The 72089-nt window shown below is 35.3% G+C and overlaps 2 protein-coding genes across 2 annotated transcripts; both read right to left on the minus strand.

Moving 5' to 3' along the window:
- Nucleotides 1-11437: 11437 nt before the first annotated feature.
- LOC145243479 (transmembrane protein 62-like) lies at nt 11438-14098 on the minus strand. The gene has a single exon (XM_080106418.1). The coding sequence runs from the start codon at nt 13925-13927 to the stop codon at nt 11909-11911; it is 2019 nt and encodes a 672-aa protein (XP_079962544.1). The 5' UTR covers nt 13928-14098; the 3' UTR covers nt 11438-11908.
- Nucleotides 14099-23177: 9079 nt separating this feature from the next.
- LOC145243480 (thioredoxin, mitochondrial-like) lies at nt 23178-52203 on the minus strand. Its single transcript, XM_080106419.1, has 4 exons — nt 52138-52203; nt 41147-41414; nt 35055-35178; nt 23178-23384 (listed from the first exon to the last, which is right to left on the minus strand). The coding sequence occupies exons 2-4, from the start codon at nt 41410-41412 to the stop codon at nt 23271-23273; spliced, it is 504 nt and encodes a 167-aa protein (XP_079962545.1). The 5' UTR covers nt 41413-41414; nt 52138-52203; the 3' UTR covers nt 23178-23270.
- Nucleotides 52204-72089: the final 19886 nt, after the last annotated feature.

Genomic DNA, 72089 nt, shown 5'->3' on the forward strand with positions numbered 1-72089 from the left:
TTTTTTCATTTAGGAAAATATCTGCACATTTAACGCGTTGTTACAGTAATTGGGGAAAAATTACAACTCTACAATTAAATATTCAGAGATTTATAAAGAATTGGAATCAGCAATTGTATTGGAATCGTTAATTTAGTACAGAATTCGTAATTGTATCACAATCAGGAAAAATATTGGAATCGTTAATTTAGTACAGAATTCGTAATTGTATCACAATCAGGAAAAATATTGGAATCGTCCCATCTATAATATAAATCTCACCTGTCTGTTTAAATGTATGTATGCATGAATGTAGGTCTGCCTAAAACTTTTGACGGAGGTGACAGATTTTCACGCGATCGGTATCATTTTGAAGCTTGACCTTTTGGACGACAAATATAAAAAAATTGGCTAATTCCTTCAGCCTCAACTGGGCACTTTTCTACAGGGAGAGGTCGATATTTTCGCTGATATTTTTGAAAGCTGTCTTTGCAACAAATAAACTGGTTGCTTATTGCTTTTAACCATTAGAGGCTTCATTCCTGAAAAATGTAAAAAAAAAAAAAAAAAAATCTCTGACTACCCACTAACTTTAAATTTGGGAGTGCAACTCGAATTGGGGTTAGTCATAGAATAAGTTGTTTTGTTTACAACTGTTCAGAAATTAAGCCCCCACCTACTTTGTTAAGTGATAAGTGGCCATTTGCTTTTTTTTTAAATTTTATTTAGTGTGTAAAGATGCTTTAAATAACATATTTTGAAAAGAAAACAAAGACGAACTTAGTTTCAGGATGTTAAAATATACAGGTTGGTAGATAATTAAATTTTACTGCATTCGGTATAAGTCTTTTGTTTTGTTTTGTTGTTTTTTTGTTTTGTTTTTTTTTTCACAATTTTTGACTGCTAATTTCCTTACACTTTTACCAAGTGAATCAATACTTATTTTAAATTAATGGAGGATTTAGAGTTTACTTCAAACTAAAAAAATTATATTGATTGTAAAGAATGGTTAACCCTAAAAAAATATTGAAAAAAAATCAAAACAAATATTCATAAAATAATCGTTACCAAATGCAATAAATGCTATTTTCCTACCAACTTGGATGAGTTTTGTTTATGTTTAAAGTATTTTCAAGCACTTTTACTTATTTATTTACCTTAAATTGTGGGTGAGTGAAGGTAAAAAATCTCCAGATTTTACAGAAAAATAAAAAATAAAACAAAAACAAAACACTAGTCACTAGATCAAATTTTTACTCACTAGTGGTTATCTATCTCTCGATAGCTCAAATGGTAGGGAACGCGGGTGGAGCACTAAATGATTTGGTTTTGATTCTAGCTGATAGCACACAGGTCATTTTTTTTTTTTTAACTTTTGAAATCAGTACTATATATTAAATACAATATTCAACAGAGAATAGGCTCTGTAATAATAAATAAAAGATCTGCATAATTGAAAATATATTGAAGCATATTTTACAACTAGACAAGGCCGAGCACCCCCCAACATGCTAGTAAATAAATAAGTTTTGTTTCATTTAATGAAAACTTAGAAACTGAAGGAATCATGGTACAACAATCAAAATAATGCATAGATTTGATCAACCAATTATTTTTTCTAATAATTTTTTATATCTTGTATCAAATCTTTACACAATTCTATTGACTAGAAATTGACCTTTAGTCGTGCCATTACACTCATGCCACGCAAATTTTTTTCTATATTGTTTTTCTAACTTTATACATTATTTTTCGTACTGACACCTTAACTTAGGATTAGTGATAGGTAGGCACCTCTAAAATTCACCACAGAATTACCCTCCCCCTATATATAAAATGATGTAACTTTATTAAAAGTTAATATTGTGAATATAACTTTTGTATCATTTAAAAAAAGGGTAAAATAAATTAGTAATGATTTGAAAATTTTTTTCATTGTATGAAAATAATGAAAATGCAAGACGAAAATTGTGTTTACATAACTGATGCTTTAAAATAACGTTCCCATGTAGTAAGCATCCCAAACATGGAAACATACCCGTGTTTAATAAATCTAGCAAAAATCATTTAAAAGTCAGATTTACATGAAATTTTCGATACTTATCCATTTTAGAATGAAATTACATATAAAATGCAGTTTCTGTAAAATATATGAGGGGAAATATTTTTTTTAGTGCTCCCCCCCCCTACCTATTTATTTTCTCGAAATTTGAACAAAATATATTTAAATTGGTCAAAATTTCTATTTATTATAAAACATAAAAGTTCAAATAAGTAACACATTATTTTTAAAAAATTTAAATACACGTATTGAACAAAAACTTACCTTGAAATTGCAATTTAAAAAAAAATCGATATAAATTTAATATTATTGGGTTTTTTTTTTTAAATCGCATTTTTTTTTTTGTTTAAATTAATTTAGACTATTATCAGCTGAATTGCCAAGAAAAAGAGACTTCCTAAAAATTAATTAATTTTTAAAAGATTAAAATTCCATTATTTCAAAATGTTCTGTTACAACATAGATTTTTTAATGGTGTTTAATTTTTTTTTAAATATTAAGTTATAATATAAACATGACTCTTACCAGCTATTTTATCGCCAGATTAAAAGCGATTGAAAAATATTATTGCACAAAAAATAAACTTTTTTTAGATCACTATGATATCTCGCTTGTCTCTTTTTACCCAATAAAGTATGGAAACCCATAATTAACGAAATGAACAGTCATACATAATTGAGTAAAACCATATTTTATATTTAATATACAACTGTTTATAATATTATTAATCATGAAACTGTGTAAATCTTAAAACCTAACAAGATTATAACAAAGATTAATTATTAATTGCAGTTTGAAGAAGATAAACAAAGTTTTAAAAAAAATCATCAAGTTGCTTTTGCTGTTCCATAGTTTGTATAGTTAACAAATGTCTGAAGTAATGAGATTATGTGCTCTTTTCTTCGCAATCATTTGGAAGTGCCTAGTGATAGAGAAGGGCATGTGTTTTTTATATTTAAGTTAAACTGAAATTTTTATTCTGGCTTGAAATGTTTTAGTTTTGATTCTAGCTGATGGCACCTAAGTCACTTTTTAAAAAAAAAAAAACTTTTGAGATCAGTGCTATATTTTGGTTGGTTGGTTGTTTTTGCTTTACGGCATATCAACCCTTTCCGGGTTATTTAATGCCGAATCCAAAGATTTTGAAGAAAAAATTTTTTTAATAGAATATATTTGTTGTTTTCACGTTGGTTTCTATTCAACCCATAGTTGGAACCCTAACAGGTACTACCACTCTGGGTCAGAGTGGACCTGGGAGCAATGGTAATTAAAGGTTGGCTCCATACTCCCCAAAGCCCACAAGCTGGGGCCTCACCACTGGATATAGCTTAAGGTCATATCCAGGACCCCCATTGAGGGACTTTTACCCTCTGCAGGGGGGCAGTCGGCGTATTCTAATGCCCCACCGACGCTATATTTTGGGTACAATATTCAACAGAGAATAGGCTCTGTAATAATAAATACAAAATTTGCATAATTGAAAATATATTTAAGCATATTTTACAACTAGACAAGGCCGAGCACCCCCCCCCCCACCCAAACATGCTAGTAAATAAATAAGTTTTGTTTCATTTAATAAAAACTTAGAAACTGAAGGTATTATGGTACAACAACCAAAATAATGCATGGATTTCATCAGGTGCATTTTCTGTATAAGATAACCAATTATTTTTTTTCTAATAACTTTTTATATCTTGTATCAAATCCTTTAAAGATTCTGTTGACTAGAAATTGACCTTGAGTCATACCATTACACTCATATTACGCAAACCTTTTCTATTCTATTTTTTCTAAATTTTGCATCATTTTTTTTTGCACTGACACCTGAAGTTAGGATTGGTGATAGGGTTAAAAAAAAAAAAAAAGGAAAGGTTACATGTTATTTTTTGTGAAATTTAAGTTAAACTTAAATTTTTATTCTGGTTTAAAATCCATTTAAAAATCAGATTTTAATCCATCATATTAATGAAAAATACATTGAATAGTTAATGTTCTTGATCAAATAGTTCATTCTGTTACCTACAGATTTCATGGTTTTTGCCCCACCACGATGCTGAAATACCGCCTTGTGTTGCAGCTGAACAGACCAAATCTGCCTGGTGCTACCAGATCAGGCTGTCTGAAGACATTGGCTTTCTAAAACGAAATGCACCTAACATTGATGCTTTTTGTTTTTCTACTTCCTTTTTGCAAAACTTAATTATGTTCTGCAAAACCAAAAACAACAACTCACCTCCCCTCCTGACTGGTTTCCTAACTTAAAATGTACTAAATATTAATACTGCAACCCTTTTCCTCTCTCCCATTGCAAAACTCATTCATGTTCTGCAGGTGAGGGAAGAAAAGCGATAACATGCACTATAAAGGCAACCAAACCAAACACTACAACTAACGATTGAAAATACAAAGAACTTGAAGAATAGAAAACATTCTACAAAATAACAGGATGCAACATGAATACTATTTCCAAAATAACTGGATTCGGCATTAAATAACCACGAAAAGGGCTGATATGCCGTAAAACAAAACAACCAAACCAAACCAAACCTGCGACGATATACATTCACATTAGACCTTTTGCATAATTACTGGTGTTTGCTCAGAGATATATCAGTGATTTTCTTTCACATTGTGTTCTGCAGTCTTGAACGTACTGCCTCAGAATTGTGTGAATGGACACGTATCAGTCACATATTCGGAGTTCTGTCTTGACTAATTATCATGATATTCCTAAGTTTTAAGCATTCCCTAATTAGCTTAGTAGCTATTGGTTTTATGACCATAATATAAAAGGCAAAATGTGTGTATGTGTGTTTGCTAAAAACTTTCGACAGATGCGTTGGACTGTGACAAAATTGGTATCGTTTTAAAGCTCGGTCTCTCGGATGACAAACATCGAAAAAGTTGGCCAAAAACATTTATTCTTTCACCGTCAACTGGGCCTTTTTTTTTTTTTTTTTTTTTACAAGGAGGGGGTCACGTTTTTGTCGACATTTTTGCAAGTCATTCAAACCTTGCATCAACGACGTCACATAAAAGACATTATTTCGACCAGCCGTGACGCCACAATCATGGTGGGCGCATCGATAAGACCGTTTGCTTTTTTCATCTTCTTTTCCTCTGATGCGTTAAAGGTTCGAGCCTACCTACTATTCCTAATTTTTTTTTTGTGTTCGCAATTTTGCTCCTTTTTTTTTTTTGCTCAACCAACATGCTTACACACACCTCCACACACCCGGGCAACGCCGGGCACCCACGTTAGTGGATTAATAAAGGAAAAAAAAAATATGCCAGCTGTTTTTTTTAGTACTAAGCAGATGTGTTTACTATTTTCATACAAATCGAAATTCTTAAAGTAGTTTGGCAACCTTTAAACTGCCGAATAAAAATAACCAATTATTTTTTTCTAATAATAATATTCAATATTGGTTACGTGCATACAATACAGCATAATTCATGTTGACACACTGGTTCCGGTTAGATCACCGAAGTTAAGCAACGTCAAGCCAGGTCAGTACTAAAATATGTGACCATTTGAGAATTCCATGTGCCGTATGTACTCTCCGATTATCTCGGCATTGTTTCCAGTTGCCTAGCACTTCTCTTTGCCACTGGACTTAAGCAGTACTGATTCAGGAGAGGTATGGTTGAGATTATGCAACCTTTGCCTCACAATTACTCACGCAACTACCCTTACAGGGGGTATCCATTGTCTCCTGAGATCGAACGAAGACATCAACGTGCATATGATGCTTTAATGTATATCGTCTACATTAAGACTGGGGGTAACTATGATAATCCTATGTCAACCTACTAATTAACTAACCCACCACGATTTATTTGATCCCTAAAATTGGGCTGTAACATAAGTTTGATACAACTGTAACACATGTTACGTTTCATACCAATGCTAACCCTGGAGCATAGTGCATACGAGCGCATGGTAAGTATCAGCAGACGCGAAGGGTGGCCAGCATGCAAAGACATTAGCAGCAGCAGCAGAAAATCGCGTATATGCAAATTAGAAAGTGTGTACAGGAAGAGGAAGGAAAAAAGGAGAAAAAAATGCAACGTGTTTGTGGGAGAAACAAAGTCGGCATCGAGGAGAATGCACGTGTAAAGACGCAGGCGAGAAATGGCCGGTATACAGCCGGTGTGAGGTCAGAGAAAGAAAGTCGATGTCAAAGAAAATGGACGCATAAATAGCAAGGACAAGAAAGGGCCAGTTGTGATCGGCATGCAGTCGGAAGAAGGAGAAACAAATGTTTGGTAATATGAATATTTGGCAGCAAGAGACTTTTTAAGTGATACCGAAAGTAACAGTAGTAAAACCTTTCGTTGGAAAAGAAAAAATGCGGACTCAGATATTTTATTTATGTTTTTTTGTTCATGTGATAAGTGTAAAGGTCACGTTACAACCCTGTGCAAGAAGTTTATGGAATGCGGTTGCCAATATTCTTGGGGAGTATGTTTCACCAAAGGAGAAAACACCATACAAATGTGGACCAAGGATAACACCAGGAACAGCTGTTTCGTCGTGTGATCTTGTTGATTAGCATCCATCTAAGCCTTCTACGAGAAAACACAAAAATGATCCTCCACTTGCTAAAAGTTATCTTATGTGGTCGTTACCTTTTAACGCAGATCTGACGTTGTGTAGGAGAGTTTTGCAAATAAAGAAAAGAAAGAAATTTGACACAAACTTTTTTCAGTTGAAAGAAAAGTCACCCAGCCGTCTGATATGTATTTTCCAAGCCAACAACGATATGGTTACATTCCTGCTTATCCCCTCAGCGTTAATTAACAGTTTTTTTAGTCGGCAGCTATATAACCAGCTGTTATGTCTGTAATTCGTTCCTCTGTTTACGGTCGTCTGAAAATCTTGTTAAAAGTTTGTAGGATAAACTGCTTTATCGTTATTTTCATGGAAAGTGTTCGACTGAGCTTCAATCTATGGTCCCCCCTCGCCAAACTTTCACAAGAAACACTAGACTAGCTGAAAACATTATCAATAATTTTCCCCACTCTTTATCTGTGCCTAAACCTAAACATAGATTCCATGATCAAAGCTTCTTTCTTAGAACTGCACGCCTGTGGAATTGTCTTCCGTTTTCCTGCTTTCCAGCTGTCTATAATATGGTTGTCTTCAAGTCCAACGTGAACAAGTTTCTGATGAACCGTTCCACTTAAGTTAACAAATTTACCGAACTTCCATTACTATTGATTACTATATTGTCCTTTTGACTACTCTACACTCTTTAACCCTTATCCTTGAGTGGCCGATCGGCCTTGATAAGTGGTGACGCCTATGTAAAAAAACAACAAAAAAAAAAAGAAAATCTTGCATCTTGTTTAAAAGTTTCTGTTGTGCTGCAACATGGTTAAACAAAAACAAAAAAAAAACTCTGCCTTAAAAATCTTCCTCTCCGCCACATTTGTTTTTTTTTTCCTCTCTTTTTTTATCCTTTCCTCCGATCCCGCTGATATCACGCTCACGCCACAGCTTGGTCATTTGCATAGGTTTCAGTGGCTTCATTACAGTTAGAGAGAAGCGGAACAGGAAGTTTGCGCCATTTGCAATATATGTGTAGCTCTCCACATCATAAAGTCGGATAACGACTTTTTTCACAGCTGATACGAAATTGATGTCTATAAAGTAAGACATTATTGGGTAGCAATTCGTAGAAGTTATGCCCCCCCCCGCTACATCCTAGAATCATGACACGTATGTAACATACTTTTGCTAAGATATCTTTTTGTTAATTATACTAGCGTGTTAGTCTGTATGTATGTGTCACGGCGTAAGCTGATACATCTATTTTAGGAACAACGGGCTTGCCAAGTAATTATAAATGCAGTTACATCTTATACATTATTGAATAGCGATTCGTGGCAGTTATGGCTCCAGAATCATGATGTGTACTTCTGTAAGATACTTTTGCTAATACGTCCTTTTGTTATGACTGTGTTTGTCTTGATTATTACTGGCCTTCAAGGCTATAACAATATGAAAGAAGATTAGCTTGTCAGCCAGATGGTGATACATACACTCGTTAGTAGATCCTTGAAAGTCTTGAAGTTACTAAGCCGGTTTTGTATTTTCGCAAAAAGCTTTTGCTCTGACCGTTTCTGTCCGTTGTAATGAACAATTAAAATTTCGACAAGGGATACATTTTTTTTTTTATGAAGACGATTTATCTGTATGTTCAGATGTAAACGTTTGGCTTTAACATCCTATTAATCATGTCACTGTTTTTTTTGTCTTGATTTGTACCGACCTGCAAGTCTACAACACTAGTGATGCGTAGGGCTGTGACAACAGCATATTCTTTTCATTCTTTTAACTCTCGAGTATATATCCGACATGGTAAGACACAGTCAATTAACCGAGAACCACATCAGCCTATATAAAAACATATAAGATATTAACGAATATATACTCAAGAATCAAAACAATGAAAAGAATATGCTGTTGTCACAGCTCTAGTGATGAGGGATTCGAAACTCACATTGCTAAAACAGTTTATTTTCACCGTAGCTGAAGTCTTACTGTGTTAGTCTACATGTAGTCATAGTAGTAGTAGTAGAGTGTCCTATGGCGTCTTTTAAGGTATGTGTAGTTTTTACAGTTGACTAATTCTTGTTTCCGGCTGATTATTTGGATGATGGTTCATCATATAAAAAACTGAAGCCTTATTCTGTTGGTGACGCGTAGATAATTTTGTATATAAATATTATTATTATTCGTAGATGGAATTCACAAACTGAACACCTGACACACCTTCAATTACTTAGGTTTTTGGAGCTATAGTAATCCTATGTCAACCTGTATTTTTCATTTTTAATTAATGAACCTTATTTTGTTTGAACCCTAAAACTGTGCTGTAACATACTACGTATGGTACAACTGTAACATAAAATATGTTACAACTGTAACATTTTGTTTCATGCCAATGCCAAGCCAGTGCAAAAAAGAAGCATGCGGTTGCTAGTAATACACTTGAAGACCATATTTCACCAAAGGAACAAACATCACACAAAACGTTGACCAAAGATAACACCAGGAATAGCCCATTTACAACAGCTATCTCCAGTTGTGGGGGAAAAAAAAAAAAAAAAAAAAAAAAAAAAAGTAAAAATTAGTGATAGGGACGATTCCAATATTCCTCCCTTGCCCCCAATTCCGATACAATTACCAATTCTTTTCAAATCTCTTAATATATAGTTGCATGGTGCAGAACTCAAATTTACATATGTTAAGGTCTAAAACTGCAACGGGACTCTCGGGGCTAAATGGAAGGAGGATGCTGAACTTAGTCATTTTTTATATGCCTCGTTCACTGTGCACTCACGGGGAACCATGCAGGCTTCATTTGTTTTCTTTCTTTTCAGATTACCATAAAAACACATATTTTTTTACGCATACATTTTCACAAATGTAAAATACGCACTTTTAGAGTTATCTATAGATTTTAATTTTATTCGTAGTGAAAAAAAAATCAATAGATATTTATCATTTCATCTTTAATATGAGCCGTGGAAAGTTAAGTTTTAAACAAGACAAGACCTAAAAGTAATCAATTGGAGGAATCGTTCCTGGCATTGGAAAATAGGCGTTAATTTTTCTGATTCCCCAAAAAAGTCCTGTTTTTTTTTTGTTTTTTTCGATTCCCGATTCCGATTAATCGTCCCAACACTAGGAAAAATACTCCTCAAAATCTGAAAGTTCCAGTGAAGAGTACCTATTTACAATGCCTCTCCACAGGACAGAGTTAGACACCAGGGTCGATTTTTTAACGTGGACTAAATGAACAAAAGTAAACATTGTCTCGGTCATGAAGGATTTCTCCTCCACTGAGAGAGAACAAGAAATTGAAGTGCAGCATCTGAAGAACAGATACTACACTTTGATCTTGGCTCGAAGGCCACCAGTGAAGAGTAGCTGAAAGTTTGCAGCATTTACAATTGCTGACATCCTCATAATGTTGAGGGAAAAAAAAATGGACTGTCAGGGATGTGATAAATGCGATCTATGATATCATAAAATGCGTCTTAGTGAAAATGACGGGTCGAGTGCCATTGATGATTGCAGCCATGCCTAGTTTATCTTTTTCTGTTTTGAAGGACTTTTATGTGCTTCGTTAAAAGGTGGGGTACTTATACAGTTTAATCAAGACATTAAAAAATGAAAAATATCGAAAAAAAAGTATCCGTTTTGAAAGTTCTCCAAAAAAATTTCACTTAATTTCATCAAGTAGTTTTATTTTTACAGCGAAAAAACAATTTGTTATGATACCGAGCAAAAGGTTCGATTTTTAGGAAGAAAAGCTAGAATTAAAGATGGGGAAGGAGTGTCGGCACTTTACATTGAGTTATCTCCCCGTGGCATGTTAAAAAAAATTCCAAGATGACAGACTTCAACGCGCTCTCATAAAAACGTGTTTTCCCGTTGTAAAAAAAAAAAAAAAACTATGCGATCAAATGAAGTGAAATTTTTTTTTTCGGAGATCTTCAGTCCAAAACAGATACGTAGAATATATTCTTTTTTTAATATTTTCATTTTTTAATGTCTTGATTAAACTGTACAAATACCAAAGGTGGCGTTATAAGAACACGGTACAGTGAGGCTATCATGACAACACATTATCACAGGAGCTCTGGTATATGGTTTGCTACTATAACACTTGACAGAAAGAAAAAAATTTGCATAAAAGCTGAAATAAATTTTTGGGGCTTGTGCATTTTAGATTTGAAGGACAATGTTTATATTTTCGTTTTTGAACAATTCAAAGAGTTGAAGTTTCACCTAACTTATTGGTAAAAGCAAAACAAACATTAAAAACAAAAAAAAAAAAATCTTTTTTCCCAAATTAAGATATTGAATATATCTGAGTAATAAAATATAGCCCTTTTTTTTTACATTCGATTTTGATACTTATGCAGGAATATGGACCGTGCTGAAATAATAACGTTACTATTTAGAAACCCATTCTTAACATGGTGGGCCAGGAGGGGGATGTTTTGTAACCATTCTGTACTTTCACCAAACAATTTAATAAACAAAAGATACCGTAAAATATGAATTTCATCCACTGTCGGATAAATTCTTTCAAAAACATTGAGAACTTCTTGAATTGTCTCCCTTTTATTTCAAGTGGAATTCTTCAAAAATGAAGACCCAAAAAATTGTCTTCCCAACCCAAAATGCACAAGTGCTAAAAAGAGTATAAAACGCTGGAATAAATTTTTTTGGCATCACTTTTTCGAAAAGATCAAAATCTAAGTGCTATTCATTCATAGAATAGCCTTCTTTTTTTTGCTTTTCTTTTACGCACCAAGTAGGAACACACGTTTCGATACAGTAGGAACAAATACTCCAAAACATAATAGCCCTGCTTAATGATACTGTACATTCTTTGATCAACGTTTATTTTATTTACCTCTTCTTCAAAAGGTTAGGCATAAGGTCAAGTGTATGTATGTATGTGTGTGTGTGTGTGTGTGGAGGGGGGGTTAATGCAAGTATTTCTGTGGAACAAACTTGATTCGAACTTGGTACAACCAGGTTTTCAGTTAATGTCATTAACGATTTAACCACTGTCACCCTCACCAGTCACCATATATTTTTAAATGAAATAAAAGAATTGCAAGCTTGGTGAACTCTCCCTGCAGACTGTTTTCCTCCTAGAGTTAATAGACATATCCTGTCTTTGCATTAATCATCTTTTGTTATTGTTAGTTCCTTTACATTGAATGGCGTCATGCCTTGTCTGGAGTAATTGCCATAAAAAAAAAAGAGCAAAGACAAAAATAGAACAAGAAGTGGCCATAGATTTATGACTGTAAATACAAAAGATGGAGGCTTTGTTATCTGGAAGTATTCAAGCAGGTTTTGACAGAAGTCACACAACAAGCTTGTCGGTAAGCTATTAAAGTTAATGGAAAAATGCTAAACGCACTCCAGGTTCTTACTGGAGAGATATAAAACGCTAGAATCCCGTAAGCTTTTGGGAAACCAGATAATGCCAGGTAAAACTGGAAAAGGAAGAGAATTATGAGGGGAACTTTCAGGAGAGCTAGCCACCAGAAAGGGGCCTGAAAATTGTCTCTCTCGGGATTCTCTGCTGACGCCAGCCAACAACGGTATTTAGAATTCACCCGGTCGTAGTAATATCCAAGGTAACACGTGAGCGGAATGTTGAAGGTGAAAATCTGGAAAATCCCAAAAAAATAAGTAAAACTTCCGGGAATGAGGGTATTCAAGACAACTATGCCCCAAACAAACATGAAGCCGATCTCGTCCCGTAGAAACTCACCAATGAACCACGGTCCGACACCAACGTACACAAACATGGACACGGTAATATAAAAGAGTCGATCCACCTGCGTGAGTTTCCAAAGTGCCCGCAACCAGAGATTACACCACCAGCAAAGCACCGTGAAGACGGGCAGGCTGCTGACCAGTGAATAGGGTCGAATGTTGGAACACCGACGAAGCAAGAACAAAACAGCGAGCCAGACGGAAAACAGAGACCAAAAAAGAATTTTACCCACACCAAATAGGTTTAGCATCAGAAGCAGCTTTGGCACGATGGAAAACTTGGGTTGCGAATTATTTAAAGAGAACGTCTGGCTGATAGTTCGGCTGTTACCTTCGATGTCTTCCACCGCAACGATGATCTCGTGTAATAAACCCGCCGAATATTTATTCGTGTCCCACTTCAACACGTAGAGGTTTTCTTTTACGTGATCAGCAGAACCAAGAAATTGTCTATCGATAGAAACGTTTACGTGTTTTAAAGCAATCGGATTGAATACAAGAATTCGAATATGTGTGGACATTCCTATCCGATGTAGAGGTTCGTGTTGAGGTGCTAAAAACTGAGCATTTTTGGGGTTGGTAATGAGAATAATCGGCCACTGTTGGACAACTTCGTCTGTAAACGAGAGAAGGTCGTGGTCGACAGCTAAAATCCGAAACATACGGTTGTCTCTCCAGTCACCGAGTTCCAATTCAAGCATTCCTGTTTTCTGTCGCGTGTACATGTTCGGAACGAACCCGGCTAAAGTATGAAGATGGCCGCACAGGTAAGCAATGCCCCCACTCATAATTGAGCGGACATTATTCGGATAAACAATAAAAGAAGTAGGATAGTGTCCGAACCAAAAGGTCAAATTACTGCCATAGGATTTCCGAGAGAACTCGGACAAACGATCGACATCGTTATCTTTGAGCTGTCCGAAGAAATTAAACGGTCTTCGAGGCCCGGGGGCCAAACATGCATCCATGGCTATGAACGAATAACGACCAAAATCGGTCTTAAAATCAAACATGTACGAAGTTTGGTTTCGGAACTTACGTTGGACGGAATACTGACGGTAGAAATTGTTGGAGCTGACAAAATTCGGAACGTCGAACACGTCGTGGTTGCCTCGAGTTTCGAACCATTGTCCATCCACGTATTTCGTGCACGTGTTTGTAACTTGTTTATAGATCTGCCATTCTTCGCGGTATTGTTTCGACCCGAAAGTGTCCATGGATTTCGCGTCCACAAGATCCCCCGAAACTAAAACAAACCGCGGACGGAGTACACTTAACTGTTCGTCACAGAATCGAATCAAGTCGGGTCCTCGTTTTTTATCTTTAAAAATACTAAAGTGCGTATCAGTTAGCTGTACGAACCAGAAAATATTCTCGTATGTCTTTCCGGGGGCGAGGTGGTCCTCGTCAACTGAATGCCCATCTTTTTCGGATTTTGACCGGGTGCGAAACGATCGTCGAATTTGGTGTTCTTCTGGCCAACCAGGGTCCGTGACGTCGCAAATGAGCGCAAACAAGACAATGATTGTTGTTAGCAAGCCGAAAATCACCGGAATTATATTCATTTCGACTCACCAATGTCTATCAGAGTTTATCATTAAAAAAAAAAGTAATAAAAATAACAGAGTAACAATCACGAGACAAAAAGAAAAAGCTGACGCAAGTTATCGATGAATATATAACGATCCATTCACACACTTATGTCATCGAGCGCAGATTGGCGGTGTCGTTCTTAAAAAACTCCTTAACTTTGTTAACTCCCCTTTGCAAACGAATCGATTTTAAAAAAAAATTTTTTACCAAACTATTTCAGTTATTTATTTCGCCAAATCTTGTATCTTTAAAAAGTAAAAAAGCAAAATATGAAAATAAAATTTAAATTTAATCGTGGTAATTAAAAAAAAAAAATGCTAACAAAATCTGATGACCAGAGAGGGAGAGAGAGAGAGGAGGAGGAGGAGGGCATGCATTTCTGTAGCAGTCGATTTGGTTCTTGACCTAACGCATCATCATCATCATCATCATCATCATCATCATCATCATCATCATCATCATCATCATCAACAGCAGCATCAACAACAAAAAACATCACCCGCGATTACTCGTTCGTTCGCACCTTCGGGCCAAGATCAAAGTGTAGTATCTGTTCTGATGCTACTCTTAAGGTAATTTGTCTCGGTCAATGGAGGGGGAATCCTCTATACTGAGAAAATTATTATTTTTGGTCCCTACCAGAGTACCAGTGCCACTTTTTGCCCTTTTTTGGGGAGCTGTTTTTTTTTTCCCCCACATTAAAAACGACCTTGTGTCACATTTTGCTTTCGTGGGAAAGCACATAAATACCGATAAGCTGTGGTGTTTCCTGGACCCTGAGTGACAAGTCTCCCCAGACTTTCAGTACTCTCTACTTATCTCCATAATCAGTGCAGTCAGTGGCTGCAGTGCACTAGTGCACTGCACTGCAGCTCTCAGCTCAGCAGCACTGCAGAGCGGACTTCACGTTATCGCAACAGCCGGCGGCTGTTACAGCCGCTTACCTTTGATCTCTCGCATCAGCAGCGAGATTCGTTATTTTTATTTATTTGGTTATGTCAAAAAAAAAAAAAACAAAAAAAAACAGTCATTTTTTTTTTTTTTTACATTTCTAGTTGTTTTTTGTTTGCTTATTTGTTTTAACACTTGTGTTATCAGTATCACGAAAAAAAACGAATTTTTATTATTTTATTAATAAATTATTATTTACATTTCTATAAATAGTATCTTTTTGAAATAATATATTTAGTTTTTTCACAAGTTTTATCATATAATTTTGTCACAAATAATGTATAAAAGTTTTTTTATTAACACTTCTTGAATATATAAAAAACAACAACTTATTTTAAACATTTGTATTTGTGGTGGCGGCTGACCGCAGATTCCCCTCCCTTCCACTGCCCCCCTCCCCAATGTAAACAGAATTTTTGGGAAATGTTAAACGATATTCTACTCAGTAAATGTCGGCGTGTTACTTACGGAAAGACGGTTAATTAAACTGCTGAAGCATCCGTTAAATTACACAAGCTTTATAATTGAATGCCCTCCTCAAAAGAACGAAAAACATCACCTGTTAAACTACACGTCCTATAATCGAATATCCCCCCCAAAAAAAAACGGAAAACATAAAAATGTTTTTTTAAACTCGTGAAAACCTTTTTAGATCAATTAGAAAACATTAAAAACTGCGTAAAAAAAAAAAAAATCAACTACATTTTCTTTTTTTCTTTTTAAAACTTTGTTATTTGAAATGTCCGCTAAAAGATTCCCCGGCAATGTGACAAGTCACTTTACTACGCGCGTGCGCACGCGAACGTATCATGTAAGAAAACACAATGAAGGCGGTGAAAAGGGGTAAAAAGGACTATTGTCCCAGGGTACAGGGGTTCATACCATGCAAACGGTAAAATTTGCGACGGGTTTGATTATCATATTCGTTGTTAATGTTAGTGATCTCGAATACCCCTAAAAAAAACAAATTAGAGATGGGTGTTTTGTTGTAACGTAAGGTAACATTTACTAAAGTTTTTTTTATTAAACACTTCTTGAATTATAAAAATAACTTATTTTAAACATTTGCATAAAAAGTTTAGGCGCTTCTACACTATTGAGACGAAATTTCGGAAATCGTAATACTAAATTTCACATGAAAACAATGGTATCTACGTATTCCTCGTATTTTTAAGATGATTATATCCAAAAATTACGAAAATCGATAAGGTAGAAAATTATTTATTAAAGAAAATAAAAAATAGAATTTGAAGAAAACGATCGTAAGACACAGCAGAGTTTAACTTTAAAGGGAGGGCGGGGTAATTTTCTGTTTTGATTTAAACAAGATGGCGGCAATTTTTCACCTGCTAACACGATTAAAGTTGTTTTTGTTTAATAATTCAGTTATATTCAGGTAATTTCGACTGCATAATTTGGAAGCTACCATTGTAACTTATTAGAATTGACAAAAAATCAGTTGAAACCATTGTTTAAATAGTTGCCCGCCCCAATTTTAAAAGCGATTTTCGTTTTCAGCACAGCCGAAAACCCCATGAAAACAAGTTTTTTAAGGTAAGTTTTGTGTTGGTCTAGCAGGCCACAATCACCTTACTACCACTACTATTTATTTGTTTGTTTGTTTGTTTATTTATTTTTCTATTCAAAAGTTTTGTTTTAATTAAGATCTTCAATTTTTTCATAAATGGCTACATTTGAAATTTGCAAAAGCACAAAAAGGGATTAATTGTTAAGCCGTAGCAACAGAAAATATTACCTTTGCGATTACTACTCTAGACGACCGTAATAATTAAAAAGATGGCAGCTATCAAGTCATCTACTGAATCGATGGGGGGAAAAAAAGATGTAATATCTTACATAGTTTAACTATTTAAAAAAAAATAAATTGGTGCTTATCCAGAATCCACCATCCCCATGAAAAAACAAAAATAAATAAAAATCTGTATTATATATGTAGCAGTGATGAAAGAAAATATATCATACATCAAAAATTATGTAAATTTATCAAGTAGTTTATTTGTAAATAAGAATATCAAATTTCATGGTTAAACTACGAATGACGATCTTGCAACGCCATCTTGAAAACGTGCAGAAAATTTGCTGCTATGTCCAACGATGGTTATCCGCGGGTCATAGCTACCAAGGTACTCACCTCAGCAGAAATAACCTTCTTAGTGACATATTGTTTCCGTTCTGCTAGATCTACAGCAGATGTGCAAACGGTTATATCTTATAGGATTAGTGAATCTCTCGACAAAGGCTTCCTTTCTAGGGCAATTGCTCTTGACATATCAAAGGCCTTAGATAAGGTATGGCATAAAGGCCTACTTCACAAGATTTCCAGCTACAGTATAACTGGAAATGTTTTCTCAATCATTAAATCATTTCTCTCTGATAGGCTCATAAGAGTAGTGGTTGATGGGCAGAAATCAGAGGCCCAGAGTATTAATGCTGGAGTCTCTCAGGGGTCCATCCTGGGCCCAACTTTCTTACATCAATGATCTCCCAAAAAACATACTTAAATCATTCGTTGACATCTATGCTGATGACACAACCATCTATGGCAACATATCAAAGGCCGTAAATGATAAAGTTCTCTCTGATTCTCTCTCCTCTGATCTTGGGCCGTGGTACAGTGGGGGAAGAGGTGGCTGGTTACTTTTAATGCATCTAAAACCAAACTCCTATCTTTACATCATAAACGCTCTGATCCCCACCTGGCATCAATTGAAATGGATGGCTCTCATCTTGGGGAGGCTCCATGTTTGACAAGCTTCTGGGCTTGACCTTTATTCCTGATCTAAAATTGAACACGTACATCAAGTCTGTTGCCAAGGTCACTGAGAAAATGGTGGGATCCTTCTACCGCTCCAGAAGATATCTCACTGCTGATGCAATTCTCTATCTATATAAAAGCCAAGTACGTCCAAGGATGGAGTACTGCTGCCACATCTGGGCAGGAGCTGCTAAAAGCAGCCTATCCTGCCTTGACAGAGTACAAAATAGACTTTGTGGCTTAGTGGGGGATGCCCTTTTCTCTTCCCTGCAGCCTCTCTCCCACAGAAGAGACATTATGAGCCTGTCTTTGGTTTATCGTTATTTTTATGGCAAGTGCTCGTCTGAGCTCCAATCTCTGGTCCCCACTCGCCAATCTTTCACGAAAAACACCACTGTCAATAATTTCCCCCACTCTTTATCTGTGTCTGAATCAAAACGTAGATTCCATGAACAAAGCTTCTTTCTTAAAACTGCATGCCTGTGGAACTCTGTTTCGTTTGCCTGTTTCCCACCTGACTACAACTTGGATGTCTTCAAGTCCAACATAAACAAATTCCTGATGAACCGCCCCCTTAAGTAAGACACTTTATCAAATCTCCAATAATAACGATTACTATGATACTATCCTATTGATTACTGTACACGCAATAACCCTTATCCCTGGGTGGCTTCCGGGCCTTGATAAGTGGTGACCACAATGTAAAAAAACCCCAAAAAACTTTTAAAAAATGCAGCAATAAAAACATGAACACACAGTCTATAATGCAAAATAATTTATCAAAAAAGAAGAGGTAAAGAAAATAAGATGTAAAATGTTCACACTCGTGGCTGTAATTGCTAAAGTTGTCCCTTTAGCAAGGTCAAATAGACTTAAAGTAACTATTAAAAAAAATAGAGGGAGTGCGGAATAGAAGGAAGAAAGATAGATAGAAAGAAAACACTTACTGAAATACTTTTTACAATGGTTGGCCATTTTATCTTTTTACGTGTGTATGAAAATAAGCTAACAGAAGTAGCCTCCCCTTAACTGTCTTTGATATCTTTTTTATAAGGGCATACAAATCTGTGTAAGTTCTTTGCAGATGGAGAAAATACTCACAAATGTTCATTCAATGTTCTTCTCCACCTATCTTAGCAGAATTTCCTTTCTTTCTCGTTCACACCGAAAACGACTCTCCTTTTGTAATCTGGCTATACTTAGCCATGCAGCATTACGGCCTTGTGTTAGGCCATAAGCAATTTTTCCATTGCTAGAAGAAATGTTCTCTCTTTTTCTTCCTATACTGGAATATTTCGGATTTCTATGTCTTTACTGACATGTCTTCTGCTTTGACGTGTCGAGTCACAACATCACGACATCAGGATAAAACCTAACCTTCACTTGGTTAACTTCTCCAAACTTCCTGATTTCCAACTGTTTTAAAATCCAGTTAAGACTTTTCTAATTTTTACGTCTTTATTGATGGAGACAAAGTTCACACATCTGCACCATTGGACGCCGAATGCTCAATTCACAAAAATATTGCAATCTTCAAAAAACAAGCGGGAAATTCCCAAACCAATCAGCAAGTACAATTTACTCATGTGATACAACAGCAACAATCATCATCATCATCATCATCAACAGCAGCAGAAATAGATAGAAAGTAAGAAAGAAGGAGAAGTGGAAAAAGAGAGAAAGAAAGATTAAGCAAGAATAATCAATCTGAAGGAACCAGGAAGATAACTCCAAACACTCCAAATACTTGTAATATTTTAGAAAGCCATGAATTAAATTTACTCTTCTACCTACCTGAATAAGTTTTTTTTTTTTTTTAGTTTAACTTATTTTAAAACGTCTATTTATTTCGAAACATAAGTAGTGCCAAGTGTTAATTTAGAACAAGAACAACATAGCTGACACCGCAACATTTATTTAATGGACATCTACCAGTATTTTGCTTGATTTTTGATTTTTAAGCAATTATCTATACTCCCCAGATGATCGTCTCATGTCAGCTATTTTGTTTTTGTTCTAACTTAACACTTGGCATTACTTGTTTTTCAAAGTAAATAAATATCTTAAAATAAGTTAAACCATTAAACAGGTCATCCAGGCTGTAGAAGATTATATTGTCTTTGGTAACATTTATTTCTGATATATATGAAATTTCAAATTACAGCCTAAAGAGAAGATTTGTTTCTCCACTGATGATGGGTTATCACCCAAAAGGACCTTTGGAATAAGTACCATCCACAGTTGAAAGAATTCAGGTAGATAAATAAATAAATATAAAAAATATTATATAAAAAAAAAAATTATTTAATTATTTATCTATTTATCTGCTCATAACGGTTGTACATTCCTGCATTGTAAGCCTTCAAAAATACCTTTTAATATTTAACAATGCTTCAAGCAAACCACGCCAAATTTCAATCAACTTTATTCAATAGTTTTCATCAAGAAAGAGTAAAGAACATAGGAATATAAAACGGGTTGGTTCGGTGGAGTTTCATTTTGCCAAGGAACATGGCGTCTGTTCACATTTATCTCTCAACTGAAACTTTTCATAAATGAATATGAAAAGTGTAAATGCAAACAGATTGTGCATGAACAGTGTTTTAATTTCGACGGTGTAAGTTTCATATGCATCAAGTCCGCTTGAAAGTCAAATCACAACGTAATATTAAGGAAAATAAACAAATGTTTTATTTGCTTGAAATTTATAATTTATAATATTTCGGAGCTAAATTCCATCCTCAGTATTTTGTTTTCTTTTTTTTTTCTCTTCTTCTTTCTTGCTCGATGCATATTTTATTTTATTCAAATTAAATCAACGTTTCTATAATGGAACTCACACCCTTAACGTTAATCTCGCGTTGCCAACGCACAGTTCTAACATTTCAAAATACAACTGCTGAAAACAACGCGCGGCTTTTTACGAACAGATTTTTCTTTCTCCAACTTTACAACATAGCAAGAAAGAAGAAGAGAAAAAAAAAAGAAAAAACCCAATATACTGAGGATGGAGTTTAGCTCTGAAACATATTTAAATTATAAATTTCAAACAAGTAAAATATTTGTTTATTATCCTAATATTATGTTGTGATTTGGCTTTCAAGCGCACTTGATGCATATTTTATTTTATAGTGTTTCAATTGTCTACACAAGTTTGAACATGCCAATATTTCCTTAGCATTTTTGACAATTTCTTAAATAGTTTTTGCAGAACATTTCCAATTCGTAATTGGCCAAGAGAAATTTATTCATCCTAAATAATTTACATGAATTACTCTCACCCAATATAAATTTTTTTCGCTTTTAAATAAGTCCACCAGCATTGATTAGGTTTCAGAGTTGCACACAATTTTTGCAAGTTCGAAAAGATACGCCTTAAGAATGTCGGAGGCTATATCGGTCGAAATCGTGTGAAAATAACAAATAAGATGAAAATAGTAGTCCAAAAAATCCTTTTTATTTATTTTCTCAAAAGAATGTACTTATTTTCATACAGCGAAGCTCTTATTTTCAATTTTCGTTCTTCTTGTATTAAAATATTTCGTTTTCTTCTTGATATTGTTGTCTGTCAGTCGTTGTTGTTGTTTATAATAACAATAATAATAAAATGATTTTCATTTGTTTTGGACGCCATGTACTTGCATTGATTTTCTACAGTGCAAGGGAGATAACTTCAATGTTTAATTTGTGTGTGCGTGTTTGTGTGCACTGCAGAATAGTGGATTTGAAACGATCCACAACACTTGCTGGACGCGGGAATTTGGACAGAATTTTGAATGGAACCTCTTATTTACTTCAAGGGGGTAGCATGCTCTTGTTCTGTCAGCCATGACTGCAGATCTTAAGTAATTTGCAATTTCATGTCATGCTGAAATTAGTATACATTCCAAAAATTCAAAAAAATAATCCAGTAGAAAAATAATCACAAGTAAATATAAAACTTTACAAATTATAGAATTTTATCGCATATTTTGATGTGAAATAGTTCTTGCAAACAATTTTGCATGACAAACTGACTTATCTCTGTTGATTTAAAATAAAATCCATCATTTTCAAATGCAAAATGTCGAACCGGTAGTATTTATGATTTTTTGTAAAATTAGCACAACTACTGGCTCATTTTTTTGAATTTTTTACTAATTTCAACATGACATGGAAGCATGTAATAGTGTTTTCACCTGAAATGCGTTGGTTTCAAATCTCACTATTCTCCATAAGCAATTTTTCTTTAAACATTGTTTTTTTTTTAATCATTTTTTGTACAAGTATATATATATATATATATATATATATATAAAATGAAATAAAAATTACAATTAAGTTTATCTAAATGATCCAAGATGGTAAAACTAAAATATATTATAAATATTAAAGAATTAATATTTATAAAGTAATCTCAACTAGATGTAAAAGCTCAATAAAATCAAGTAGGAAATACAGCTTATAAGAGCAAGTAGTTAATAAAGTTAAGTGTTTTTTAACATATTTTATTAACTACTTGCTCGTTGTTTGTTTGTTTACAAATAGGGGGTTTGAGCACTGTAAGAGTGGTGGCAGATGTCTATTTAAATAGACATTCCGACGAGTTATTTGCGAGCGTCCCTTCTGTGGTTGAGTGGGAGAACTGCCGACTGTCAACAAGACGGTTCTAGGTTCAATCCTTGGCTTGGGAGAGATGCTAGTCTAGCGGCACTGATGAGTTGTGATACAACGAAACAGGACTGTATGCCGATGACTACAAATATATATATATATATAATTTAAAAAACAATGATATATATATACTGAGATATCTTAGAAATTACCCATAATATTCCATCATATGATTATGTTGAGAACGTCTTATTTCAGCTGGCATGTTGCATAAAATGGTGCCCAAAAGTTGTTGTTCAGCCACATTCTTCTCAAGCGCTTTCTATCGGTGCGTCTGATCGTCATCAGGAGCGACTGTTGTTGTTATCGTTTTCTTTTTTCTTTGAGGCTTGGTGTATTTATAGTTTTGGGCGCCATTATATACAACATGCCAGCCGAAATAAAAAAGACCGCTTGGCGAAAAGATATCCCCAAAAAATCGGGACCGAGAATAACTCTGTTGTGTTCAATCAGACGTGCTTGAATAATGACTTGCTGCCAATATATACAAATATATATATATATATATATATATATATATATATATATATATATATATATAATTGCTTTAAATGTGTGCAATAATTTGACTTGGCTAAGAGTTCCTTTTTCTTAACAAAGTGTTCAAAAAGGTAAATGCTAATGTTATTATTTTTTTTATTATTTAAAATGATTTTCCTAACAATTCTTGATTTATTCAATTTATTGAATGTTGCAATAGAGTTAAACATTTTTCATTTCTCATCTTGGCTATAAAATTCAAGCATAGCCATTAGACACGACTACTTCAGCTATATTAGTTTCATATGAGTTATCAAAATGTTTTCACACGCACAAGCAAAGACAACTAAAATATCCAACGATTTTCTTCAAAGTCTTCTGATTTTATTTTTCTCTTTACTGTCAACATAATCCGCAGCCAATCCTAAAAATCTAAAAATTACACAATTAATTGATTATAGCTTTAGCTTTTCTACAAAGGATTCAAGAATGTCGTCGGATTGAAGTCCAATAAATTCGTCAACTTTTTCTCCCTTGGAAACTGCAATGACAGTTGGAACTGACTGTACCTGGAAATGGAAAAATGTTGGCAAAATATGAGAAAAAATAAATTTACAAATCAGAAATCAATCAATCAGTTTTAAAACATAAAATAACAACTAAAAATTGTAGCAAATTCATTTGATTAATGAATATAAGTTAGAAAAGCATTTCATCCAAGGCATGAAAAATATGAAAATTGTTAAACAAAATGTTTTTACTATAGGCTTTAAAAATTCAATTTGGAATTTATTTATCTTCAAAGTGCACTTTTATAAATTTTACAAAGTAAGGTATAAAAATTTAATTTAAATTGAATCAAAAAATTACCTTGGATTTATTTTATGTAATTTACATTCTGTTGCACTTTAAAAAAAAATCTTTGAAAATTTTATATCTATATCATTAATTGCTAGATGAAAGATAATGTTTTTAAATTGCAACAAAATGTACGAGGGGTGTGCAATAAGTAATGCCCCTGACCCACTTCCAGTTGTCTGATCTAGCTGAAATTTTGCATGTGCAATGATTTATATCTCTACGAGTTATGTGGCAAATTACAGCTCTGAACTAATTGTTGTTTCTGTTTTACAGGTGTTTGAACTGAGTCAGGTGTGAAATGGAGCCTGTTGAATGTCGATCAGTGATCCGGTTTTTGTATTTGAAAGGACGCACACCACAGGAAACTTTTGATGAAATGAAAGAAACTTATGGTGATAATGCTCCATCATATGACCTTGTAAAACGCTGGCATCGTGAATTCAAACATGACCGGAAGTCTGTGGAAACAGCTCCCAGATCTGGTCCCCCCCCCTTCTGCCATTGATGAGGCATCTGTCTGTCAAGTTGAGGCTGCCATTTTGGAAGATTGGCGCATTACTATTCGCCGAATAGCCCAAGATGTCAAGATTAGTACAGGGTCTGTGGGAACTATCATTCATGACCATTTGCATATGCATAAGGTGTTTGCCAGATGGATTCCCAGGTTGCTCACACCATTCCAGAAGCGAGAACATGTCGAGTGCTCAAGGATGAATTTGGAGATGTGCCAAGAAGATGAGTCAAAGTTTTTCAAAAGACTGATTACACAGGATGAAACCTGGGTCCATCACTATGATCCAGAGACCAAAGCCCAGTCAATGCAGTGGAAGCACTTGGACTCAGCATCTCCAAAGAAGGCAAGGGTGCAGCCCTCTGCTGGCAAGGTCATGCTCACAGTCTTCTGGGACCAGGACAGAGTAGTGATGACAGCTTTCCTAGCAATACAATTACAGGAGCCTATTATGCTTCACTTTTGAGGAAATTAAGGGAAGTTATCAAAATCAAGAGGCAGGGCAAGATCAACAAAGGTACCCTCCTCCTGCAGGAAAACGCTCCGGTCCACAACTCGCATGTCGCCAGATCAGAAGCATGGGCGTGTGGTTATGAAATCTTTCCCCATCCTCCCTACTCTCCTGGCCTTGCACCATCTGACTTTTACCTCTTCCCAGCCATGAAGTTGTTTTTGAAAAGAAAGCGTTTCCCAGATGATGCAGCCTTGATTTCTGAAGTCACGTCGTGGTTGGAGGACACACCTGGAGTGTTCTACAAAAACGGTTCCCAGAGCTGCATCAAACGATGGGAGAAATGCATAACTCTGGATGGTTCCTTTGTAGAGAAAGACTAATAACTGTGCCGAGTTTCGTTGCTCTACTGCTATGGGAAGTGGGTCAGGGGCATTACTTATTGCACGCCCCTCATAGTTAATAAAACATGTTAAAAACACTTTAAGAAGAGTTAAAAACATATTTAATTTTCAAAAAGGAAACACAAAATAGATTGTCCTTAATCCACAGAATTTTGAAAGAAATACTTTCCTTCTCATCAGAGGGTAGGAATTAGCAAAATGTAGAATCGGATTTTGCTTGCAAAAGTATTTAATGAAACTAAAAAAAATAATAAAGCAGAGGCAATGGGGACAAAAGAAAAATTATTTCACTTGAATGGATGGTCGGGTGAACAGTAAAATATTCAATAATGGTAAACTCCAACAAAAGTTGGTTAAAATTCCGTATCCACTTGCTCTCAATGTATCTATTCCAGTTCATGTTCCCTGTAAACGTTAGGCCGAGGAGTTTAAAAGAAGTACTTTCAGTCAATGTGTTCTTGGCCATCGCTATTGGTGGTAATTGAAGGAAACAAGCTTAGTCTTGGCAGCATTGAATGTGACCATACGTTTTTGTCCCCATTCCACTACAGATTGGAGGTCATCCTCTAGTTTTTCTGCCAATTCCTTAGATATGTGTTCATTTGTTTTCCCTTCATGCCTGTTATAGAGAGAGAGAGAGATCCCCCTCTAAACATTGTAGACAAAGTCCGATGGAAAGCAAGCCGATAGAGTCGAAGCCAGCATAGTTGCAGGAGTTGCCGAAAAAGTGTTGCAGTGCTTCACTATCTGCCTATCAGTTGCCGAAAAAGTGTTGCAGTGCTTCACTATTTGCCTATCAGTTGCCGAAAAAGTGTTGTAGTGCTTCACTATCTGCCTATCAGTTGCCGAAAAAGTGTTGCAGTGCTTCATTATCTGCCTATCAGTTGCCGAAAAAGTGTTGCAGTGCTTCACTATTTGCCTATCAGTTGCCGAAAAAGTGTTGCAGTGCTTCACTATCTGCCTATCAGTTGCCGAAAAAGTGTTGCAGTGCTTCACTATCTGCCTATCAGTTGCCGAAAAAGTGTTGCAGTGCTTCACTATTTGCCTATCAGTTGCCGAAAAAGTGTTGCAGTGCTTCACTATCTGCCTATCAGTTGCCGAAAAAGTGTTGCAGTGCTTCACTATCTGCCTATCAGTTGCCGAAAAAGTGTTGCAGTGCTTCACTATTTGCCTATCAGTTGCCGAAAAAGTGTTGCAGTGCTTCACTATCTGCCTATCAGTTGCCGAAAAAGTGTTGCAGTGCTTCACTATCTGCCTATCAGTTGCCGAAAAAGTGTTGTAGTGCTTCACTATCTGCCTATCAGTTGCCGAAAAAGTGTTGCAGTGCTTCACTATCTGCCTATCAGTTGCCGAAAAAGTGTTGCAGTGCTTCACTATCTGCCTATCAGTTGCCGAAAAAGTGTTGCAGTGCTTCACTATTTGCCTATCAGTTGCCGAAAAAGTGTTGCAGTGCTTAACTATTTGCCTATCAGTTGCCGAAAAAGTGTTGCAGTGCTTCACTATTTGCCTATCAGTTGCCGAAAAAGTGTTGCAGTGCTTCACTATTTGCCTATCAGTTGCCGAAAAAGTGTTGCAGTGCTTCACTATTTGCCTATCAGTTGCCGAAAAAGTGTTGCAGTGCTTCACTATTTGGCTATCAGTTGCCGAAAAAGTGTTGCAGTGCTTCACTATTTGCCTATCAGTTGCCGAAAAAGTGTTGCAGTGCTTCACTATTTGCCTATCAGTTGCCGAAAAAGTGTTGCAGTGCTTCACTATTTGCCTATCAGTTGCCGAAAAAGTGTTGTAGTGCTTCACTATCTGCCTATCAGTTGCCGAAAAAGTGTTGCAGTGCTTCACTATCTGCCTATCAGTTGCCGAAAAAGTGTTGCAGTGCTTCACTATTTGCCTATCAGTTGCCGAAAAAGTGTTGTAGTGCTTCACTATTTGCCTATCAGTTGCCGAAAAAGTGTTGCAGTGCTTCACTATTTGCCTATCAGTTGCCGAAAAAGTGTTGCAGTGCTTCACTATTTGCCTATCAGTTGCCGAAAAAGTGTTGCAGTGCTTCACTATCTGCCTATCAGTTGCCGAAAAAGTGTTGTAGTGCTTCACTATATGCCTATCAGTTGCCGAAAAAGTGTTGCAGTGCTTCACTATTTGCCTATCAGTTGCCGAAAAAGTGTTGCAGTGCTTCACTATATGCCTATCAGTTGCCGAAAAAGTGTTGCAGTGCTTCACTATTTGCCTATCAGTTGCCGAAAAAGTGTTGTAGTGCTTCACTATCTGCCTATCAGTTGCCGAAAAAGTGTTGCAGTGCTTCACTATCTGCCTATCAGTTGCCGAAAAAGTGTTGTAGTGCTTCACTATTTGCCTATCAGTTGCCGAAAAAGTGTTGCAGTGCTTCACTATTTGCCTATCAGTTGCCGAAAAAGTGTTGCAGTGCTTCACTATTTGCCTATCAGTTGCCGAAAAAGTGTTGCAGTGCTTCACTATTTGCCTATCAGTTGCCGAAAAAGTGTTGCAGTGCTTCACTATTTGCCTATCAGTTGCCGAAAAAGTGTTGTAGTGCTTCACTATCTGCCTATCAGTTGCCGAAAAAGTGTTGCAGTGCTTCACTATTTGCCTATCAGTTGCCGAAAAAGTGTTGTAGTGCTTCACTATTTGCCTATCAGTTGCCGAAAAAGTGTTGCAGTGCTTCACTATTTGCCTATCAGTTGCCGAAAAAGTGTTGCAGTGCTTCACTATCTGCCTATCAGTTGCCGAAAAAGTGTTGCAGTGCTTCACTATATGCCTATCAGTTGCCGAAAAAGTGTTGCAGTGCTTCACTATCTGCCTATCAGTTGCCGAAAAAGTGTTGTAGTGCTTCACTATCTGCCTATCAGTTGCCGAAAAAGTGTTGCAGTGCTTCACTATTTGCCTATCAGTTGCCGAAAAAGTGTTGTAGTGCTTCACTATCTGCCTATCAGTTGCCGAAAAAGTGTTGCAGTGCTTCACTATTTGCCTATCAGTTGCCGAAAAAGTGTTGCAGTGCTTCACTATTTGGCTATCAGTTGCCGAAAAAGTGTTGCAGTGCTTCACTATCTGCCTATCAGTTGCCGAAAAAGTGTTGTAGTGCTTCACTATCTGCCTATCAGTTGCCGAAAAAGTGTTGTAGTGCTTCACTATCTGCCTATCAGTTGCCGAAAAAGTGTTGCAGTGCTTCACTATCTGCCTATCAGTTGCCGAAAAAGTGTTGCAGTGCTTCACTATCTGCCTATCAGTTGCCGAAAAAGTGTTGCAGTGCTTCACTATCTGCCTATCAGTTGCCGAAAAAGTGTTGTAGTGCTTCACTATCTGCCTATCAGTTGCCGAAAAAGTGTTGCAGTGCTTCACTATCTGCCTATCAGTTGCCGAAAAAGTGTTGCAGTGCTTCACTATCTGCCTATCAGTTGCCGAAAAAGTGTTGCAGTGCTTCACTATATGCCTATCAGTTGCCGAAAAAGTGTTGCAGTGCTTCACTATCTGCCTATCAGTTGCCGAAAAAGTGTTGCAGTGCTTCACTATCTGCCTATCAGTTGCCGAAAAAGTGTTGCAGTGCTTCACTATCTGCCTATCAGTTGCCGAAAAAGTGTTGCAGTGCTTCACTATCTGCCTATCAGTTGCCGAAAAAGTGTTGCAGTGCTTCACTATCTGCCTATCAGTTGCCGAAAAAGTGTTGCAGTGCTTCACTATCTGCCTATCAGTTGCCGAAAAAGTGTTGCAGTGCTTCACTATCTGCCTATCAGTTGCCGAAAAAGTGTTGCAGTGCTTCACTATCTGCCTATCAGTTGCCGAAAAAGTGTTGCAGTGCTTCACTATCTGCCTATCAGTTGCCGAAAAAGTGTTGCAGTGCTTCACTATCTGCCTATCAGTTGCCGAAAAAGTGTTGCAGTGCTTCACTATCTGCCTATCAGTTGCCGAAAAAGTGTTGCAGTGCTTCACTATCTGCCTATCAGTTGCCGAAAAAGTGTTGCAGTGCTTCACTATCTGCCTATCAGTTGCCGAAAAAGTGTTGCAGTGCTTCACTATCTGCCTATCAGTTGCCGAAAAAGTGTTGCAGTGCTTCACTATCTGCCTATCAGTTGCCGAAAAAGTGTTGCAGTGCTTCACTATCTGCCTATCAGTTGCCGAAAAAGTGTTGTAGTGCTTCACTATCTGCCTATCAGTTGCCGAAAAAGTGTTGTAGTGCTTCACTATTTGCCTATTAGGACTTCAAACTGGATTTTTTTGGCTTGGTTTACTCCCTTAGTACTTGCCTTTCCCAAGGCATCCATACGACAGTAGAGCAATTTAACCATGACTGGCAAAATGTTGATAGAAAATATCAAAGATTTTCATCATAGTTATGATAGTATCAAAATAAAAGTGAAATCTTTAAGTGATTCTTCTTCAAAAGAGTTGAGTAAAAGATACACGGATTCCATAATTGTGAAAATTTGAAAATATTTTCAATTTTGATAAAAACAATGGAGGTCATTATTGTAGTTATGGCTGTATCGAAATGAAAAGAAATTTTTCTTAAACAAAAAGTCAGTTGAAAGACACGTATTTGGAAATTTTCACTGTTATGGAATTCAAATATTTTTCACAATATATTTTAGTATATATGTATGTAAATGAAATAATATACACATTATATATATATATATACTAGTGGTGGGTACCCAGCATTGCCCGGGTTTTTAGATGCGTGTGTGGTTGGGGGGGGGGTAAAATGAAAAACAAAGCGAAGTAATAAACCTGTTTAAATATCATAAAAACAAATGTTAAAACTATCAAGAAAAAATCGTAAAAAAAAAAAAAAAAAAAAAAAAAACAATTTAAAAAATGAACGGTCTGGCGGCGCCCGGGTGTTTGAAAAATCCCCAAAAAGTTTGAGGGGGGAGGGAGGGGAGCTCGAACTCAAATCATTGAGGCGGAAGCGCAAAAAAAAAAAAAAGAAAGAAAAAAAACGTGATGAATTAACTAAAAAGTGAATTAGGTCAAATATCAATTCTGCAGTGAACAAATTCTAAATTAATTTTTTTGTTTTCTTGAATTCTAAATGAATTTATTTTAGTTTTAATATAAGTGTAATGCAAGTGAATTCACGATATCGTTGCGTTGTAATAATAAACAGTAAAGAATTAATTCTTTGTGTAAAACTAAATGTTTAGTTGCTAGCAATAAATAAATAAAGGTCATAGTTATACTTCAAGGTTAGAGTCGTTAAAACCGGAAGTAAGAACTGGTTAGTCCCGCAGGTTGCGTCTTACACTAACCGAAAAAAAAAGCAAGAAGAAAACAATAATAATAATTGCGTTTTCTTTTTATATTTTTTTTATTTTCATATTATTTAGGGTAAAAATAGAAAGCATAAATCAGGGAAAGAATAATAAAAAAAAAAAAAAAAAAAGTCATAAATAACCTTATACGATTCCAAACTGGTGTTTCCTCATACTGTTCCTTGTGAACGCATCCGATGCATATAAATGGGGAGCGGGGAAAGGAGGAATATAATAGAGAGAAAAGATGTTGCAACTTCCATTGAATCTAACCGATTTTGGCAGTGAATTCTCACCAGGAAAAATATAGGAATGTACGGTTCTCGAAGAAGTGTAAGGTAATAACTTATAATATTATGTATATATGACCAAATGTACATATTATATAACCTCATAATATTATACATATATATGAAAAAATGTATATATTATATAACCTTATTATAAATGTATACACATGAAAAAAATGTATATATTATATAACATAATATATTAAATATGATAAAATAAAACAAAAAAAAAACGATCTTTAACTTCTTTAAAAAAAAAAAGTTTGGAAAGGTAGGTAGGATCGAACCCAAAGCCTTGAGGCGAAGATGAAAAAAAAAAGTGTGAAAAATACCTGACATGTTACTGCTAGGCCAGCAGGGGAAAGTAACTGAAAAGCATTTCAATTTAAGGATTAAAAACAATTGCAAGGTACGTGGATTTAATGAGGTTAAATATCACGCCATAGACTTTTTACTGCGAGGCAGTTTTTTTGGGTTTGTTTACCCAAGATGTGTGTGTAGGGGGAGAGGGTAAAGTAAAGAATAAGCGAAGTAATCACCCTGTTTAAATATTATATAAAAAAACGATGTTAAACTTTTTAAAAAATTAAAAAAAAACAGCAAACAAACATAAAACTTCTTTAAAAAAATTGGGAAAACATAAACAAAAAAAAAGGAAAAAAAAATTGAACGTGTTCGGAAAAAAAAAAACAAAAAAAAATAACAAAAAGCGAAAAAAACTGCATAAATAACCCTGTTTCAATATTAAAAGTTTAAAAATTGAAGAAAAAAATTTATCGGATGTTGTCACCTTAACCATTGTGCCATGACCACGTGGGCAAATGTGGGTCAGTTTTTATAATATTTAGGCGAATTCAATGGGTAACATCTTTTGCACGAGTTTATGCATGTGTAGATGATATCTTGTCATGAAGGAACAATTTTTTGCTACCCCTCCTTATAGAAAAGAGATCCATTGAAGGTGAAGGAATGAATGATTTTAGCCAATTTTTCGATATTTGCTGTCGGAAAGTTTGAGCTTCAAAATGATACCGATCTGTTGAAAATCCATCACCTCTGTCGAAAGTTTTTGTGGGACACACACACACACATTTTACCTTTTATATATATAGACTAGAGGGGGTACTTGGCATAAGAGGTAGGAGGGGGAGGGACAACAGGATGGAGCGAGGTGTAAAAAAAAAAATGCGGTAGAAGGCAGGCAGGATCGAACCTGTAATGCGAAGAGAGAAAAAAAGCGTAACGCGTTAGCCGATGTTGCCATCGCGCAAACAGAAGTTGAGTGCGTCAAATTTAAGCATAGTCAATTGAACGTACAATGATTTAAATGCTTTGTATTTATTTGCTTCCCACGAAAGCAAATTAGACACAAGGTCGTTTTTAATGTTGGGGGAAAGCAGCTCGGCCCAAAAAGGGAGCACTCTGGCAATATCCAAATAAAAAGTAATTGTCTCAGTATGAAGGGTTTACCCTACATTGACGGAGAACCAATTTACTTAAGTGAAGCATCAATCCCGGCTCAAAGGCCAAGAAATGCTTTGTCGCTTTTTCGAACAGTTTTGCTTTATTCGAAAAAACCAAACAAACATCCGAGACAATGCCACGGTGGTAATTTTGTTTAACTCGATCAAAAAAAAGGTAGAGATGGAGCCCGTTTGCAAATCTGAGATATTACAATCTGGGAAGTATGCAAAATACACAAGAACCCCGATGCAAAAAATCTTTCGCAGACGCACACAAACGCTCGCGCCCATTTTGCCTTTTATAGATTAGACTAGCCTGGGTGCCAAGAATTGTCCGGGTGTTTGGAGGTGTGTGTTGAGCAAAAAAAAAAAAGTGGTAGTAGGCAGGCTTGAACCCATACCACAAAAGAGGAAAAGAACATGAAAAAAAATGACGTCTTTGCTGTTATGCCCATTGCCAAACCGGAAGTGACGAATGTTTAAATTAAGGCTAGTCAATCAAAAAGAGGGGATGACTTTCGCTTGTGAATTTCATACTCCCATGAAACTTCCTCCTTCGGAGGAAGCCGGTTAAATCCTGAGTATATCCGACTTATAATATATGTATTTACATGAAATTATGTATGAATTATATAACCTTATAATATTATATATATATATATATATATATATATATATATATATATATATATATATATATATATATATGTGTGAGGGTGGTGGTGTTATGCAAGTAACATCACAAAAAAACCTTTCTTCCCTTGGAGTTGTCTCCCTGTCATTGTGTTTTTAAAAAAAAAAAATGAAAATCTGCGTGGGTTCGATCTTTTGTTCTGTAAAACAATTTTTCACTCATGTTTACAGTTAGCATATCCTGAAAAATTGCAGACGGTCGTGGAGTGCAGCAACTGGAACGTTGTGCTAATAACACTCAAAATTAGAATAATTGTCCGATTAATCAAAATAATACAAAGAACCTGATAATTTTATAAAAAGTGTTCTCACATTCACTTAGTTACATCTAAAAGGCATGATTAAGCAAATAAGAAACCTGTTCTGTTTTGGACGGGTAATTTTTAAGCAAAAAGTGAAAAAGAGGCTAAACACATTATAAATAATTAATTTATGATTTTCCTTTCTTGATCTTTAATGATGAAAAATAAAATTGGTCTCTGAATTAATAACAACTTTTTTTTCTCTTGACATTCAATTTACATGTCATGTGAATCACAAAAGTTTATAGGATAAAATTATTTAACGCAAATTGGTTGGTTGGTTGTTTTTGTTTTACAGCATATCAACCCTTTTCAGGTTATTTAAGGCCGAATCCAGTGATTTTGAAGAAAGATTTTTAATAGAATATGTTTTTTTTCAAGTCGGTTTCTATTCAACCCATAGTTGGAACCCTAACAGGTACTACCACTCCGGGTCAGAGTGGACATGAGAGCAATGGCAATTAAGGGGTGGCTCCACAGTCCTCAACCTGCAAGCTGGGGCCTCACCATCGGATAGAGTTTAAGGTCATATCCAGGACCTTAACGCAAATGGATTATAATTTGTATCGTTTTTTGAAGTAACCGGTTCTAATTCCAACAATCAAGCTTTTTTTTTTTACAAAGGAGTCACCACTCATCAGGCCTGGAGGCTACTCGAGGATAATGGTATACATTAGTTATGGGGATTATAGCGTAGTAATCATAAGTAGTGGAGATTTTGTAAATTGGATTACTTAGAGGGACGGTTTATCAAGAACTTGTTTACATTGGACTTGAAGACAAATTTTAGTCAGCTGGAAAGCAGGCAAATGGAAGAGAGTTCCACAGGTGTGCAGTTCTAAGAAAGAAACCTTGTTCATGGAATCTACTTTTAGGTTTAGGCACAGATAAAGAGTGTGGGAAATTATTGATAGTGGTTTTGGCTAGACGAGTGTTTTTCATGAAAGTTTGGCGAGGGGGGACCACATATTGAAACTCAGACGAGTACTTGCCATAAAAATAATAATAAAGCAGAAACAGGCTCGCAATGTCTCTTCTGTGCGAAAGGGCATCCTCACTAAGCTACGAAGTTTATTTTGAGCTGCTTCTAGCAGCTCCTGCCCAGATGTGGCAACAGTACTCCATCATTGGCCATACCTGGCTTTTATATAGGTAGAGAATTGCATCAGGAGTGAGATATCTACTGGAGCAGTAGCAATACCACACCATTTTTTTTTTAGATTGAATAAACTCAAATCAAGCATTATTGAAAAGAGCATAAAAAACAAAGAAATATTATCTTTAGTTTTTTATAATCGGCTTGTTAGAACTGGAGTTATGACCATTCAAAGTATCAAAAAATGTGTGGTTCACTGGACATTTTGCCTTAAGTCAGTCCTATTCAAACGCATATAAGCTTGTGACTGAAAATGGTAGGAAATTTGTAAAATTTACAGGCTAACCCATCTTTAAAAAGTTGTATCTTCAAATTTTTTAAAGATAATATGATGAAATTTTGAACATATTATCATAATGTCACAAAGGTTCAGTTAGCGTTATTTACGACCATCTCACTTGGTAACTATGGACTAATTAGCATATTCCAGTTTCATTTTAACAGCTTTAAGTAGAAACATCATAAAAACAGCTAAAAAAATGGTAAGTAAGGATTTATCATTATAGGAAGTATTATTCTCATGGACATTATAATTTCCCAATATAACATCATGAAAAATCCAAGATGGCGAACGGGAAATCCAAAATGGCCACCACAACATGATTTAAAGAAATTATTAACAAAATATGACTTGTAGAATATTAAATTAAAGGACATTTTGTACAGATCAGAATTGTTTGCAAGTACATTAAACTAATTAGCATAAGTAAGTTTCATTTTGACGGGTTTAAGTAAAAATATCATAAAAACATTTTAAAAAAAATGGGAGGTAAGACTTTATCATCATGCAAAATATTATTCTGATGGACATTATCATTTGTCATTACAACGTGAAAAATCCAAGACTCACCCCATATTGCATGGCTATTTCCACATGGTCATCAACATCTACTTTTGCTAAAACCACATCACCATTTTGATTATCAACAATCTTTTCAAGACGAGGAGCAAGTAATTTGCATGGTCCACACCACCTGCGGATAGAAAATTATGTTTTTATGTCAAAATAGAAAAAAAAATATCAATTTTTTTTTTTTAAATTTCCGCTCGAAAACCAGAGCATCACACACATGGATTTACCGAAATAGGACGTACATTTCTCTTCTTTTCTGCCCCGAGGTATTGCTTCCGCCGTAACACCAAAAAAAAAAAGAAAAAACTTACGGATCAGACTTCCTACCCTGATGAGGCTATTTATCAGTGAAATATCGGGCTTTTTTTTTTTTTTTTTTTTTTTTTTTACATAGACGTCACCACTTATCAAGGCCGATAGGCCACTCAAGGATAAGGGTTAAAGAGTGTAGAGTAGTCAAAAGGACAATATAGTAATCGATAGTAATGGAAGTTCGGTAAATTTGTTAACTTAAGTGGAACGGCTCATCAGAAACTTGTTCACATTGGACTTGAAGATAACCATATTATAGACAGCTGGAAAGCAGGAAAACAGAAGACAATTCCACAGGCGTGCAGTTCTAAGAAAGAAGCTTTGATCATGGAATCTATGTTTAGGTTTAGGCACAGATAAAGAGTGGGGAAAATTATTGATAATGTTTTCAGCTAGTCTAGTGTTTCTTGTGAAAGTTTGGCAAGGGGGGACCATAGATTGAAGCTCAGTTGAACACTTTCCATGAAAATAACGATAAAGCAGAGACAAACTCGCAACATCTCTTCTGTGAGATAGAGGTTGCAGTGAAGAGAAAAGGACATCTCCCACCAGGCCACAAAGTCTATTTTGAACCCTATCAAAGCAGGACAAGTCTTTTTTAGCAGCTCCTGCCCATATGTGGCAACAGTATTCCATCCTTGGACGTATTTGGCTCTTATATAGATAGAGAATTGCATCAGCAGTGAGATATCTACTGGATCGATAGAAGGATCCGACCGTTTTTCCAGCGGCCTTGGCAACAGATTTGATGTACGTATTCCATTTAAGATCAGGAATAAAGGTCAAGCCTAGAAGCCTATGAAAACTTGAGGCCTCCCCAAGGCGAGAGCCATTCATTTTAATTGATGCCAGATGGGGATCAGAACGTTGATGATGTAAAGATAGAAGCTTGGTTTTAGATGCATTAAAAGTAACCAGCCACTCCTTTCCCCATTGTACAACGTGATCAAGATCAGAGGAGAGAGAATCGGAGAGAGCTTGGTCGTTTACTGTCTTAGATATGCTACCATAGATGGTAGTGTCATCAGCATAGATGTCAACGAATGATGTAAGGATGTGATTTGGAAGATCATTAATGTAGATCAGGAAAAGAGTTGGGCCCAGGATCGACCCCTGAGGGACTCCAGCATTTATACTGTGAGCTTCTGATTTTTACCCATCAACTACTACTTTTATGAACCTATCAGAGAGAAATGATTTAATAATTGAGAAGACATTTCCAGCAATACCATAGCTGGAGATCTTGTGAAGTAAACCTTTATGCCATACCCTATCAAAGGCCTTTGATATGTCAAGAGCAATTGCCCTAGAGAGGTTGCCTCTGTCGAGAGATTCGCTAATCCTATGAGATATAACTGTAAGCACATCTGCTGTAGATCTAGCAGAACGGAAACCATATTGTGTGTCACTAAGAAGGTTATTTTTGCTGAGATGGTTGATTACTTCTCTATTTAACACAGATTCTAGCAACTTACTCATGACGCACAAGAGACTTATTGGCCTGCACTGAGAGGGGGATGAACGATCACCTGAATTCTTAAATACAGGGCATACTGATGAGATTTTCCAGGGTGATGGGAAGCAATTCTCCTTAAGAAAACGTTTAAACAGTTTTGAAAGTATGGGTGCTAGTTCTGGTTGAAGTTTTTTGAGTACTATAATTGGAATATCGTCAGGGCCGGTTGCTTTACTGGAATCAAGGTTTTTGATTAGCTTGGCAACATCACATACAGATATTTGTATATCACATAGTGTGTTTTCTGATACAGGAGGAAATATTGGGGGTTGGCGGCCTTGGTCGCAAAGGGTAGAATTGGCTGCAAAGTTCTTGGCAAAGAGTTTGGCTTTGTCTGATGCTGACGAGATTAATTTAGGTCCATTGATGATAGTTGGGATGGAGCACATACTTCTGTTCAGGATTCTGTTTGCAATTTGCCAAAACTGGTGGGAACCAAGCCGCTGCTCAGCTACTTTGAACTTGACGGACTGAGCATACAACTCTCTTGCGTTCCTTATTACTTTCTTACAATGGTTGCTGGTAGTCCTGAAAACGGCTTTAGTTTCCATACATCTATTACGTTGGAAGCAGTGGAAAAAGTGATTTCTGTGCGCAATAGCAGCAGCACATTCTGGAGAAAACCATGGCTGGCTGTTAGGTTTTTGCTGGAACTTTTTCAAGGGTATGAAATTGTCTATACCTACAATTAACCATTCTGTCAGGTCTGATACTATAGACGACACATCCTTTTTAAACATGGAACGCAGAGGAAGATCCGATATAAATGTACGGAAACTATCCCAGTCAGCCATAGATACTGTACGATGGAGAGGTACGTCTGAGGACTTATTACATTTCATTTTTATCTTAATTGATACAACTGGCTTACAACAACAAAAACAATAAATACAAAATGATTTTATCACTATATTCGACAAAGGTTTTTTTCACATTTCTCATTTAAATTTGTTATTTTGTTTCAGTTGCAGGACCAAACTCCAGCTGTAAACACCTCCAACAGAAAAAGGTCAGCCGATGATCAATGCTAAACAGAAAATATTGAGAAATCCTAAAACTCAATCATTTCTACATTTCATTCACATGCTTCCAACAGAAAGACTCTGAAAAGTTTTATTCCTCTCACTCGAAGATGTGATGTTGTCCTTATTATCAAACCTTGTTTTGTCTACAGTTCGATCTGTTGACCCCCCCCCCCTCTGCTTTAATTTGTGTCACCCATCTCTGGGTACAATTCTGTTTGCAGATAGGTTATTCTTACATGAACTAAAGGTGACCCTTATCAAAATTCATACTAGATAACTTCATTGTAACTTACGTAGAGCCCCTACTATGTAACATATGACTCTCATGCAAGTGTTTCTGGTGTGGAACCATCAAAAACATATCCAACATGTCTCATTATTTTCTTGGTAGCATGTGAACGAACCGTGCCCAATAATGTAGAAATAAGACAAATGTTACCTCGAGTCACTGTTCATTGCATCACTCATTTCTTACACTAGTAAGTTACTAAAAAGGAAATAATTATTTATATTAGTAAATTAGTCTCTCACTTCTAGGGTCTTTTCTTTTCGATAAAACCTTGAAGAAACTCAGCAAACGTCTTTGTTGTGCTTTTCCTGCATGAGAAGTTTATTCGTTTTAGTTAAACAGTTGAGATAATCAACAACCACTAGACGATGCAACCACACATGAAACGCAGTAAAGATGGAAAGAAATGACAAAGAGGATAAAAGGATAAAATATAAACACCTGCGCATATGAAAAAATTATTATTATTGCTTATTCAAAATTATATTTTAAAAACTAAATTGCAAAAAACTCTTTACGATGTATGTATTCATAACAGAACGAAGATGTTATATTCCAAATGTCATGTAAATCAATCAAGTAGTTTGTTTTTTATATAGAAAATCATTGTTTTTTTACAATTTTAATAGGAAATCGTACCTATTACAAAGCTGATTTTGATCTGATAGTTCGAATTGAGTTGTCTCCTCCCTATTAAATACTAGCGGGGCATACCTGGCATTGCCTGGGTGTGTTGAGTAAAAAAAAAAAGCAAAACAGGAGAGTGGAGAGATGTGTTAAAAAAAAAAAAAGTGGTAGTAGGCAGGCAGGCTCGAATCCATAACGTGAAGGAGAAAAAAAAGCTAACGTCTTAGTCGATGTCTCCATTGCACAACCGGAAATGGCGAACATCGAAATTAAGCGTAATCAATCGAAAAGGGAACAATGACTTGCAAAAATGGCTACGCAAAAACCAACCCCTCCTTGTAAAAAAACTGGCCAGTTGAGGATGAGGGAATTAATGTTTTGAGCCAATTTTTCGATATTTGTCGTTCAAAAGATCGAGCTTGAAAACGATACCAGTTTGGTCAGGTTCCGACGCATCTGTCGGAAGTTTTTGGCAAACATACAAACAAACAAACACACACACACATTTTACCTTTTATATATTAGACTAGCGAGGATGCCCGGCATTGCCCAGGTGCTTGTTTAGAAAAAAAGTTTTAGTAGGGAGGCAAGCTCGAATCTGTGATGCGAAGGCAAAAAAGAAAGTGAAAGAAAAGCTGACGTCTTACCGCTACGCTAAGATGCGACAAGAAGTGAAAAGCGTTCAAATTAATTGATGTCAACCAAAAAGTTGACTTGCTGAGTGAATGAGTTCAAGCAGGTGCAGAAATGAACGTTGGCTGAAGGCCAGTTAAACTTTCCGCCGTTTCATTTGTTTCCTCCCGATGTTCGGGAAACCAAGCTCCTCCGAAAAAGGGGAACTCTCAAATGAATAGCAATTGTCTGATATGAAGGGTTTTCCCACACTGATCAAAGCTAATTGCTTTCAAGACATTCCTGGCAGGAAAGCCAGGCAGCCTACTTCACTTTATTTATACAAAAAAGACGAACAAACACACGAAAGGACGGAATAGAGGGAATTTTATAAAAGTCAATCGAAATAAATGTAGAGACGATGCCCATTCGCAAATCGTATATATTATAATCTAGGGAGTATATAAAAAGTTGTAAAAAATAGTAACGTGGTCGAGACCCCCCCCCCTCCAAAAGTCTTTTGCAGGCATACAAAAATGCACGCGCCATTTTTACCTTTTATATATATAAATGGCGTATCAAAACATATCTCGCTTCGTCATAAAATTTGATTTTCTTAATTAAAAAAAAACTACTTGATCAATTTACGTGATTTTTGGAGAATGAAATACCTGTTCCATGATGAGTATGTACATCATATAGGTTTTTTAAAGATTTTTTTTGGATGAAAACATAACATGTATGCCAACCACTAAATGTTATTTGAGGAGGGATTAACAATTTGGATTGTTTGGACTACTGTTCTCGTTTTGGATGTTATTCTCACAATGTTTCGGCTGAAGTAACCTCCAACCTTCTTCAGGTGTGTCTTGCTAAACTTGAAAATCTTTCTGCGAAACCTGAGAATTTGTATAGAATTTCGAATGGAACCATTTATTTAATCCATAGAAGATGAGAACATTAGTCCGAATAATCCAAATTATGTAAATATCCGTTGCCAAGGCCGCTGGAAAAATGGTAGGATCCTTCTATCGCTCCAGTAGATATCTCACTCCTGATGCAATTCTCTACCTATATAATAGCTAGGTACGGCCAATGATGGAGTACTGTTCCCACATCTGGACAGGAACTACTAGAAGCACCTTATTCTGCTTTGACAGAGTTCAAAATAGACTTTGTAGCTTAGTGGGGGGGATGCCCTCTTCTCTGCAACCTCTTTACCACAGAAGAGATGTTGCAAGTCTGTCTCTGCATTATCATTATTTTTATGGCAAGTACTCAACTGAGCTCCAATCTATTGTTCCCTCCCCTCGTCAAACTTCCATGAAAAACACTCATCTAGCCAAAATCACTATCAATAATTTCCCCCACTCTTTACCTGTGCCTACACCTAAACATAGATTCCATGAACAAAGCTTCTTTCTTAGAACTGCACGCTTGTGGAATTGTCTTCTGTTTACCTGCTTTCCAGCTGACTACAATTTGATTTTCTTCAAGTCCAACGTAAACAAGTTCTTGATGAAGCGTCCCCGTAAGTAATCCAATTTACAAAATCTCCACTACTCATATATACCTTTATCCTCGAGTGGCCACCAGGCCTTGATAAGTGGTGACTCCTTTGTAAAAAAAAAAAAAAAAAAAAAATTCCTAAATTCAAAAAATTCCAAAACAAAGATGACACCGACAAACAAGATACTTGGATGCTTACGTTGCGTGGAAATCAACAATGACAGGTACCGTGCTTTCAAGGACTCGTTTTTTGAAATCATCTTCATCTTGAACATTAAAAACGGTGGATGGCGAAGACGACGAAGAATACAGCCTTTTATTCCATGTGGCAGCAGGTACAACAAAGCTTGGATTTTGAATTGAATTTTTTCGCAGTAGTGAATTAAACATGGGGTGGCAGATCTTCTGGTTGGAAACACGTACTATACATCGGGAAAGCTGTCTGGACAGTTGACGATATGCCATGGCTACAAAATAAAAACAAGGGTTAAAAAAAACAAACTTAATTTACGCAATAAAAGTACGTGTGTCATGCTTGCTTTAATAATCATGTATGCAATTTTACTTTTTATAAACAAAGAAAACACTTTGATGAACATTTCCAGTCTGGTTACTTTTCCATTTTAGTCATTTTCTCCTTCAAGTTTGGTAATTTTTTCTAATAAAAAAAAATGTTTTTTAATTAAAAAAAATAATATGTTTTCTAATATTGGTTGAGAATAAATCCAAGAACAATAACTCAGGTTGGTGCAAAAATAATGTTTTTTGACGTTCAACTTCAAAAGATCATAACTCCTTTCACAATAAACTTTATTAATTGAAATAAGAACCATTAGAATCAACAAATTTTTGCCAATGAGAAGCAAACTTATTTATCTCATTCGTATAGAAATCCAGAGTACGATGAAGTCATTGAAGGCCGATTCAGCATCATCTCGGCTTTTGAAGCATTTTTCGCGCAGGAAGTAGTCGAGACGCTTGAAAAAGTGATAATCGGTGGACGAGAGGTCCGGTGAAATGCCTGATGAGACAGTCTCGTAGTCCAATTCATTCAGCTTCTGCAGTGGAGCAACATGCGGGTGAGCGTTGTCATGGAGGAGAATTGGTCCCTTCATATTGACCAATCTCGGGCACATACGTTGAAGCTTCTGGCGCATTTCATCAATTTGGCGGCAGTACTTCTCCGCCTTAATCATTTCACCCAGATTGAAGAAGCTGTGATGGATGAGACTGGCCGCAGACCACCAAACAGTCACCATACCATAAGCTTTTTCTGGTGCAATTTCGGCTTTGGGAAGTGTTGTGGAGCTTCTCCAGCATCCAACTACCATCGAACATCGCCAGTTGTCATAGAGGATCCACTTCTCGTCACATGTCACAATCTGCTCGAGAAATGAGTCGGTTTTGTTGCACAGAAGGAGCAGAGAAGACACCGCAAAATGATGATTTTTTTTTTTATAATCATTCAATTCATGCGGCACCTATTTATCCAACTTTTTGACTTCCCTATTTGCTTTAAATGGCGAACGACTGTTGAGTGGTCGACCTTGAGTTCAACAACAACCTCTCGTGTGGTTTTGCGAGGATCAGCTCCAATTAAGGCTTTCAAATGTTTGTTATCAACTGCAGTCGGCCAGCCACGTCTGTCTTCATCTTTGAAGCTTTCGTCACCATTGCAAAATTTCTTGAACCACCATTGTGCCACTTGTTTGTTAGTGGTTCCTGGGCCAAATGCATCATTGATATCACAAGCTGTTTCAGCAGCTTTTTGGCTTAGTTTGAACTTGAACAAAAAAATCGTGTGGATTTGAATTTTGTCTATGCTGTTGAAAAAAATAAATGAATGAATAGATTAAGAACGGTAATAAATAACACGATTCGATAAAGCGAAAAACATGCTTCAAAATGATATATAACATCGCTATATATATATATCAATGAATTAATTCAGAAATCATATATAAAGGTAACATATGTGAGAAAATAATATTGTTTTACATAACATCAGAAACATCGTATTAAGTCTATTTATTGACAGAAAAATTGAATTATGTTTATTTATTACTAGAAAAATTGTATTAAGTTCATTTGTTACCAGAAACATTGCATTAATGCAGCATTTGTTGCAATAAATGCAATAAAAAATTGCATTCATTCAATGTTTCTTGGAATAAATGAAAGTCCATTTATTACCAAAAATATTGCTCTAATTTAATTTGTTACCAGAAAAATTGCATTACGTAATTATGTAGATTTAAAAAATATAATTGAATAATTGAAGAGTTTAAACAAAAACAAAATCTAGGGAACGACACTGTGTTCTGTTATTTTTGTTACCACTTCTAGTAAACCATTAATTGACCTTGGTCTGTTTTTCCCTTAAAACTGGGTTCTAACATATCTATGATCAAGGTAAAATATATATTTCCCACCAATTAGAAGCCAGTGCAACAAGTTTTTTTTGGAAAAGCAGTTGCCAATGTTCCGTGAAAAGAGCAAACATCACAAAAATGTAGATTCACAATAACTCCAGGAACAGTCGTCTGTAGCATTTGTTGTTACCTTGTAGAGATCGAGTTTACTATTGCAGCGTAGGTTGCTTGCCGGTTTGTGAAAGGTTAGTAAACATGTTGAGAAGAGAGATGAGTTTATATACCTTATTACAACGCTGGCTTATAATGGTGATGTATGGTGGGGCTACTATGGTTTTTTTAGTGTTGAATATAGATTTTCCTTTCAGTTTTTTTGGAGAAGATCAAAACCAAAGTGTTATTCATTCAGCGAATTAGACTTCCATGGTTCAACAAGAATAACACAGTAAGAATACACTTCCAATAATCTATCATAGTTGCTCTGGTTGACATTAATCCTATTTCAATTAGAGTGAAATAGGTTTCAACATTACTCACAAACTTATTTTCATTAAGTACAATCATATATATATATATATATATATATATATATATATATATATATATATATATATAAAGCTGAATGTGTGTGTGTATGTGTCTGGTCACGAATAGGCTCCTATATGGTTGACTATTTTAAAAAACTGATTACATATAATGATAGAAGATGCATCGAGACACAGGAATGGGTATGTTTGATCTGGCAGAACGGTGGTTCATTAAAATTGTGGGGTCTGCGTTCGCGCCTGGTCTACAAAGTATGGAAATAAAAAATTTAAAAAAAAAAACGTTTACAAGTGTTTTTGATATAGATGTACATAATAATACATTGATAAGTATGTTTTAACTTAAATAGAGATGGTGTAATAAAATTGTGGGGTCTGCGTTTGTGCCTGGCCTCCATGGAATGGAAATAGGCACAAACTTTAATAAAGACTTTTCATATCTATCTGTGCAAGTATACTTTGATAATTATGTTTCAGTTTGAAGAAATATGGTATAATAAAATTATGGGGTGTCCGTTCGCACCTGACCTCCATAGAATGGAAATAAGTCACAAAGTTTAACAAGGTTTTTTAATATAGATCCACAGAATATTGTGATAAGTGTTTCAGTGTGAACAGGTATGGTATAAATTATGGGGTTTATCTATTTTATTTTTACTTTCATCATATTTTGCTTTGGTTTTGATACCCCCAAATTCGAAGCTACCTCATTACAACCCTTCCTTTTCATAACCTGTCATACTTTCATAAATCAGAGTCCATTTTCTGTAGGCTGTTTTTGAACCCAGTCAACAACGGGTACATTTCAAACACATATGATGGAAATAAAATAATAGCATATATAACGTACAAGGTGAAAAGCGGAAAAACTGAAAAAGAAATGTGTAATTGCGAGTACAGCTTTGGGAAAGAATTTAAGTCATATTCACCGTAAGGATTAGTTGAAATAAGTTTTACCGCCTTGAAGGAAGGACATCGATAAATTGACGAGTGGTAGAGTTTCAGATTTAATTAAAAATATCTAATTATTTAAATGTTTTTTTTTAAATATATGCAATAATTGGACATGGATTTATAACACGGTGGAAATGGTTTTGAAATAAAGTTCTACTGTCCTCTAAATAAATTAGCATAATTTCTTTTTTTTTACCGAGTTTGTTCTTACTATAGCATTGATTTATTATTTAAGTGAGATGGGATTGTAAACTGCAAAATGGTCTATTTAAGTGGAGAAAAATTATCGGTTACAATATGTCTGGAAATGTAAAGAATATTTGCTTAATTACATGCGAAAGAGTTAAAAATTTTACTTAGCTTTTTTTGTTAAATCCTTCTTAAGTAAGAGAAAAATCCAAGTTGTCCTCAACGGTCGTACATCTAAACAATATGACATAAATGCGGGAGTACCTCAGGGGTCTATCCTTGGACCTCTATTATTCCTGATATTCATAAATGACCTCCCTGATAAAATTGTTTCAGAGATGGGTATATTTGCCGATGACACCACTCTCTATAACAGATATGAGGGGAAAACAAATGAACACATATTCAAGGAAATGGCAGAAACACTAGAGGATGACCTCCAATCTGTAGTGGAATGGGGACAAAAATGGATGGTCACATTCAATGCTGATAAGACTAAGCTAGTTTCCTTCAATAACTACAAGAAACCTTCTCTGCCACCAATAACAATGGCCAAGAACACACTGCCTGAAAGTACTTCTTTTAAACTCCTCGGCCTAACGTTTACAAGGAATATGAACTGGAATAGATACATTGAGAGCATTGCCAAGGCTGCTGCAAGGAAGGTTGGCTCCCTCTACCGTGCTAGAAAACTACTTACGCCTGAAAGTATCCTGTACCTCTATAAGGCCACCATTCGCCCATGTATGGAGTACTGTTGTTATATCTGGGCTGGTGCATCTGCTGCTTGTCTCTTGCTCCTGGACAGGGTTCAAAAGAGAGTCGCAAACCTGATAGGTCCTGAACTGTCATCTAGGCTCCAGCTTCTGTCCCATCGATGAGATGTTGCATCCCTCTGCCTGTTCTACAAATACTTTAATGGTGAATGCTCTGACGAACTGCAAACACTTGTACCTCCTCGACGTAACTACCCCCGACAAACCAGACAAGCTACTAAGTCTCATCACTTTACAGTAGAGATCCCTAGGTGCAAGAAAGCTTTTTACTCCAATAGTTTCCTCCCCAGAGCTGCAGGTCTTTGCAACTCCCTTCCGGGATTCTGCTTTCCCAACTGTACTGATATGCAGAAGTTTAAGTGTAATGTGAACAAACATCTTTCTACTCATCTCCCTTCATAATGCCCCTGCAAATTAAGTCCCTGATAGTAGCCCCCTGCTTCAAAGTGGCACTGTGCCTTGTTTGGGGTGAAAATTGAATTAAAAGAAAAATAAATATATATATATATATATATATATATATATATATATATATATATATATATACTAGAAATATTGAGGTCTCTAGTTACTAGTAATTAGATGACTGAAACATGCTCATAATGTATATATATATATATATATATATATATATATATATATATATATATATATATATATGCTAGCAGAGAGACCCAACGTTTCCCAGGATTGAATAATGATCAACAAATGTTTCACACTCCAATATTTTTATCGTCATCGAAATCAATGAAATCACCTATTTTTCAATCAAATCGATAAATTGCCTGCTCTAGTTGGTGACCCATCGCGATGAACCAAGACGAAGATTCACATGCCTCCCCGCAGTGACTTAGTCCACAATACATTGCACTGTAGAGAACCTACTGTTGATTCTATAAAATTAATTTTATATATAAAGTCAAATATCATGGTTCAGTTGTTCTTTAAACAAAAATACTCATTTTGAACGTTCCCTTGTCATATCAAAGAACCTACTGTAGATTTTATATTCGGGCCTTTCGGCTTGTGTGGTAATAAAACTCCTCAAATACACTTGTGACGCTAGTCTGTATAAGGTGTTAACTTTGGTTAAAATTACCTGGTCATTTAATAATCAGTTTTTCGATTATCGATACTTATTGAAGACATTCCTATACAAAACCAATCTAAGAACACTGCCAGATATATAAAGTACATTTGTATGAAATGTCATAAAAATCGGCCCAGCCATTCCATAGTCCATAGGAAATGAACTCACACACACAGTTCCCAAAGAAAAAAAAAAAAATGAGTAAACATCAAGCTAAAAAATAGAAAATATATATATATTTTTTTTTTTTTTTTTACAAAGTGGTCACCACTTATCAAAGCCCGGAAGCCACTAAGGGATAAGGGTCATTGCAAGTATATTACGGTTGTGTGGAGATTTGATGAAGTGTTTACTTAAGGGGGCGGTTCATTAGGAATTTGTTAACGTTGGACTTGAAGACATCCAAGTTGTAGTCAGGTGGGAAGCAGGCAGACGGAACAGAGTTCCACAGGCGTGCAGTTCTAAGAAAGAAGCTTTGTTCATAGAATCCACGTTTTGATTTAGGCACAGATAAAGAGTGGGGGAAATTTTTGATGGTGGATTCTGCTAGACGGATGTTTTTCGTGAAAGATTGGTAAGGGGGGGGGACCAGAGATTGGAGTTCAGACGAGCACCTACCATGGAAATAACGATAAAACAAGGATAGGCTTGCAATGTCTCTTCTGTGGGAGAGAGGTTGCAGGGTAGAGAAAAGGGCATCCCCCACTAAGCCACGAAGTCTATTTTGTACTCTGTCAAGGCAGGATAGGCTTTTTTTAGCAGCTCCTGCCCAGATATGGCAGCAGTATTCCATCCTTGGACGTACTTGGCTTTTATATAGATAGAGAATTGCATCAGTAGTGAGATATCTTCTGGAGCGGTAGAAGGATCCCACCATCTTTCCAGTGACCTTGGCAACAGACTTGATGTACGTGTTCCATTTCAGATCAGGAGTAAAGGTCAAACCCAGAAGAAATACGGGGCCTCTCCCAAACGAGAGCCATCCATCCCAATTGATGCCAGATGGGGATCAGAGCGTTGATGATGTAAGGATAGGAGTTTGGTTTTAGATGCATTAAAGGTAACCAGCCACGTCTCCCCCCCCCTGAACCACGCGCTCGAGATCAGAGGAGAGAGAATCAGAGAGAACTTTGTCATTTAAGCCTTTGATGTGTTGCAGTAGATGGTCGTGTCATCAGCATAGATGTCAACGAATGATTTAAGTATGTGTTTAGGGAGGTCATTTATGTATATATATATTATTTGAATTGAAAAGTGTCCAACTCCTTAAAATGGTAAAATGTTTTATGATTAAAAAAAAAATGTCTCCCGACCGTAAGTATCATATTAGCGGGAAAAATTTTGAGAAAAAAAATTTAATGACTTTTAAGAAGGGGGGTTCACTTTCTGGGTATAGCGTTCTAATCACGTGACACATCGGTAAAGAAATGGACAGTAAGTCAGGTAGCAATGAAGTAGAATATTATAACGAGAAAGTGAACACCCTTTTTAAAAATCATTAAATTTTTGGTAAATATTCAGATTATTTACAACGGAACACCGACCACTCTAATTTGTGTTTTTAGAGGTAATCGGGGTCGCTGACAATGAATCTGATAATCAAACCCGGGGCAAATTTACCGTTTGCATGGTATTAACCCCTGAACCCGCAAACTACTTTCCGCCATTTTACAGCTTCCGTTTACGCCTTTTCACATGGCGTACAAATCTTTTGTGGAACATTTATACGAAAAAGAAGAAAAGCACACCAAGTGGGGGAGGTAATGTTGGAAAGACTTTTTTTTTTTTGTCTTACGTAGTTTTTAATGTGGTTTACAAAAACATAAGCACCAAAAATTTTTATGTTTTTCGTTCTTTTTTTTTGCGGGAAAGTATTGAATTATAGAATGCGCCCCAACACCATCATCGTCCCCCCCCCACCTCCTCCCGAATGTAAACAGTAAAATCTGTCCCGACGATATTCCAATTATAGTGTTAAAAAAATTACAACCAGAACTTGCCCCCATACTTTCCAAACTGTTTAAGCATTGCCTTAAGGAGAAGTGCTTCCCAACACCCTGGAAAACCTCATCAGTATGCCCTGTATTTAAGAATTCAGGTGATAAGTACAGATCAATAAGTCTCCTGTGTGTCATGAGTAAGTTGCTGGAATCCACAATAAATAGAGAAGTAGTCAACCACCTCAGCAGAAATAACCTTCTTAGCAACACACAATATGGTTTCCGCTCTGCTAGATCTACAGCAGATGTGCTAACGGTTATATCTCATAGGATTAGCGAATCTCTCGACAAAGGCTTCATTTCTAGAGCAATTGCTCTCGACATATCAAAGGCCTTCGATAAGGTTTGGCACGAAGGCCTACTACACAAGATTTCCAGCTACGGTATAACTGGAAATGTTTTCTCTATCATCAAGTCATTTCTCTCAGATAGGCTCATAAGAGTAGTTGTTGATGGGCAGAAATCAGAGGCTCACAGTATTAATGCTGGAGTCCCTCAGGGGTTCATACTGGGCCAACACTCTTCCTGATCTACATCAATGATCTCCCAAAACACATACTAAAATCTTTTGTTGACATCTATGCTGATGACACGACCATCTATGGCAACACATCAAAGGCCGTAAATGATGATGTTCTCTCTGATTCTCTCTCCTCTGATCTTGAGCGTGTGGTACAGTGGGGAAAGAGGTGGCTGGTTACCTTTAATGCATCTAAGACCAAGCTCCTATCTCTACATCATAAACGCTCTGATCCCCATCTGGCATCAATTGAAATGGATGGCTCTCGTCTAAGGGAGGCCCCAGGCTTTGATAAGCTCCTGGGTTTGACCTTTACACCTGATCTTAAATGGAACACATACATCAAGTCTGTGGCCAAGGTTGCTGGGAAAATGGTGGGATCCTTCTACCGCTCCAGAAGATATCTCACTAATCATGCAATTCTCTATCTATATAAGAGCCAAGTACGTCCAAAGATGGAGTACTGCTGCCACATCTGGGCGGGGGCTGCTAAAAACAGCCTATCCTGCCTTGACAGAGTACAAAATAGACTCCGTGGCTTGGTGGGGGATGCCCTTTTCTCTACCCTGCAACCTCTTTCCCACAGAAGAGACGTAGCGAGCCTGTCATTGTTCTATTTCCATGGCAGGTGCTTGTCTGAGCTCCATTCTCTGGTTCCCCCCTCGCCAATCTTTCTCAAAAAACACCCGACTAGCTGAAACCACCGTCAATAGTTTTCCCCACTCCCTATCTGTGCCTAAATCAAAACGTAGATACCATGAACAAAGCTTCTTTCTTAGAACGCCTGTGGAACTCTGTTCCGCTTGCCTGTTTCCCTCCCGACTTCAACCTGGATGTCTTCAAGTCCAACACAAACAAATTCCTGATGAACCGCCCCCCCCCAAGTAATGACACCTTACCAATTCTCCAATACTATTGTTACACTATCTCTTTGATTACTGTACACACAATAAACTATTGGGCCTTGATAAGTGGTGAACTCTATGTAAAAAAAAAAAATATCTCCGAAAAATGTTAAATGGTGTTCTAATCGGTAAATGTCGGCGCGTTACTTACGGAAAAACGGTTAATTAAACTGCAGCAGCACTAGGTGTGTCAGAAATTCCGTGAAAATAGTGAATAATTCCACCCCATCTTTCCAAGCTCCTCGAAAAATGTAATTCAAGCCCTAATTTTTTTTTTCAATTAAAGGAGCAAGGACCAAGGTTTCATTAAAAAAAAAAAAAAACGTGTTTTTTTTTTAAAGGTAAATTTCTAAAAAACTACTTTTTTTTTGTTTTAAATTTGAATATATTATTTATTGACCTTTTCTCTTCAATTTGGTACAAGCTTATAACTCATCGAAAAATGTAATTCAAGCCCTAATTATTTTTTTCAATTAAAGGAGCAAGGACCAAGGTTCCATTAAACAAAAAAAAAAAAAAAAAGAAAGAAAAAACAAATAACGTTGTTTAAAAAAAAAAAAGAAGGTTTTAAACTTCAAACTTTACAGGTAAAATTCTAAAAAACACTACGTTTTTTTTTGGTTTTAAATTTGAATATATTATTTATTGATCTTTTCTCTTCAATTTGTTAGTAAATTAATTATTTACTTTTCGGTGAGTAAATTAATTATTTACTTTTCGGTGAGTAAATTAATTATTTACTTTTTAATAGACACTTGAAAACCGCATTAAAAACTACGTAAGGCACAAAAAAAAGTCTTTCCGACATTACCTCCCCCCACTTGGTGTGCTTTACTTCTTTTTCGTATAAGTTTAAATGTTCCACAAAAGATTCGTACGCCATGTGAAAAGGCAGTTCTCTACGTGAAGGCACATTCAACAACCGTCGTTTATGCTGCCGTGCGCTCGCGCGTAGCGTAAACGGAAGCTGTATAATGGCGGAAAGTAGTTTGCGGGTTCAGGGGTTAATACCATGCGAACGGTAAATTTTCCCCGGGTTTGATTATCAGATTCGTTGTCAGCGACCCCGATTACCCCTAAAAACATAAATTAGAGTGGTCGGCGTTCTGTTGTAAATAATCTGAATATTTACCAATTTTTTTTTCTTTTCCAATATTCATTTTGTTAATATGATTATTAAGTCTGTAATCTATGACAATCGTCGAAAAAGGGTTTAAAAAAGATGTAAAACACATCTTTTAGGGGGGGGGGGTGGAATCTCGTACAGGTCCACCAAAAATATAACAAATAAAGGTGGACTCCACCTTTATTTGTTATATTTTTGTTTTTTGAACCACTGTTTAGTGTTTCGTTTTGTTGTATCTGTTTCGCGTGTACGATGAAACTCGTAACAGTGCACTGTTTTTAATGTTATTTGTTAAGCTGATTGGGGGGAAAAAATACAAAACCCCATTTTACTCCAAATAATTTACGTGACTCAAATAGGTTTCCACTCCAATTTTATTCAAAATATGTGTGAAAGTCAAGCGAAATAGAAACGGTTAAAGTCCAATTGGACCGAGTAGACATTTAAAACAGGATTTTTGTGATTCAATTTCAATATTGCGAAAACAAGAATGATTTTTAAAAATATTTAGTTCACGTGGAAAAAAATAAAAACAAGGTCGATTCATTTTATGACCTTTTGCTATACTTTAATGTCCCCCCTCCTCCAACAAAGACGTTCTTTGCCATTTTGTTAAGTTTCAATTTAATTTCGTTAATAGTTATCAAACACACAAAATATTTGAAAAAGATTTTGTTAAAACTGATAAAATAAAATAATAACAATAATCTCACCGTCGATGAGTGGACCCGCGTGTGACAAAAATGGCTGATAAAAATACGGTGTGTAGCTTTGCCCCCCCCCCCCCCCAAAAAAAAACAAAATTTTAAAATAAATGAATTGTTTCCTTATTTATTTATTTATTTTTTTTCAAATAAATAAAGCATTAAATAATAACAACAAAAATAAACTTTATATCCAAAGAAATGACAATTTATTGAAACAGTAAATTCTATCCAGATGATGCAAATTTACACGGGGAACTCTTTTTAATGTGACACCGGGACGCACAACCTTCTGTGTATGTAACCTTATAAAATCCCAATTCTTCGCCAATCTCAGTGATCTGAGAAGGGTTATAATATCGAAAATAGTCTCAAAGTTGAACTTAATCCCAACATTTGTTTTTAACGGACCTAAATAAGTTGTGGAAAGAAAGAAAGAAAGAAAGAACATTGTTTGAAGATGGGAGTGATTCTAAAAAAGTACACACGTTTGTAAACGGCGTCTGCAAACATTAGATTTCAAATTTGAGCTTATTAACCTTTGCTATGTAGTTTAGCAAAGATATTAAAAAATGAAGAAAAATAAAAATTGGTGCTTGTTTACAATTGGGCCTAAATTGGAGACGCCATTTTATTTCACGCACCTGCTGGCCAAATGCAAGGGAGACACCATTATTTTAAACTATGGCCGGAGCTTGAAATAAATAACAAAAAAAATTAAACTTAGTTTTTTTTTTTAAAAAACATAGTTTTTTTTATTTTATTATTTTTTTTTTTTCGAACAAATAAATAATTTTAAACATATTATGGAATTAAAGCAAGTTTGAAGGGTCAACAACAAATTAATTTAAATGATTGTTTTTGTCTTTTTTTAGCGGAGAAAGTGAGTTGCTTTATTTATTTATTTTTATTTTTTATTTTTTTGGTACTCATGCAGAGAGTGATCCGTGGTGAAATAATAACGTTATTATTTAAAAAGCCATTCTTAACATGGGGAGGGAAGGGTGTTTTGTATCTATTCTGTACTTTAACCTTACAATTGAATAAAAACACATATCATAAAACTTTAATCAAACTTCGGAATACGATTTAAAACAAAAAAATAGCGCGGATCACTCTCTGCTTTAGCACCTTTTTTTTAATGTTAAACTGGGAATCGAAATATAATTGTAAAAACATTTATTGAAAAGTTGATCGGGACACCGACATTTAAAACCGTCACGGAATTCCGTTGTAGGTACCATTCGCATTTCCCTGTCACAGGAACAAATTTGAGAATCTGTGAGAAGCCCGCTCCTGCAGAAAGTCTATCTATCTGATATTACCAAAAATAGATGTCTTCTTGAGTAATATTGTCAAGATTCATTTTCTCCAGCAATGTCGATTTTACCATGTTTCTGGAAGTAATAAATGTTAATTTTAGTTAATTTATTCTTTCCCTTTCCGGAAACAATCGTTCTCCACTTTAATTTTTTTTGTTATTTATTTGATGCTTCAGCCATAGTTTAAAATAATGGCGTCTCGCTTGCATTTGGACAGCAGGTGCGTGAAATAAAATAGTGTCCCCAATTTTGGCGATTAAGTGTAGAAGCACCAAAAAAATTTTTCAAGATTGATTTAAAAAAAAAAAAAAAAAAAAAACTACTTGATCGATTTGCCTTTTATATTTTCATCAAAATTTTTCATGTTCATGTTTAATAAAGTCTGCTTTCGAAAAACCAGGACGCAAGAACGCAGACCCTTCTTTTATGGATGAGGACTCTGCTAATGTAATTGTATTCTTGGCAGAAGTTTTGGGATGTCTAGCCTTTTTAACAAGTGGTAAGCCAGGCAATTGTTCCGACATCTCTGTTGCCTTTAAGACCTTTAGGGTTAGGTACGTGCAAAATGAATGCCGATGCTCAAAATGTATAACCATTTTGACCCCTTCCTTTACTTAAAAATTCACCAAATATTAGGAAATTAACCAATTTTAATGAAATTTTGATGCAAGTCCATAAATGGTCCACAAGTAATCTTTTTTACTATAAAAATCTGAAAATTTTTTTTTATAAACTTCGCCACTGCATGAAAATGTCATATTCCAAAAATCACATAAATTGATCAAGTAGTTTTTTTTTTATTTAAGAAAATCAAATATTATGAGACATTTTATCGGAGAAAAACTTCACGCCATCTTGTTTTTGAATGATACACTGCTAGCGACACCTATTGGGAATGTTTAATTTCCCAAGTTTTTTTTTCTATAGTGTGGAAAGTCGATTGTCTGCCTCTTGCTGATCTTATATTCCAAACATTCCCAATAGGTGTCGCTAGCAGTGTATCATTCAAAGACAAGATGGCGTGAAGTTTTTCTTCGATAAAATGTCTTATAATAGTTGATTTTCTTAAATAAAAAAAAACTACTTGATCAATTTACGTGACTTTTGGAATATGACATTTTCATGCAGTGACAAGTATGTACATTATAAAGATTTTTTTCAGATTTTTATAGTAAAAAAGATTACTTGTGCACCATTTATACACTTGCACCGAAATATTCAGTATTTATCAAATAATGATCATGGAATATATTGAACCCATTATTTTTATTTAAATCTTAGTAGAACTGTATTATTTTGTTTAAAGAAAATTACCTTTACTAAAGTTATGGTTTTCAGTAGTAAAAAAAAAAAAATGATTTAATTTTTGCTTTTTTATGAAAAAAAAAGAATCATAAAATATAACAATAAAAAAAAAATTAATTTTTATAGGAACATTACGATAAAAACCCTTAAAGTCTGTATTAATGAATTCAATATAACTCAAAGAAAATTAAATTTCTCGAACTACCGATATTATCATTGAATTAAGCATTGTTTATTTAATATTTTCACACAAAAAAAATTATAATAATAGCAAAAAATATTTCTACTTTTTTTTTTTAAATTACAGGTTTCACATAATTTTTATATGTAAGATTTTAATATTTTCCTTGCTTAAAAGAATGTGAAACTTTTGGCGTAATATAATTTTTATATAATATTGAACAATAATTAAAAAAATATATATAATTTAAAAACAGGAACATAGAAAATAATTAAATTAAAAAAAGGTAAATAGTTTTCCACACTATAGAAAAAAAAAACCGTTCAGAATAGGAATGTACGGATGCACGTCTGGGGAAAAAAGAAAACTAGTACACCCCTTCCTCTCTTTTAATTACATGACGTCATTTTCACAGTCTTTCGACTGGCTAAAATTTTGGGCTTCTGTGTATTCCATGTTTACAAAACTTTAGTTGGTTGCACTTTTGCGAACGGCAGAATCACTCCGTTTTGGGGCTAATTAATTTATATTTTGTACAAACAAGGTGTTTTTTTTAATTCAATTCAATATCTTAGGACTTTACTAACTATCTTTGCAATAGGCCCAGAAAACTAATATTTATCTTTTAAAGCATTTTTACAATGAATTTATTTAACTTCAAAATTTAGCTGAATTGGTTAGCTCACCGTGAAAACATTTTTCATAAGTTTTTTTTTTCATGTGTACAAATATTTTTTTCCTTATGAAAATTAAGTTTAGTCCTTCATCTTTCAAATGCAATCAAAAAGTAGTCGGAAACCTACAAAAAAATTATGATAAATCGGCTTTCGAGACTAGGTCCCCCCTATCTTTATTCGGCCATTTTTGCCCGTACCTATCTAGGGTTATGTCTACCAAAGTTTCTCCTGCTGAGCCAGAAGGTCAGGTTGCCAAGACCTATCCACTAAGTACTGGAAAGTTAATGAAGGTCCTGCCTATTATTGCAAATTGTGATTCTCCTAAATAGCAGCTTGCTGCCAATATTGTTAGGAAAAATCTGTATTTATTAGGCGTCTGTAGGGACTCCAGCCTGGTCCTTGATTTGTTGAGTGTGGAGACCTGGAATTTTAGACATTTTATGGAGAAAATTAGGTGTGAGTTGGACGGAGGCATTGTGCCTATTGATAATAAAAGACAGCTTCAGTTGTCTAAGCAGTCTGCTGATGATGACTAGCTTCAGTTGTCTAAGCAGTCTGCTGATGATTAGCACAGTCTTAGAGTCTTAGAGAGAGTTTTATTAAGAGGGATGTTGAAAGACTCAGAGAGGGAGATGTTGTAAGGGAGACTTAGAGAGATGTTGTTGTAAGAGATGTTGTAACAAAAGAGATTGTTCATTTTATGACGATTCATATTTATTAAATGATTTGGGGGGGGGGGAGTAGCCTAGATGGCAAGGCCCTGTTATCTTCATGCTTGATGCAAATATTTGGAAGAGGAACTGGAGTTTAGCTTGTCGCAACTCCTTCCCAGGAAAAGTACTGGATTACGCTAATACTGTTAAAGTACTTACTTTAAGTACTTCATTCAGTGTAAGCATGCATCTTTGGAGCAAATGTCGCTCTGAAAGTTTCAGGTCTCCTGATCCTATATCTCCTTGTCTCTATGTTGAGGTCGAGGAGATGCTATTTTGGCGAGAGTTTAGCAAACTCAAACTCCACTGGATGTTTTCAGTAGAGTGTCAGCTGTTTGATTCTGAGGTGTTTGTTGGCTACCTGGGTAGTTCAGCCCCTCAAAAACTTCTGCAAGAGTGCTGATTATGCTATGCAGAAGTCTTCTGTTGAATTATATCAACATGAGAATGGGACTTCTCTTTTCCGGATAACTTTTCTGGCATTAGAGTTTGTTTTGGTAATTAAGGCCCTTTCATGCCTTATTAATTATTTGAGGCTGTGCTTGCTTTGATATTGTCAGGGCTTTTGTAGCCCAAATGATTTTGCTTTCGGATTTTCAATCGGGAGCAAAATTTCTATTTCTCAATAATAGATTTAAAGTGATGGAGAAGAGGCCCCAATGGTGGAACCTAAAAATTTGGATCTCTCGTTAGAAATGAACGGTGGAGTGGGCCTTTGAGTTTCAGAGGCCTGGGTACCTTTGAAAAATTTGCTCAGCCTGGTTTGTCTAGTCCGATGTGTGGAACTCGATAGGTTTTTGAAATGGCTTTTTCCCCCACTCGGTTTATGCAGGAACTATGTTTTGATTTTATATGGTTTGAAAGCCTAGGGTAGTTTCCTTAATCAAAAGAAAAGCTACATTTGTCCCGCTCCTGTTTTTTGGAGTAGATATGACTGGCCTATTGTGGATCCGGAAAATCTGTCTCGTATTTGTTCTGGGCCTTCATCCTTTTAAGATTGTTATGAAACTTTAGCTTGATTGGAAATTAGTCTTTATTGTCTATCTATAGTGATATTCATGAGTTTAGAGCATTCCCTAAATAACTAGGTAGTTTTAGATGTAAAAAAAAAAAAAGGAGGGGGAGGGGGCAATTGTTTTACGTGTAATGCTGGCTTTATCCTCCATTTCCATAGCAAAGTAATATCGGATAATTTAGTTTAACCTGAACTTTAAAAACCTTTCTGTTACAATAATTTTTGTTGTTTTATTTTTCTTTCGTTGAGAGAGTGTTGGAATTTTATATTTTAAGTTTCCCTCCATCGACAGCGCTGGGTGCAAGGGTGGGGCGAGGTCAACATCTTGTCTTTATTTGTTTATTTTTTTCTTAATTTATATTTTGTACAAACAAGGTGCCTTTTTTAATTCAATTAAAGTTGTTTTTTTGTTTTTTGGAATGGGGGAGGAGGCCTTTTCAGCAATTCGATTGTTGCTATGTACTCGCTGACACTGTGGACCGACCCCCTTCCTCCTGTTGAATTGTAGAGAAGAGATTACGTTTTTTCCGGCTTACCCCTGCTACTGGATTTTGGCCATTTTGACGTCAGTAGCCAGGTGTATTTTGAACAGCTTGGACCCCCCCCCCCCCGATCCTGGTGCTCTGTTTATTTTATTTTCAGCGCATTTTTGTGTATTTCTTCTCCTTTATTTGATGGTAGAGAGCCATTTTAAAAGGGGAAAGAAATTGAAGTGTTTCTGAGGAACATAACTTTAAAGAAAGTTTTTCTTAAAACCCAAGAAAAACTCTAGGACGAGAAAATCCCAGAATATTCCAGAGAAGAGGAAGAGGGAGAAGAAAGTCAAAGGTTTATGCAGAAGGGCGCCTTTAAAGAAAAAAAAAAAAAGAAAAAAAAAATGAAATTCGTTGCTGAAGTTCCAAGAAGAGATCGTCAGCCGGTCTAAAAGAACTTTTTTTTGTCAAGACTACCACCTTTTGACCCGGTTTACTGAAGAGGTCCCTTTAATTTATTTACGAACAAAACAAAGAAAAAAGCACCGGATAAGGCAGGGGAGGGCAGTAGCCCTAGATATATCTAAGGCTTTTGACACGGTATGGCACGATGGTCTTCTCATGAAAATAAAATCATATGGTATTACTGGACGAATGCTTAGCATAATTAGATCCTTGTTAAATGAGAGAAGGATCCAGGTTGTCCTTGATGGGCGTACGTCCAAAAAATTTGTATAAATGCGGTATGTATATTATTTATTTTTAAATGGAATTCATTATTGTAGTGAGTATTATTTATATTAATTTATTTATTGCGGACTATTATTCTCATCTTTATTAGTTGTTGTTTCACGACGTTTCGGCCAACTATTCCTCTGGCCTTCGTCAGGTGGTAACCGCGATGGATAGGAACTTCGAATCTCCTAACTGCATTCTCAGCAATGACTGCCATCCGTAGTTGTTGTCGTTTCACCATGTTTTGACCAAGTTTTGGGTAGGATTGAAACTGCTATCTTCAAACAATGCTCATCTGGAACCGTAGAGATTCAACATCTCTATCAACTGCGCCATGGGCCCCGAAGGGCGATCAAGGTTGGATTTTTTGATCTTATGAATCCACGTTTATTTATTATCTGATCTTCCATGGTCGGGTCCGTACCGAATGGTATATATATTATTTTAATTGGAATTCATTATTGAGATGAGTATTATTTATATTAATTTATTTTATTGCGGACTATTATTCTCATCTTTATTAGTTGTTGTTTCACGACGTTTCGGCCAACTATTCCTCTGGCCTTCGTCAGGTGGTAACCGCGATGGATAGGAACTTCGAATCTCCTAACTGCATTCTCAGCAATGACTGCCATCCGTAGTTGTTGTCGTTTCACCATGTTTTGACCAAGTTTTGGGTAGGATTGAAACTGCTATCTTCAAACAATGCTCATCTGGAACCGTAGAGATTCAACATCTCTATCAACTGCGCCATGGGCCCCGAAGGGCGATCAAGGTTGGATTTTTTGATCTTATGAATCCACGTTTATTTATTATCTGATCTTCCATGGTCGGGTCCGTACCGAATGGTATATATATTATTTTAATTGGAATTCATTATTGAGATGAGTATTATTTATATTAATTTATTTTATTGTGGACTATTATTCTCATCTTTATTAGTTGCTCATCTCAATAATGAATTCCAATTAAAATAATATATATACCATTCGGTACGTGTACCTCAGGGATCGATCCTAGGACCTTTATTATTTCTTATATGCATAAATGACTTACCTGATAAAATTGTCTCTGAGATGGGTATATTTGCCGACAACACCACACTCTATAGCAGGCACGTGGGGAAAACTAATGAGCACATATCTAAGGTAATGGCCGAAACCCGAGAGGAAGACCTTCAGTCTGTAGTGGAATGGGGTAAAAAATGGATGGTAACGTTCAACGCTGCCAAGACAAAGCTCGTTTTCTTTAATAATTATATGAAACCTTACCAACCACCAATAGCTATGGCTAGAGATACTTTACCTGAGAGCATTTCGTTCAAGCTCCTTGGCTTAACGTTCACAGGAAATATGAGTCGGAATGCTAAGGCTGCTGCAAAGAAGGTGGGCTCTCTCTATCATGCTAGAAAGTTACTTACGCCTGAAAGTATCCTGTATCTCTACAAAGCCACCATTCGCCCATGTATGAAGTACTGCTGTCACATTTGGGCTGGTGCATCTGCTACTAGTCTCTCACTCCTGGACAGGGTCTAAAAGAGAGTCGGCAACCTAATAGATCCCGAACTGTCATCTAAACTTCAGCCCCTGTCCCACCAATGAAATGTTGCATCCCTCTACCTGTTTTACAAGTATTTTAATGGTGGATGCTCTGACGAACTACAAGCCCTTGTACCCCCTCGGCGAAAATACCCCTGACAAACCTGACAAGCAGCAAAGTCCCACCCCTACAGAGTTGAGATCCCTAGATGAAAGAAAGCCTTTTACTCTAAGAGTTTCTTCCCCAGAACTGCAGGACTTTGGAATTCTCTTCCGGTCTCCTGCTTTCCTAACTGTACTGACATGCAGAAGTTCAAGTATAATATGAACAGACATCTTGCTGCTAAACTCTATGCATAGTACCCCTGCAACTTCGGTCTCTGATAGTAGCCTCCTTCATCAAAGTGGCAATGTGCCTTGTTTGGGGTGAAAATGTAATTAAAAAAAAAAGAAAAGAAAGAAAACTTTTTAATATTATTGTGTCCTACGTACTTTTTACTTTTTGCCCTTTTTCTATTGTATTCTAGACGGAACGAAAACATTCCCTCAAAATTTTTACTTTTTTTTTTGGAGAAGTCTCTCCATTCGAGACTTCATGTTATCACTGTATTTGTCCTCCACCTTTTGTAATATTTTTAATTGTATTTGAAACCCACCCTGTTCTTTACATATATATGCATATTTTTTTTTCTTTATTGTTAAATTAAAGCAGTTAATTCTTACCATTGCCTTGGGAAATAAAACGCAACCAGTCATCTAATTCCCTAAATAAATCTTTGGACTTTTAAATTTAATCTTTTAAATTTAATCTTAGGGTCTTGCATTTGTTCTGTATAAATCCTAATCCCGTTACAAAAGAAAAATAATGAAACGAATGGAAAGAAGGAAACAAAAACTCAATTGATGGATAAGATAAACGTGTCGTTTATTTACTGTTGAAAAGTGTTTTAGGTGTAACACGTGTTTATGTCCGCGTTCGGGTGTAACCCTCGTTTGTTGCGGGACTTTCTAAGCAAAAGGAAATGTGTGTTCATCTCACGTTTGGGTCACTATCGTTTGTTCGCGCGTGGGAAGAGAAGTGAGTAATGTAATGGAACGAGAAATGATAGTCCAGCGTGTAGACAAAGACATGTTAGCAGTCAGCTACGCGGAGGTGTTCTCAGGGACCAGTTGTATATATATAGAGAGAAAGAGTGAGAATGTCAATCCAGTTCATGGAGAGAGAAAGCGTATAAAGTGTACGTATGGTTTGTTAACTTTTTGCCCCACATGGTAGCAAGTGGCGTGAGGCATGCGCCTCCCGAAAGGGAGCTGGTCCGAAAAGGGCGAAGCCGCTTATTGCTCTTTCTTTTATAGGTGTTTCCAGTGGTCTTTTGCGCATGTGTGGATTTCCTTTGAAAGGGGAAGTGACGTTGTCCATGCGTGCGTGTATGTGAGTACATGTGTGTACGTTAGCGTGTGTGTGTATACACGTGAATGCGAGTGTATGTACGCGAATGTGAATATATGTACGTGTGTGGACGTGGGCGCGTATGTTTGTGTGCGCGTATGTATATGACAAGTAATATAGCTTGAGATGTGAACGCGTGTTTTTGTGTGAGACTAGAAAAGGCTCGCGCACGTTCTTTCTCTCTTTTTACTTGAGTTGTTGAATTACCCCCCCTTTTTAATGATATGTTTCACTAAAAGACGAATTTTGGAGATAACCCCAAAATTTCGACAATCTTTCAGAATAACAAACAATGCAAAAAAATGGATGAAACAATAAATTAAAAAAAACAAAAAAAAACAAAAAAAACAAATGTCATCAAAAACTTAAATTATTTATTTACATTTTTTCACACTACTTTTCATTAACATATTCATAACAAGTACAGAGTGGTTAAAAATAAAAACACGCTTATTATTAGTTGTTGTTATCAGCAGTCGAATTGTTGTTGTTTTTTTCTTGCTAGGCTGTGCACGCACAGTCGACTCGCTAATTTCGCTTTGCTAAAGTTTGCGTCTCGTTCCATTTTTTAACATCCGTTCGCAACTACCATCTTGCGTACAACTTTTGTAAACATTGCCATTTTTTTTCGTGTTTAAACTTTTATTTTAATGTAAATGCGAAAGTCCGAATTATTTTCTTGTAAAATTAAATATATTCCTTTACTAAGTAAAAGAATAACTTATCTTGCCTTTGGTAACATTTTTTTGTTATATATGTGTTTTTAGACAAATTCATCGTTTTCTTGGCTATACTGGAAAATTCACAAACTCTCAGAATTCATTCCCAGGGACTGCCCACCTGTGGAACACAATATCATTTATCTGCTTCTCGGCTGACTATAATCTGGTCGTCTTCAAGTTTAATGTAAATAAATTCATATTGATTCGCCCACATATATAGTTTAGCCTTACCCAAGTTCCATTACAACTGATTTTTGTTTCGCCATCTACCTAACTCTTATCCCTGAGTGGTGTTCGTTCAAGTAATATGTGTGCGTGTGTATGTGTGTGTGTGTGTGTGTGTGTGTGTGTACACAAACATAGGCAATGTTAACAAAGATCGTACGCAAATTTTAATGAAACTAAATTAGCGAGTCGACTGTGTATAGCCTAGCATATTCATTACACTACTTTTATTCTTAACTAAAAAAAAGACATTCAAAATTTCCTTGTTTGCTGTTCTGGAAGATAACATTACGTTTTAGTTATTTCATTTTATTGTTTTTGTTTTATTTTTCATTGCATTTTTTTGTTTTGGTAATTATACAGAGAAAGGACGATGAAATTAAATTTTTACGGTATCTTTTGTTTATTAAAATGTTATGTGAAACTACATTCTAATTAAAACAAACAAAAAAAAACCAAACAACATTAGTTATTTCAGTTCATTAATTAAAACACGCTTATTATTAATTGTTGTTATGATAACAATGTTATCAGCAGTCGAGTTGTTTTTTGTTTTGTTTTGTTAGACTTGCTAATTTCGTTTCGCTAAAATTTTAATTCCATTCCATTTTTTACATCCGTTCGCAGCCGCCATCTTCCGTAAGACTTTTGTTAACATTGCCCCCCCCCATATATATATATATATATATATATATATATATATATATATATATATATATATATTGGGTGATTTTTTTAGGGGAAAAGATACTGCACATTTACCATATTCGTAATGCCATTGTTCGACCTTCATCTGGCAAATTTCATGTGTACATATATATATATATATATTTAGCAAAAAATGGTAATTAGTAAAAATCTGAAGAAAGTGGTCAATACTATTGCAGAGCAAATATATGTTTTATTTTTCATTACCGTTTTATCTGCTTAGTTATACATGTTTCGGTTACCAAATCGTATTAAACGATCCAGTAACTTCATCAGACATTACAGAAATGGCAAACAATATTAAAAAAAAATGAACTTCATGAAGCCATCTTCAGAAACTGGAGCAGGAATGAACTGTCTGATAAAGTTACTGGATCGTTTGATATGATTCGGTAAGCGAAGCATGTGTAACTAAGCAGATAAAATGGTAATAAAAAATAAAACATATATATATATATATATATATATATATATATATATATATATATATATATGTGTATATATAGTAATTTATAAAATATATATGGCGATTAAGCTACACTGAATATTCTGCGTTTCATCCACTATAGGATTCGTCAGGCTTATGCGCGAATTCTTTGGTTGTTTCTTGTTTTTATATATGTTGAGGATTTTTAGTTAGCCAATCAGCTTTCTAGTATCCACCGCGCCCCTTCCTATCAGCCAATGGGCATGCATTTTATCGAACAAAGGATCTGTTTTAGAACTAGGTTAGTGGTTTAAGGTAGACGTTTTTTTTTTGTTTTTTTTTATATATAAATATACCTATGTGTACACACATATATGCACATATATATTGATATATGTGTGATCGTTTATGTATATTCATGTTTATTTAATTTATTTATTTGTTTGTTTTCTATTGTTATTGTTAGTTTTAAAGCTATTTTGTATCGCTATCCTAGAGTAAGTTTTATTTTGTGAACACAGTTGTTTGCTATTTCTCGTCTACAGTTTAATAGATTTTGGGGTTCTTTAAAGTACAGGATAGCAAATTTTTCATGGAGGCATAATTTACATGGGTCGTCTAAATGTCTGCACGTGGTAGCTTGTCTCATTATTTTCCATTGACTACCGGCGAATGTCCGCTTTCTTTGAGTTCCCAGTATTTATTCGCTAGTGTTGTTTTTATAAGTTTACGCATAAATCTATACTTTCATATAATAAATTTATGTGAGTAAATGAAGTAGTTATATATATATATATATATATATATATATATATATATATATATATATATATATATATATATATATATACAATGCTGGTAAAATAAAAAAATATATCCATTTTGAATTTAGAAACAGATGAATCTCACAGATAAGAAATTCATTTTTATAACATGAATAGGTTAGCTAAATTAATTAAGAATAGGAAACTAGATCTAATATTTGTAACATGTCTTCTTCTTAAGATTAAGGGAGGTGGTGTTTGATCAACACTGCTGGGGAGCCATGACGTAATATACTATTTTGTTTTTAAATCCCTGAAACTGTTTCATGGTGAACAACTGATAATCCATTAAATTACATTGGTACTATAGTGAATTCGAGAGAGCAAGTTGACGCAATGATTGCAGGTTATTAAATGACTTATTGACTAAATAGTTTTCTAACAAATGATAAAAAACAATTTTTTTCTTGTATAGTTTTAAAGGTTAAAAACTTCCAAAATTATATATATATATATATATATATATATATATATATATATATATATATATATATATATATATATATATATATATATATAGTAGAGAATTAGAAGGCTATCACAATGCGAAGGATGAGATATAGTCGTTGTTGATATAATAATTAAGACAAGTGGCGATTTACAAATCAATAAGTACACACATATATGTCTATATATACATATATTTATTCAATTGTATTAAATACAAATGTCTTACTTGTTATGTTTGTGACAATATTCATTATTAATTTCGGCTCCATCATCTAGCATGCTGTGAATCGATCTGTCACTTCTACCATTTGAAAAGGGAATTTTTTCCGAAATTAATAATGGATATTGTCGCAGACATAAATAGTAAGACATTTGTATTTAATACAACTGAATAAATATATGTATATATAGACATATATGTATGTACTTATTGATTTGTAAATCGCCACTTCGTCTTCTTCCAACAACAACGACTATATCTCATTCCTTGCATTGTGATAGCCTTTTAATTCTCTACTACATACATATCCCACACAATGTTTCAAGCAAACTACATATTAATATATATATATATATATATATATATATATATATATATATATATATATATATATATGGAATGAATGACAAAAAAATTTATATTCCAAAATACATGATGCTGACAATTTTATATTTTATTCCTTTACGTCAATTGATCCTTACAATTCTTGACAGTGTCTGTTTCGTAGCGCAAAATCAATCACTTAATTATTATATCAATCAGTGAATCTATTATGCCCTTAACTCATCAGGAGAAATAGCAACAATCAATCCACCAAAAGGAATTGAAATGTGATACAACATGGTGAGAAAATTTGGAGGAGAAGCTGCAGTTAACTTTATATTTTACCATTACATCATCTATGGCATAATGGTAAAATCTTTGGACGTATCTGATTCTTATATAAGTAGAGGAATGCATCTGGGATCAGGTACTTTCTGAAGTGATAGAATGATCCAACCATGTTTCCAGCAGCCTAATAACAGCCTGGATATACGTTTTCCGTTTTAGTAGGGCGATTTCTTCCAAGATTTCCTATCACTATAAATGTTTAATTTTTAGAGAGGTGAAAGTTTTTTTTATGTTTCTGAATTTTTTAGATAAGGATTGATAATTCATATTATTTGAATTTTTTGGGCTACTGTTCTCATCTTAAGTGTTATGTCACAACGTTTGGGTCGATGTAACCTCTGACCTTCTTCAGATGCATCTTGTTGAACTAAGGAATGTACATAGATATTCGAACAAGACCTTTTATTTAGTCAATGGGGTGGAGGGGGGGGCTAGCATTTTCTCATTCTGTCAGCCATGGCTGTGTAGAAATCCTAAATAATTTTCAATTGTATTTTGAGTGTCATCTGCACTGAGGATTGAACCTTCAACTTCCAGATGAGTGTAACTTTACAACTTAATTTTATCAAGTACTTTATCCACTATGTTACAGGTCCTTGAGGACAAGGTACGCCTGGAGAAGGTCGGAGGTTACAAAAAGCATTGTGAAAATAATACTCCAGATGAGAACAGTAGTCTGGAGAATTCAAATAATAATAATAAAAAAATAAATAAAGGGAATTCATCAATTTACGATCCATAAAAGAATGAAAGAAAGACATATTTACCTGATTCTACCTTTTTTCTTACTAAAAAATAGACTGGATTGAAGTGCAAAAAGACTAGTACTGGCTTTATATTTGAAACTGATCCCCCACTCTAAGCTCTAAAATATATTTTTGTTGTTTTATTTATTTTTACCATCAAGTTGTAGAAAATAAATCACACGCATACATATTAGATTTAAATTGATTTTTTATTTTATTTTATCAAAGCATGCAGCACTTCTTTGGAGGTGGCAGCAATATGGACGAAGATAAACAGTTAGAAAGTCCTGTTTGTAAAGGAGAGAAAAGAGTTCATTTATGAAGAATGTGAGAAGGGAACTAAAGAGTAGGGATCATCTGCCACCCACTTGACTTGAGAATAATCTGAGCGGCACCTCCCCATATGTTTATGTGTAGTTACTTTAAAAAAAGTAGAATCTTAATTTCCCAGGTTTCATCCCCTTTCCTTACTAAAGATTGGAGTGGAATGAAGGACAGTATAAATAGTACTGTCTTGTGTGAACCGCCATCTTTAGATATTTATTCACATGGTTCTTGAATTTAGTTGCTTGATCCCCACTTCCTCAGTTAATCTGTTCCAATGCCTTATGGTACATACACTAAAGAATTGTCTTCATACTTCCAGTCTAGAACGCTGAGTAAGCAGCTTCATCCATACATAGCATCATCACAGAAACACATCGGTTCTCATTAGATCACCAAAGTTAAGCAACGTTGAGCCTGGTCAGAACCAGATGAGTGACCATTTGAGAATATCAGGCATTGCATTTAGAAGGACGTCGCCACCTCTTTGCAAGAACTGTAGCAGTTGTCATCTCCCCTGACAGCGATATACATGCAACTGGGGACAGTTTGTGAATTTAATATTCTTTAACACTCCCACCTTCGGAAGAAACCAGTTTAACCCGTGTAGAATAAATGCCATTAACATGCATATATCTTTCGATTGCTTGTTTGATTATAACAAAAAAAAAAAAAAAAAAAAAATGGATCTAAAAACAATGCAGCAGCTTGAAGGTCACCACTTAACCTTTTTTTAAAAAAAAACAATGGAAACAAGAAAGGGTAGTAGAGGTCCTTAAGAATAAAGTAAGAGTGAGAGGAGGAGATGTGATGTAGATGAGGTAAATGAATAGTTCACATATAGTCACACAAATCACAAAGATTAAGCAAATATACACATAATGTAACAGTGCTTATTAGTTTTAGTGCTCACACACATAAATAAAAAAAACTAAATGAAATGGAAGAATAGGTCAACCAACAGCATGCCAAGTATTTTCTGGATCAATTCACCCAAAACTCTATAGACTAGCTAAAAAGATGATCACTCAACTATGATCAGGAGGGGATGATAAAAGCTGCCAAAAATCAAAGTTTAATGACCACTGCTTTTAAAAAGATTATATGGTTAAATAGCCAAGAGTTAAATATTCTGCACTTTCCAAGAAGCAATTTCCAGGGTAAAATTGGACCCAAAACTCTATAGACTGGCTAAAAAGATGATCACTCAACTATGATCAGGAGGGGATGATAAAAGCTGCCAAAAATCAAAGTTTAATGACCACTGCTTTTAAAAAGATTATATGGTTAAATAGCCAAGAGTTAAATATTCTGCACTTTCCAAGAAGCAATTTCCAGGGTTAAATTTGACCCAAAACTCTATAGACTAGCTAAAAAGATGATCACTCATCTATGATCAGGAGGGGATGATAAAAGCTGCCAAAAATCATAGTTTAATGACCACTGCTTTTAAAAAGATTATATGGTTAAATAGCCAAGAGTTAAATATTCTGCACTTTCCAAGAAACAATTTCCAGGGTTAAATTTGACCCAAAACTCTATAGACTGGCTAAAAAGATGATCACTCAACTATGATCAGGAGGGGATGATAAAAGCTGCCAGAAATCAAAGCTTAATGACCACTGCTTTTAAAAAGATTATATGGTTAAATAGCCAAGAGTTAAATATTCTGCACTTTCCAAGAAACAATTTCCAGGGTTAAATTTGACCCAAAACTCTATAGACTGGCTAAAAAGATGATCACTCAACTATGATCAGGAGGGGATGATAAAAGCTGCCAAAAATCAAAGCTTAATGACCACTGCTTTTAAAAAGATTATATGGTTAAATAGCCAAGAGTTAAATATTCTGCACTTTCCAAGAAACAATTTCCAGGGTTAAATTTGACCCAAAACTCTATAGACTGGCTAAAAAGATGATCACTCAACTATGATCAGGAGGGGATGATAAAAGCTGCCAAAAATCAAAGCTTAATGACCACTGCTTTTAAAAAGATTATATGGTTAAATAGCCAAGAGTTAAATATTCTGCACTTTCCAAGAAGCAATTTCCAGGGTTAAATTTGACCCAAAACTCTATAGACTGGCTAAAAAGATGATCACTCAACTATGATCAGGAGGGGATGATAAAAGCTGCCAAAAATCAAAGCTTAATGACCACTGCTTTTAAAAAGATTATATGGTTAAATAGCCAAGAGTTAAATATTCTGCACTTTCCAAGAAACAATTTCCAGGGTCAAATTTGACCCAAAACTCTATAGACTGGCTAAAAAGATGATCACTCAACTATGATCAGGAGGGGATGATAAAAGCTGCCAAAAATCAAAGCTTAATGACCACTGCTTTTAAAAAGATTATATGGTTAAATAGCCAAGAGTTAAATATTCTGCACTTTCCAAGAAGCAATTTCCAGGGTTAAATTTGACCCAAAACTCTATAGACTAGCTAAAAAGATGATCACTCAACTATGATCAGGAGGGGATGATAAAAGCTGCCAAAAATCAAAGCTTAATGACCACTGCTTTTAAAAAGATTATATGGTTAAATAGCCAAGAGTTAAATATTCTGCACTTTCCAAAAAACAATTTCCAGGGTTAAATTTGACCCAAAACTCTATAGACTGGCTAAAAAGATGATCACTCAACTATGATCAGGAGGGGATGATAAAAGCTGCCAAAAATCAAGGCTTAATGACCACTGCTTTTAAAAAGATTATATGGTTAAATAGCCAAGAGTTAAATATTCTGCACTTTCCAAGAAACAATTTCCAGGGTTAAATTTGACCCAAAACTCTATAGACTGGCTAAAAAGATGATCACTCAACTATGATCAGGAGGGGATGATAAAAGCTGCCAAAAATCAAAGCTTAATGACCACTGCTTTTAAAAAGATTATATGGTTAAATAGCCAAGAGTTAAATATTCTGCACTTTTCAAGAAACAATTTCCATGGTTAAATTTGACCCAAAACTCTATAGACTAGCTAAAAAGATGATCACTCAACTATGATCAGGAGGGGATGATAAAAGCTGCCAAAAATAAAAGCTTAATGACCACTGCTTTTAAAAAGATTATATGGTTAAATAGCCAAGAGTTAAATATTCTGCACTTTCCAAGAAACAATTTCCAGGGTTAAATTTGACCCAAAACTCTATAGACTGGCTAAAAAGATGATCACTCAACTATGATCAGGAGGGGATGATAAAAGCTGCCAAAAATAAAAGCTTAATGACCACTGCTTTTAAAAAGATTATATGGTTAAATAGCCAAGAGTTAAATATTCTGCACTTTCCAAGAAACAATTTCCAGGGTTAAATTTGACCCAAAACTCTATAGACTAGCTAAAAAGATGATCACTCAACTATGATCAGGAGGGGATGATAAAAGCTGCCAAAAATCAAAGGTTATATGGTTAAATAGCCAAGAGTTAAATATTCTGCACTTTCCAAGAAACAATTTCCAGGGTTAAATTTGACCCAAAACTCTATAGACTGGCTAAAAAGATGATCACTCAACTATGATCAGGAGGGGATGATAAAAGCTGCCAAAAATCAAAGCTTAATGACCACTGCTTTTAAAAAGATTATATGGTTAAATAGCCAAGAGTTAAATATTCTGCACTTTCCAAGAAACAATTTCCAGGGTTAAATTTGACCCAAAACTCAATAGACTGGCTAAAAAGATGATCACTCAACTATGATCAGGAGGGGATGATAAAAGCTGCCAAAAATCAAAGGTTATATGGTTAAATAGCCAAGAGTTAAATATTCTGCACTTTCCAAGACACACTTTCCAGGGTTAAATTTGACCCAAAACTCTATAGACTGGCTAAAAAGATGATCACTCAACTATGATCAGGAGGGGATGATAAAAGCTGCCAAAAATCAAGGCTTAATGACCACTGCTTTTAAAAAGATTATATGGTTAAATAGCCAAGAGTTAAATATTCTGCACTTTCCAAGAAACAATTTCCAGGGTTAAATTTGACCCAAAACTCTATAGACTAGCTAAAAAGATGATCACTCAACTATGATCAGGAGGGGATGATAAAAGCTGCCAAAAATCAAAGGTTATATGGTTAAATAGCAAAGAGTTAAATATTCTGCACTTTCCAAGAAACAATTTCCAGGGTTAAATTTGACCCAAAACTCTATAGACTGGCTAAAAAGATGATCACTCAACTATGATCAGGAGGGGATGATAAAAGCTGCCAAAAATCAAAGCTTAATGACCACTGCTTTTAAAAAGATTATATGGTTAAATAGCCAAGAGTTAAATATTCTGCACTTTCCAAGAAACAATTTCCAGGGTTAAATTTGACCCAAAACTCTATAGACTGGCTAAAAAGATGATCACTCAACTATGATCAGGAGGGGATGATAAAAGCTGCCAAAAATCAAAGGTTATATGGTTAAATAGCCAAGAGTTAAATATTCTGCACTTTCCAAGAAACAATTTCCAGGGTTAAATTTGATCCAAAACTCTATAGACTGGCTAAAAAGATGATCACTCAACTATGATCAGGAGGGGATGATAAAAGCTGCCAAAAATCAAAGCTTAATGACCACTGCTTTTAAAAAGATTATATGGTTAAATAGCCAAGAGTTAAATATTCTGCACTTTCCAAGAAACAATTTCCAGGGTTAAATTTGACCCAAAACTCTATAGACTAGCTAAAAAGATGATCACTCAACTATGATCAGGAGGGGATGATAAAAGCTGCCAAAAATCAAAGGTTATATGGTTAAATAGCCAAGAGTTAAATATTCTGCACTTTCCAAGAAACAATTTCCAGGGTTAAATTTGACCCAAAACTCTATAGACTGGCTAAAAAGATGATCACTCAACTATGATCAGGAGGGGATGATAAAAGCTGCCAAAAATCAAGGCTTAATGACCACTGCTTTTAAAAAGATTATATGGTTAAACAACCAAGAGTTAAACATTCTGCACTTTCCAAGAAACAATTTCCAGGGTTAAATTTGACCCAAAACTCTATAGACTAGCTAAAAAGATGATCACTCAACTATGATCAGGAGGGGATGATAAAAGCTGCCAAAAATCAAAGGTTATATGGTTAAATAGCCAAGAGTTAAATATTCTGCACTTTCCAAGAAACAATTTCCAGGGTTAAATTTGACCCAAAACTCTATAGACTGGCTAAAAAGATGATCACTCAACTATGATCAGGAGGGGATGATAAAAGCTGTCAAAAATCAAAGCTTAATGACCACTG

Source organism: Euprymna scolopes, chromosome 22 (genome assembly GCF_053919585.1).
Source record: "Euprymna scolopes isolate OS-2025 chromosome 22, ASM5391958v1, whole genome shotgun sequence".
Taxonomy (NCBI): domain Eukaryota; kingdom Metazoa; phylum Mollusca; class Cephalopoda; order Sepiida; family Sepiolidae; genus Euprymna; species Euprymna scolopes.

Excerpts from the sequence above, each read along its gene's own strand:
- LOC145243480 (XM_080106419.1), bottom strand. The coding sequence starts at position 41,412 with ATGGCATATCGTCAACTGTCCAGACAGCTTTCCCGATGTATAGTACGT. Across the intron at positions 35,179-41,146 it reads ATTGTTGATTTCCACGCAAC|GTGGTGTGGACCATGCAAAT; the intron begins GTAAGCATCCAA and ends TTCTATCCGCAG. Across the intron at positions 23,385-35,054 it reads AAATAGCCATGCAATATGGG|GTACAGTCAGTTCCAACTGT; the intron begins GTGAGTCTTGGA and ends TTCCATTTCCAG.
- LOC145243479 (XM_080106418.1), bottom strand. The coding sequence starts at position 13,927 with ATGAATATAATTCCGGTGATTTTCGGCTTGCTAACAACAATCATTGTC.